Raw genomic sequence first — 69,368 nt, 5'->3', positions numbered from 1 at the left:
TGACAGCTCAGGACCGGCCCGGCCTTACTGCTCTGGGAGGAGCCCTGATTTGGGGCAGCATGTGGGTGGTGGCCTTGGAATCCAGGCCAAGACAGATGGGATGGGGAGAGAGGGGAAGGAAAGCAGGTGCAGGGGGCCTGAGCGGCCACGCTCTGGGGCTTCTTGGAGGCAGAAGGGCTCTGACACTTCTGGGACAACATCCATCGGGGAGCAGCAAATGTGGCTGTCACCCGCAGTGGGGATGCAGGTGCCCCTGGCCGAGGGGTGGGTATGTGGAAGGCGTGGCAGTGCCCACTAGAGGGGTTCTCTGTCCGGGAGCATGGTTGTCTCATTCGTGCCTATGAGTCTTTCCTGGGGTCCAAAGAAACTCTTGGGGGCAGCTTGACAGTGACCATGAGCAGGACAAGGGTCAGAGCCAAGGGCATGCAGGGGTGACTCTGTTGCCTCTTCGGGGGGAGTACAGTCAGTGTCCCGGGCGTGGGTTTGGGAATCAGACAGATCGAGTGACCTAGTTGAACCTGCACTTGGAGCTCCAAGTTCTGATACACAACAGGCACCAAAGTCCCCACTCAGGTGGGCCCACACTGGGGACTGAACACAGTGACTTTGTCCTACGTTCTGGGCCCTGCAAGTCCTCAGAAGGGCCTCCCAACATGGAAGCTAAGTTGTGGTTTTGTCTGCTCACCCCTCGGGTGGGGGTTGGGGGGTGCCGAGTTACATTAGTTGGGGAACCTCAGGAAACCACAATTCTCTGTCCCAAAGCGCTCTTCATTATTTACAACTGTGGATTTCAAACTGTTTTTTTTTTTTTAACCCCCACTTTCCAGTCCCAACCTGTGCTTTATTCCTTCTCAAAATAAATCTTACCCAAGTGATCACTACTGAACCAAGCAGGGATGGGGACTGAGAGCTCCCCGACTTGGCCCTCTTCGCCCACAGTCCCAATGCCCCTGAAGGTCTCTGAATGGCTTGAAAACCATTGCTGTAGGCCAGCAAGGGTGTCACTGGCCATAGAAGTAGAGTGGTCGGTAGACACCCAGAGGGGGTCATTTTCCCAAGGCATTTCTCACTGTGTTTCTGTGAAAAGACCACAGAAGGTGCAGAAGTCTTTGGATGAAAGACAGGTGTTTCTGAGGATCCTGTAAGGCCTGAGGTCACTGGGCTGGGACCAGCTGGGCAGCCCTGACTCCAAGGGCCCATCTCCCCTCCAGGCAGCACAGACAAGGCCTAGAATGTTCCTGTGGGAAGCACGGGGAGCTGCGTGAGGACACCCCTTTGCCTTGCCAAAGCCAGACCCAGCCAGAACCCCCACCAGCAACTTCCAACTGCCTGACCTGCAGCAAGTGCCCTGTTCTGAGCCTCAGCTTCCGCATCTGTAAAATGGGGCCCTGGATGACAGGCGTGGGGGGATGGGAGGGCTGTGGGGCCCTGAGCAAGGCTCCTGGTAAGCAAAGGATCTTAGTTAGCACTTGGCTGTTAGCAATTGCAAGGGTCCCAAGTGAGGGCCTTTCCCCAGAGGGGGAAAGGGCTAAGGCTGGGCTAAGGCCAAACAGTAGGGTCAGAATTCAGACCCCAAAGTGCAGGCTCTGTGCTCAGAACGGGAGAGTTAGTTGAGTGGACAGGACCTTCTACCTATAGGTTCTCGTGGGGAGAAAGGATGCCTATCCCCCTAGACACTTGCTGGAGACTTCTGGGCTGGCCACAGTGACAGGGGAGCTCCTGGGTGCTGACCACTCCCTGCCCGGAGAGAAGTTCCTGCTTCCCCTCCTGCTGTACTTTTTTCTGGACAACCAGGAGGCTACGTGGGATGGAGGCAGGGGTAGCAGGCATGGGTGAGCTGGATCAGGGAACGTTGAGACCCTGACCTAGGCTCAGTGTGGAGCAGTCGCTATGGGGAGATCCTGCCTCCTTGGTCGATGGGAGGGAAGCCTCACTGGCCCAGTTTACGGATGAGAAGATTGAGGCCCGCTGCTCAAGGCCATAGACTGGATAGGGGCAGCCTCCCCCACACTGGGGCCCTGACTGCTCCCCGCCTCCCCACTTTGACTGATTTTTAGGAAGGGGCATCATATCTATAGGAGGTGTTCCCCTTCCTCCTTTGTGCTTCCTAAGCTGTGGGGATCCATCAGAGGGGCATGGAAACCCTTTCAGATTTGAGAGTGGTTTTAGCCCTAGAGAACAGGAACTGGCCCCATCTTACAGAGGGGGAAAGCGAGGCCCAGACAGCTTAGGGATTGTGGCGGTCTGAGGTAGCAGTGTGGCTTCTGGTTCCTGGGACCGAAGACCCCCTTAGCCCCGCTCCCACCTTCTCCCCCAACTCCGGTGTCCCTGGTCCTCTGGAGGAAGATTTCCGTGGTCCCGGTTGGGGGTGCCAGACTGCCAGTGACGAGTGTTTTTTTAATCCCAGCCCCGCTGACTTAGACGATTATTCTTACTTCAGGCAGGGACGGAACGCCAGAGCGTGGCAGCCGGTCACCTCCGGGCGGCGGCCCCTCTTCGCCTGCCTCCCGAGCCCAGCTCCAGCCGGAGCAGGAAAAGGGGGGGGGGGCGGGAAGCAGGGGGAGGAAAAGGGGGGTGGAGAGGGGCAGCGGAGGAGGAGGAGAATGGAGAAGTTGGGGGGACCTGGGGAGGAAAGGAGGGGAGAGGAGAGGGAGGCGGGAGCGGGGGAATTGGACTCGGAGTGGGGCGAGGAGGGAGTAGGGGGGCAGAAAGGGGCAGGAAGGAGGGGGAGGGGGAGAGGCGGTGGGGGAGGAAGAACCCAGAAAGGAACACCCCCCTTGGCAGCTCCCCAAGCTGATAGGAGGAGGGAGGGAGATACACAGATGAATAATTTACTACAGAAATGCAAAAAGAATTTAGAAACTCTCAATTTATAAATATTTATTTTCACAAGTTCGCCCCCTCCCGACGCTCCCCCCTTGCTGGCCCTGGTCTTTTCTTTTGGGGGAGGCCTCCACCTCCCCCCATCTCTGCGCTGTCTCCGTCTCTCCCGTGATCGCCCTCGCTGTCTCTGCACGGGGCTGTGACCCTCTCTCCCAGGCTCGCCCTCTCGGCCTCTGCGACTTGGGGGGCTGGGGGCAGGGGTGTGCTTCCGAGGCTGCGTCTCTTTCCTCCACCTCCGTCCTCTGCTGCCCGAGTCTCCCCTGCCTGCGTGCGTCTCTAAGCCCTGTCTCTCTCCGTCTCTGCGTCTCCTGCTGTCTCTGCGTCAGCGGGGGTCCCTCCCGCTTCGGGAGCCCAGCCCCCGCCCGCCCTTGCCGGGGCAGGAGACCTCGTCGCGGGCGGGAGTGGGGGGCACCCTTTGGAGGCTCCGAGGGGAGAGGTCGTTTCCCCGGCAACCCGCGGCCGATTGGCGGAGCTGCGACGGATTAAAGAGGAGGCTCCGGCGGGCGGGGGCGGGGAAACGGTGGGGCCACGCCCCTGACACGCCCCACCACGCCCCCCGGCCGGCGGCGGGGCGCACCTGAGGTGGGATTTTGGAGACCCTTGGCGGGGCGCTGGGGGTTCCGCGGAAGGTAATCGGTCAATCAGTCAACCAGCTAATCAGTCGGTGGGGGCAGTCGGGCCCACAGAGCGGGAGCTAAGAGCTGGGGGCGTGGAGTGAGGTGGACCTGAGTTCTAATCGCCCTTGAGCCTCTTCCTAGCGGTGTGTCCCTGAGCGAAAAAGTCCCTGCACGCCCGCCTGCCGTGCTCGCCCTCCGGGCCAGTCCCTTTCATTCACCGATGGAAAACCGAAGCCCCTGGAAGCCCCTGGAGGTCACAGAGGAAGCTGGGAAGGTCATGGCCATTTAACAAGCCCAACAGAATTCCCTTGCTTCGTCGGGCCTGCTTTCCGTGAGCCGGGACCTGGACGAGAGGTGACTCCGCCCTTGACAGCACAGGACTCAGCGCCAGACCCAGAAAGGGTCCTGGGTTTGGGTTGTATCACCTGCTCCCTTTATCTCCCCTCTCCTAGAGGTGTGGGGAAACTGAGTCCCGGAGAGGCCAGCTGGATGGCATGGTTGCCTAGACCGAGAATTGGATGCCCGCCCCTCCCCTTAAGCTATTTCTGAGCCTGACACAGAAGCTCCAGAGAGCCGGGGAGAGGGAAGCATGTTCGTTAATAATGGAGGAATCCTCAGGCAGCGTCCTCAGGGTCACCAGCTGGAAGGGGCTCTTGACACACACCCGAGCTCCCTGCAACTTAAAACCGAGCGTGTTATTTAATATGCGAACTCTGGTTTGTTGGCGGGAGCACAACCCTCTTACAGGCACCAACTCCACCAACAGAGCCTCCCTCCTGAAGTTGGACAGGAAGATGGTGAAGGGGCTGGTGGGACACTCCCCCCCAGGAAGGACAGGCGAGCCCCCACCAAGGTGGTTCTGGAAAATTGCAGCGGCCCCTTTAAGCCTCACTGCTCAGTTTGAAGCCGGCAGCTCTAATCCGGCTGTAGCAATCCTTCCAAATCAGGGTCCTGGGGTTGCTCCAGGGGCAGGGACAGGGGATAGGCATGGCCTGCAGAGCTCTCCCAGGGCTTGAGACAGCTGTAGGGCCTCCCTTCTCTGTCCCCAGCACCCCCACCCATGCAAATGCAACCCCCCCACACCATTCTATACAACAAACACAGAAATTCATCCTGTCTCCCCCAACACTCCCATGGGGACCACATTGTGTGTCTGAGGCCTGCAGGCTCCCAACCCAACGCCTGGCCTGCCTTCACCGGCTGTTCTGCAGCAAGGATTTCTCCAGAACCCGTAGCCCTCTTCAAATGTTCTAGGCTCCTTGCCACATACCCTCAGAGCCCCAGGACTCCCCAAGTGTATTTAGAACACGGACCCACCTAGGAACTGTCCAGACCGAAGGGTGGAAGTGTGGTGGTGAGCGGTTGTCAGGTATTGAAGGAGGGGAGTGGGTCTAGATGCCACCGTGGCCCAGGGTTCTCCAGGCTTGAGCTCGTCCCTGGTGGAAGTGTCCTCACTCCCATTTTACAGATGGGGAAGGTGAGGCTGGGAGACACACACACCTGATTCCCTAGCTACCAAGAGGAATGGCTGAGCTTTGAGCCAAGTCTCTGGGGCCCAGGCTCCATGCACCTCGCCAGCCTCAGGTCTCCCGTGTATACAGTGGGTGGGCTCAGTAGCACCTGCCCGTGGGGCTGACCCTCGGAGGGCTGACCCTCCGTGCTGGTCACTTTTACACTTGCAGCCTGGGCCATTTCCCTAATATTGGCTTGAGGTTTCTCCCAGGCCTTTTGGGGTAGTAGGACTCTTACATCTCTGACTGCATCTATAGGAGAGAAGAGAGAAAAGTGGGGAGGACCCTGGGTCAGGCTGTGCCCTCTCCAGTGATTGGGTCCCAAGGCCCCGCCAGAGAGCAGACTGTGGGGCAACCTGCATCCCAAGTGACTCCAAGGGCAGGGAGGGACTTTAGGGGAGTCAGAGAGGGACCCGTCCCTGAGACTCGGAGTTCCCCTTGTCAGACAAAGCACTGGGTCGTCAGAGCGGAAGCCCAGGATCCAGTTCCAGAGTGAGCTGTGTGACCTCAGGCAAGGTCCTCTACCTCTCTGGGCCTTAGTCAAAATAAGGGGACTGTGTTTCCTATTTTCTGAGGATCCTTCCAAGTAGAATAGTGGCGGAGAGGATTCTGAGTCTTTTCAGCTGCGGGCATGGGGGGGCACTCTGGCAGGAGTGAGAACCAGAGTGCAGTGACCCGCCCCCAGCACTAGGTGCTGTGGCTATGGTCAGAGCAGTTCGGAGCAGCTAATAATGGCCACTCTCTGCTCTACCCCAGTCCCTGTTCAACTTGCGCAAAAACCTCACAAAGGTGTTAGCACTATTATCTGCATTTTGCATGTGAGAAACTGGGGACCCCAGAGGCAGGCACCCATCCAAGTTCGTCCAGCTGGCACGTGTGAGGCCAGGCAGATCCCAGCCTTGGGACGAAGTAACTGCCTTGATGGGGATTAGCAAAATCTTCAAAGTGGAAGCCTCTCAGGAGCCAAAGTCTAGAAGGATCTTCCCAAATGGAAGAGGAGGCTGCGGACACTCCAGGTGGAGGGCATATGTACCCTGAACAGGGGCGCGGTGAAGCTTGGGAGTGCCTGAATGCCATTAGGCCTGAAGGTTGGGCGTGGGGTGGGGGGCGGTGAGGATGGGGTTGACACCTGCTGTCCACCCAGAGGGGTCCTGCAGGAGGTGAAGCTGCCAGGCCAGGTAAGGAATGGCTCCTGCATGGCTTCCTCCAGACCCTGCTGGCCTCATGGCCCAGCCAGAGAGAAGGGAGGCCCCACCTCTCCATGATGGGAGTGCAAAGAATTTGTGGCCGTGTTTAACCTGCCCCGGACACTAACACGTACTTCACAGGAAAAGGAGTTCGTGGCTAAATATGTTGTAGGAAAGGCTGGATTAAGCAAAGTCAAGTTCTGTCCTGCGGGACTTCTCAGAGCCTTCACATGCTGATGTGCATGACGGGCTCCAAGACAGGGAAGGAGCTGGTAGAAATTCTCAGCCAGTTCTGGTTTGATGATCAAGGGAGTCACATCTTGGTGGGGGAGATGCTCGGCCTGGGAGGCTTGGGGCCTGCGGCTCCTTCTAAGCCCCTACTTTGGGCAAAATTGCTCCATAACTTTCAGATCCGGCCTCCGGAGTACCATGCGTGGATATGATGAGGTGAAGCTGGGTCTGTCTGTGGTCGCTGCTGCCGTCCTGGGACACTTGCCAGCCATGGTTGTCTCCCCTGGCATGCTGGGCCTGGTCGTACCCGCTCAGGTGACCACGGCCTTGGATCACCGCCTCTCCCCCTTCTCTTCTTCCTAACTGACCCTGAGAAAGGGGCTTCCTGCCTTAGGCCTCCTGGCACTCGCCTCTGTGGGCGCCTAGTCGGGGGCAGGTGAAGGGGCCTTACTGCCTGACTGTGCGACCTTGCCCCAGTCTCCACCTCTGTTTCCAGCTCACTCATGTAGGGCAAGGAAGGCCTTTGTCACCAGTGGTGTGTGAGGACACTTCTCAAGAGGCCATTCTTTACTGGGGGTCTACTGGGGAGGCAGGCCCTGTACCCAGCAAGTTTCAGGCTCTGGCTCATGTCATTCATTCTCTCTGGGCCTCAGTGTCCTCATTTGTAAAGTGGGGCTGGTAATGGTGCGCACTGCATAAGGCTCAGGGGGAGGAGCTGGGTAGCAGGCATGCACGAAGACATGCAGACCCAGCCGGAAGGTCTGGATCGCAAAGGCCTAGGTGTAGCCTGGTCCTGGCCACTTGCAGCGTGGACCTAATGGGTGGAGCACAGTTTTGGGGGGAGTCCGCAGGGTGCGGCGCCTGCATGACCCGCGCGGGGTGGTCTGTCTGCAGTCCTCCCCAGGGAGCAGGGGAGTGCTGCTAGGGAGCTGCTTGAGTTCTGGTGTGTCCCCCTCCCCCACTTCGCTGGCTGCTTCTGCTCCCTCTCCTGGTCCAGGGCCAGCTGCCGCCAATGCTCCAGGAGGCCAGGCAGAGGCAGAAAGGGGAGGGCTGCTTCCTGGGGAGCAGAAGTCACAGAATGCTGCCCTCTTCAGCCCTCCTTCCCTGGCCTGGCCCAACGGCCCTAGGGCCAGTCTCTGAGCCTCTCAGATGGATCCCACCACCCTCCAGCTTGGGGATGGGACGCCAGACCTCAGTTTCCCCCTCTTTCTGACCCCAGTGATGCTCCTGCCTTGAGTGGCTGGCAGGAGGGCTGTATGAGATGCGGTTCCTGCCTCTGCTGAGGACAGCTCCAACCTGGTGTGTGCTGGCCCCCCTTCTGTCCCGGCAGGGATTCCTGCCAGAGACCCGTGGGTGAGACCTGCGGGGGAGGTGGGCAGGAGCGGCAGCAACAGGGTCCAGGTTCTCCAGGCAGCTGAAGCTGGGCTATGGGATACCCTGGAGAGAGAGGGGGGCGCCTGGGTGGGTCTACTATACCAGCTCCTCTGTGCTGCCCCCAGATGGTGAGTCCCCACTCTTCACTGTCTGTCCTGGAAGCACCCACCCGCCCCATCTGCTCTCCCTCTATTACCCCACCATATGCTTGCTGCTTCAGCCTCTTCTGTGGCCCCGGGCCCGCAGGTCCCAGGTCCTAACCGGGGACTGGGCTTGCCAGCAAACAATGGCTCAATCCTCCCCCTCCCACCCACACCCCGCTCCCTTCCCCCCCTCGGTTCTCCTGCAGCGGAGCAAGGCACCCAGAAGACCCGCTTTGAAGCCATGCGGTCCTGGGAGCCCACCCCGGCTGGGCCTCCCTGTGGGGCTGAGCCTCAGTTCTCCCATCTGCAGAATGGTGACAATGACAGCAGCGCCATCCCAGGGCTGTATAAGGATTAAGTGAGGCATGATTTCTCATCCTTGGATGGCAGAGGGGTTCGCGGAGTGCCATTAGCATCGCTGTTGCCGCTGCCGCGTGTCCCCCAGCCTGGCCTGTTGTGATCACCCCGAGCCTGCCTGCGGCTGGCTGGCTCCGTCTCCTCACTGCAGCCCTCTGCCCTGGCCGCTCACAGCTTGAGTGACTTCATTGTCACGAGGAGTAGTCGCTGGCTCCCCATTGCTTCTCCTGGAACATAAAAATTCCAGCTCGTTTTCAAGAGTTCTTCGGCCCCAGTTTGACTGGATTTTCTGGTGAGGCTGCCCCATTCGTGCCCAGAAAGGCCTTTGAGGAAGTTTCCTTCCAGCTGGTCCCTCACTCCCTCCCCGCTGCGTGTGTCCCCCACGGAGGTGGGGGTGCAGCTCACTCACCTCCCCCGGCCACGAGTTCCCTCGGCTACAAAGCAGGGCTCAGTTAATACCAGCCCCTGTGGTGACGGTCCCCTCCCAAGGGTAGTGGGGGACAGGAGGACACTGAGTGCGTAGGGGCGTGCTGAGGGCTTGAGGAGGGACCGCCTGAGCGTCGAGCGTCGCGGCCTGCTTGGTCTAGCCCACGGCCCTGCGCGCAGACTCTGGAGCGAGGCCAGAATCCTTGTCTTCTCAGGATTCCCGCCGTTCCAGGCTGAATATTACCCTGATTGTGTTGTAGGGAAGGCAAGAGAACATTTGTTCTTTTTGAAAAAAAAAAACAAAAAACAAAAAAAAAAACCCCACATTTTTCTCCATTTACAAAAGTAATACATGTTAATTGTGGATAATTTTGAAATTAAGATAAACCAAAGAGAAAATTTTAAATTATCTATAATTCATCACCCATCTAGAAGCACTCTGAGCACTAGAGCGTCTAGCCTCCAGACTCGGTAATGAATGTGGAGCGCGGGCTCTGCTTTGAGCCCAGCAAGGGGATCACAAAACACACTCTGTTTTGCAACCTGGTTCTTCTGTCTAACAGCAGGACCCAAACATCTGCACCACTCAGAGCCTCTGCCCTGTTGGTACACAGAGGGTGCTCCGGGACTAGCGACTGTTAGAACCGCAGGGTTTCAGCCCCAATCCCCAGAACATGCATTTCCCCAGCATCCCCTGGGGGTTCCTCTGCACAGTACAGTTTGGGGAACAGTCCCAACCCCCCTTTCCAAAAGCAGCCCCCAAGCCCCACTGTGTAGCTATGCTCACACTTCCTAAGCTGGTCCTCTGTTACTGAATACGGAGGTGGTTTCCAGGTTGTGATGTTGTAAATAACACCACAGCACATAGCATCATGAATAGCGAAAGCCCTGGGCACATCATGGGTATTTTCCTGGTGCAAATATTAAGGAGCTTCCCTGAACTCTGCTTCCCTGCACATTTGCTCCGTTTCTCCCTCCCGGAACATTCTGCGGAGGGGGGTGGGGGGGAGTAGGGGCCATCTACATCCTTGTTCTGCAGATGAGTTAGTGGAGACTTGGGGCAAGGTCGACCACACTGTCCCCTGGTGCCACAAACAGTGGCCAAGCCAGGACCCCCACACCCATCCCACTGGCCTTTGCTAGAGGTGAGCTTTCTTGTCCAGAACGTAGGCTCTGGTGTGCGCAGGGTGGGTCTCGTGCCCGCCCCGGGCTGGGGGCACAGCAGCTTCCAGCCCGCCCCGTCACTGCCTGATGGGACCAGTTTGCCCTGGTGACAGATGAGGCGTGACAGTGCCACGCTTGGCTGGGCTGGATGGGGCAGCCTCACTCTGCTGTGGGAACTGGTGGGGGGCGGGGGATGGTGGGTGGGGCTTCAAGGAGGGGGATAGGGCTTCCAGGTTCTGGAGGGGAGTGGGGCTCCAGCTCAGAAGAGAGGAGAGGCTGAGAAGGACCACAGCAGGGGACCTTCCGCTTCCGGGGGGGGGGGGGGGGGGGGCTGCCCGTGGCAGGAAACTCAGCCTTGGGAGCATGAATCCTTTTGGGGGAAACCCTTGGCGGGGAACAGAATGCAGTGATGGCAGCAGATTCTATTAAAAGCAATTCTCATTACTGTACCATTAATTATTAATAGGATCGGGCAAATAAAGGATGGGAAAACCCAGCTGGGCCTGACTCAAATCTTGCCTCTGAAGCAAATGGCTTTTGGTTCACGTCCAGGAGACCCAGCCATGAACGCGCCTGTTGGAAAAGTAATGACAACCCTGAGGCTTCGACAGTGGCACGGGCACCACTTCTATCGGCTCAAAAAAGATAAAGAAGAGGAAGCGAGCTGCAGAAGGGAACCCAGAGGAGGCGCACATCGACCCCTGCCCCCGCCCAGTACCACCTGGACCTTGGGGCTGTTCAGCCTCTCAGAAGAGCCAGGTGTCTCTCCATGTAGCAGCAGAAATGACTGAGAACAAGGCCAGGAGGGGGTGCCAGGTTTGGACTGAAGAGACCCCCCCAAATGGAGATTTCAGCCCTCTTTCCTGCACCTTCGTGTCTCCAATCTTTGCCAAACTCCTATCTACTCTTCAAAGCCTAGCTCGGACTAGGCTGCCTCTCTTCTCCTCTCCTCTGCCTCTCCTCCCCGCAGCCCTGCTCCTGTCTAGCTGTGCTAACTACCAAGGATATGGACGCTGAACCTGTCCTCTTGGGGTGCCAGTCTGGCAGGGGTCTAGTGAGGTCCTTAATCAAATAACCATCACAGAGCATCATTAACAAATGGACACCGTGCTCTAAAGCAGGAAGACGGAAGCCATGCACCGCAGGGTGAGAACCCGGTGATTCTCTCTTCCTCTCCCCTAGAACCACTTGGTGCCTGGGGCAAATTAGGTGCTCAATAAATGTGTTTGATTTCACAGACAACTGATCCGGGGGCACAGGAACGAGGTCTCTGAGTTGGAAGGGCTGCTGGGGAGGTCAGCTTTGCTGAGCAGAGGGAGGAAGGGGTGAGGGCCCGGGCCTTTCCCCGACTCCTGTGTCTTTGCAGAAACTCCTCGGGATTATTGGCTGATTTATCCCGACATCTACCATGAAGCCAAGCAGCGAAGGCACTTTTTTTGGAATAAATAAATGTAAATGAATGAATGAGTCTGGGCTTAAAACACACACACACATGCACGCACACACAAAATCTGTGGCCTTCCATATAAAATGGCATCTAACGAGAAACCCTGATACAGCTGTTCTTATTTTTCCATTAAATTCTCATGAAGGCAGAGAGAAAGACAGAACTGCACTCAGTGCGGGGGATAAGCTGCCAGCTCCGTGCCAGCCTCCGGGAGGGGCCGCGCTGATGATCACGGCGGGGACAGCGCCGCAGAGAGACCTCGGGTCACAGAGACACAAAGGAGCGAAGGTGCCAGACCCTGCTCCATCATTTGTCCCCTCACTCAGAGACCTGGAATCTGGGCTAGTCTGAAAACCGGACAGTTGTCCTTCTCCCACAGATGCTACTGGAGTAATGTCTCCTGGTTGTTCAAAGAATGTGGGTGGGGCAGACGGCTCTCATGGTGCATCACATTCTGGGGCGCAAACTTGAATGTGGGGGGCAGGGGGAGCAGCAGGACTCCCCCGCCCAGTAGCAGAGCATGCTGAGACTTCTGCTTGTTTCACCTGTTCAGAATATTCAAGAACCAGAGAGCAGGGCAGGAGCAGATAGATACCACGTTCGCTCAGCAGAGCTGCCATTGGCAGGAGACCTGCAGGGACTGGGGAAATGGATTGAGCAAAGCCCACTTGATTCTGTTGCCCGGACCAAATTCTACTTGCGGGACAACCCAGAAGAAAAAGCACCACCCATGAAAGATGGTGGACGAAACACGTGCAGAACACAGAGAAGGAATCGTCGCTCTGAAACACGGAAGATCGGGCAGAGCCTTCCCGAAGGAACCAGAAGGAAATGTCGGGAGACAAGGTGGCAACTTTAATGGAAAGCCGTGTCTCACCAGCAGGAGCGGGAACCACAGGGCAGCCTGTGCGAATCTGAACGGGCAGGGCGGGAAAAAGAGATGGGGCTCAGATGCTTACTGCGTTGCCCTGTGGTCCCGGAAAGACAGGTCCAAGTCCTAACCCTTGGCGACTGTGAATGTGGCCCTATCTGGGCAAGGGTCTTTGCAGATATAATTAACAATCTCAAGACGGAATCGCCGTGGATTAACTGGGTAGGCACTAAATCCGGCGACAGGTGTCCATCTCAGAAGAGGAGACACAGAGGGAAAACGAGAAGCGCAGGGTGGAAATTGGAGGCAGAGACCGGAGTGGTGGGGCTGTGAGCCAAGGAACACCGTGCGTTTCTGGCAGCCTCCGGAAACTAGGCAAGGAGCATAGAACAGGTTCACCCTCAGAACCTCCCGAAGGAGCCAACCTTGCCTACACCTCGATTTCAGACCTCTAGCATCCAGAGCTGCAAGAGAATGGATTTCTGTTGTCGTAAGCCACCCAGTTGTGGGAACTGCAACACGAGCCCTAGGAATCTGGAGCAGGTGGGGTGCGGAAGGACTCAGGAAGAGAAAAAGCCCAGAAGCAGAATTCAGACCCATACGGGAGGCAGTCAAAAGCAGAAATTGTAATGCAGAAAACAATCCCGGACAGGGAGGGCAGCCTAGAGACACTTCCTAAAAGTGTGACAGCTGACGAGAGCCAAAAACAAAGCATGAGAAGTTTACGAGGATGAGGAGGCAGAAGAAAAGGCCAAAAGAGGAGATGACTGAGAAATAAAATGAATGGAAACTCACCTGTGCTTTAAAAGTTTCAACTGTGCGGATTGGAAAGTTTCCCTGCATTCCGGGGGAAATAAATAGAGACTTCTATGGAGACATGTTCTGGAAAACAGTGTGTGACTTATGCAAATGTGGACAATTGTGTATGCCTCCAGGAAGGAGAGAATAGAGAATAAACCCAGGCCGGTTAAGATTCTGTTATACTGGATGCTAAGTGATAAGGGAGCCGTGTTTATGAGGTTTGGGGGAAATGCTGAAGCACTCATTACGGAGAGAGATATGCTCCCATCAGCTGGGAGTCTAAGGAGGATAACCCTGTGGCTTACAAAGTCTGGGCATTCGCACTGAAACTAGTTAGAAAGCAGCGAGTCGGAAGAATTATTGTAAGTTATCGTTTCTGGACTGAATACGAATGTCAAAAATTATTGTTAAATGACAAATCATAGAATGGAAAAATAATGATCGAACCATCTGGATCTGAAGCTTTAAGTCACATCCACATGGATCCAAAGCCAGAGGGGACCCTCAAGATACCCTAAATAAGAGGAGTTCGCCAGGCGCCCTTTCCAGTTGTGTTCAGATCCCCCGTCAGCTCTTTCAAGATAGAGGTAACTGTCTAGCGCAATGAGAACCGAAATGTCAGTAGGACCAAAGTCTGGAGAAGACTAAAGCAAAGATTCAAAGATTCGGAATGGTAAGACAAAATGCAGGAAACAAAAGGAAGCAGCCACCCCAGGGATGAAGGAATCAGGCTGAGACCAGCTTCCCCGTGGAAGCAAATCCCACTGCTGCCACCCGGTCAAAGTTAATTACAAATGTAAATGCGGGACGTTTTCCTAGTCAAATACCAGAGACTCTCAGACTGGATAAAACAAAAACTAAGAAGGAAAGCCAACTCTACGGAGCTTACCAGAGATAAGCTACGAACCACGGGACACGGAAAGGTGAAAAATGAAAGATCTGAGGCAAGTTCAAGTCAAATGAGACAAACGGTAATATTTGGAGCAGAGAGAGAATCAGAGGTAAGAATCCGGACACGAGACAGAAGGTCATTTGTACTGATAAAGAGTACAAGGCAGAAGAAAGATCTGGTCCTCGCGATCTTTTACGTCCTATATGGCATTAGACCCAACCAGGAAAGCAATAACTCAGACACACACAAAGAACAAACAGCGACAACAATAAAAAACCCTCCAGATGAGACTTAACACACTTCTGTCTTTGACAGCTTTAAATCGTATCCCCCCCCCAACACATTTCTGCGGGATTGGAAGAATAGAATTAATAAGGTTGATTTAATAACTGAACTTTGTACCTTACAAATAAAAGATACTCATTTGTGTGCCAGAGCCCATCAAACATTTATGAAAATTGATCATATATTAGGCCATAAAGGAAACTTCAATAGAATCCCCAAAGCAGATATAGCGAAAGCCTCATTGTTTGACCGCCATGCAATTAAGCTAGAAATTATTAACACAAGTTTAAATTAAAAAGCCAACCATTTGAATATTAAACACGACTTTTGTAAATAACTCTAAACACAACCTACACGACCAACTACTTAAAAAAAATAGCACTGCAAATATCACATATCTAAACATGTGAGAAGGTGGTTAAAATGTTTTAAGGAGGAAAATTCATAGCTCCGTATTGTGAATTTTCTTAAATAAGAAAGGGTGGAAGGTGAGAAAAATAAAAAGCAGAGTTTCATAAATTAGAGAAGAGGGAAAAAAAAAACCCACCAGAAATAAAAGATAAATAAAAAAAAAATCTATGACATGTTCTTTTGGAAAGTCTAATAAATTAGGTGAACTTCTGGCAGATCCAAAGATAATAAGCAGAGAGAAATGAATGTACAATAGGAACAAAAATATTTTAAAAATCAAATTACATTAAGTGAAGCCTTATGATAATAAATTTGAAAATATGAATAAGCAGATAGTTTTATCGGAAAATATGTATAACCCAAAGCAATTCAACAAGTAGAGGAAAACCACAAAATCTATTACTACAGAGTAAATTGAAAAGGTAGGGAAAGAGCTACTTCCTAGAGGAGTGTGGGGTCCCAACACTTTTACTAACAACTATTCACATATTTCAGATATTCCATTCTGGGACGCAGGAAAGACAGAAACCTTCCCCAGCCATCTTAAGAATGTGGAATAACCCTAACACAAAGTGTTGGCAGACAACTACAGAACAGTCTTGCTTAGGAATATGATAGAAACTCCAAAGAAAACAGTAGCAGATAACCCCGGGTGACATCGTGGGGGGTCATAAGAAATTGAAATCCACTCAAAGGAGCTCAGGCAAAGGGGAGCTCGGGTATGAGGGGTCAGAGACTTTGGCAGAATTGAAGGGTCACACGTGCAGCCAGGCTCCAACGGAAACATGCATTGTCAGAGCCCGTGAATGCACGACTTCACCTTTGTACTAGCCCCTGGTGCTACTCGTCAAATGGCCAAGACCCAGTGACATTCGGGTGGACTTTCAGGGTCCCAGGGATGAAGTCAGCAATGAAAGGATGCTTGCTTAATGCGCTTGTGGTGACATCTACGAGGTTTCCCAGGCTGGGACTACACTTCCCAGTGGGCTCAGGCAGGGCCACGTGCTGAGGTCATCTGTGTTGTTCCTAGGTAGAAGCACTTCCTTGCTCATACAAGACTCTCCAAGTCTCTTTCTCTTGCTGCAGCAAGGATGTGGGCATTTGATGCTGTGGGGATGCGATGCTGAGCCAGTCACAGCTGTAACTGAGACAGAGTGGCCTGGACCCACCTCGGACTTAATATGGACAAGAAATAAACCCTTCTCAAGCCGTGGGATCGTGACATTATTGGTTTCTGCAGCGGAATCTCACTTATCCTGACTGATTCAATGACAAAAAAGATCTGTCTCAAGCCAAGAGCCCACATCACAGCTAGTGGTGAAGCACCAGGAACATTCTTAGTCATGTCCAAAATAAGACCAGGATGCTGAGTGATGCCTCTGTAATTTTCCATGGCTCTGAAACTTTCAGACAATGCAATAAGACAAGAAACACAAATTAAAGAACAGCAACTGAAAAGGAGACACAATCATCCTTATTTGTAGAGCATGTAACTGACTACTTGAAAACCCAAGGGGAGCAGATAAAAACTATTAAATAGTAACGTATAATCCTACAAAAACACAAAAATCAACAGTGTTCTCCCCTCCCTCCTCTTTTTTTTTGCCTTCTATTAGACTGACACTGTTTTCTTTCTTCCCCTTTTCCCTCTCTTGGTTTGAAAGTTACACATTCCATTTCTGACTGTTAGAGGTTATCTTTAAATTTCTAGCGTGTTTAACTGACTGAACATGATCTAATTGAGTACTCCCCACCCTCGTCCTAGACAGTGAAGGTCTCAGAGTGATTGAACTCCAGCCATACCTCCCAGTCAGCAGGTATGAATGTCCATATTTTGCTTTGATCGTGTTTTGAGCCTCCATTCGTCATTATTATTATTACCAATTTTAATGGCCATGTCTTACTTAGATTTTACCCACATTTTCATACCTTTGCTTGTGGCTCATTACATACTTGATACAGGGCTTGGTTTCTGTATTCCTTTCACCATCTTTCATTGGTTCTTTGAGCAAAGCTCTGTGAGTGGTAGTTTCTCAGTCTTCGAACTGTCTTATATCGCTCTTAGTCCGGGAAGATAGTTTAGCTGAAAGACGGCTTAAGTTGGCAAATGTTTTCTTTCATCACTAATACCTGATAGGGAATTGGGCAAAGGTCCTGAATCAGTAAGAAAATAAGAAATACAGGGGTGCCTGGGTGGCTCAGTCGTTAGGTATCTGCCTTCAGGTCAGGTCATGATCTCAGGGTCCTGGGATTGAGCCCCACATTGGGCTCCCTGCTCAGCGGGAAGCCTGCTTCTCCCTCTCCCATTCCCCCTACTTGTGTTCCCTTTCTGTCAAAGAAATAAATAAAATCTTAAAAAAAGAAAGAAAGAAAGAAAGAATAAGAAATAGAAATGACCAACAAAAGCCTCTGAATACAGCTTCCTCTTCATTAATAGTAAAAGAAGGCATTTTAAAATAAGGGTTTTGTTCTGCTTTACCCTCTAAATTGGCCAAACATTTCAAAAAGATGGGAATGTCCTGTGTGGTGAGGGGAAAGAGAATTCTACACGACTTTTCGTACCTCAGTAGGAACGTGTAGTTGGTTACATGGTAGCCTCCCAAAAGATATGATCGTGTCCCAATCCCCAGTACCGGAAATGTTATCTTACTTGGAAAAAGGATCTTTGCCAAGGTAATTAAACTAAGGATCTTGGGCTGAGGAGATCATGCGGGATTATGGGATAGTGTCCTTGTGAGAGACACACAGGGGGAGGAGGCCAGAGGCAGAGGCTGGAGGGGAAGAGACCCCACGTCAGGGGCACAGGCCGCTGACACAAGCTGGAAGGGGCAGGAAGATCCCTCCCCTGGAGTCCTCAGCAGGAAGGTGGCCCTGCCTTAGACACTGGATTTTGAACTTCGAGGCTCCAGAACTATGACCGAATACACATCTGTGATTTTAAGCTTACCAAGGCTGTGGTCATTTGTTACCCTAGGAAACTCATACAAGAGTGTCACCAAAAGGTTTCCAGAGGGCAGTGGAGCGAATGTAGAACACGGGCCCTAAAACGTATATAATCTTGCTCCTAGAAATTACTCAGAATTAGGGACACCTGGGTGGCTCAGTTGGTTAAGCAACTGCCTTCGGCTCAGGTCATGATCCCGGAGTCCCAGGATTGAGTCCTGCATGGGGCTCCCTGCTCAGCAGGGAGTCTGCTTCTCCCTCTGACCCTCTCCCCTCTCATGCTCTCTCTCTCACTCTCTCAAATAAATAAATAAAATCTTTTAAAATTAAAAGAAAGAAAAAGAAAAAGAAATTACTCAGAATTTATAACTGCGGATTTGTCAAAGATTTCTTGGCAGGGATATCCGTGGGAGCCTCTTTTTCAAGGGAGGTTGGATCAACAACCACCATGTTCAATGTCAGAGGACTGGCTAAGTCATGATGGACTGGCTGTGTAATGATGAAGACAAAAAATAGCACTGCCCCCAGCTGATGGAATGCTCTCCACATGCTCGCGTGGGACGAGTGCATCTTGCTTCTTCTCTTGTGTGACCCTTAGCAGGCATCAGCAGGCTTGCCACACAGAGGAGGACCAAGGTCCGGTCAGAGGGTGTAGGCCACCTAACTGAGGTCACACGGCCAATGGGCCAAGATTCTGACCCCAGGCCCTGAGCAGTGCCTCCACCATTGGACGAGACCACTCCTGGCACAGCCATCAGACATGAGGAAGTCACACCCCACAAGGGCACAGGAGCGTGCTGGTGAAAAAAAAAAAAGCAGTTGAGCACAGCCTAGTTTTGCAAAAAATAAAACGTGCTTTCAATGTGCAGAGAAAAAAGGCTGGAAGGATTTACTATGTGCGTTAACAGGGAAGTTACCTCCGGGGAGGGACTGGGTGATTTTTATTTCCTACAGCGAATATGGGTAGCTTTTGTCATCAGAACAAAATATTACAAAACAAGACCACACCCCGCCCACCTTCGAGTCTGTTCCAGGAGATGGGGAGCAGCACCCCAGCCACTGGGATCCCGGGCGCCTGACTTCCCCCTGCCCTCGGTCTTCTTCCCAGCGCTGCTGTCCGTACCTTTCCTGCACCCGCTCTTCTGTGGGCATCGATTTTTCCATCCTTCAGAGAAGCGCCTGAGGGAAAGGAAAGAGCATCTTTGGATCAATGAGCAGAGCCCGGCCGCTGGGGTCAGGGGGGGTCCGCGGGCCGCGCACTTGTCACTGGCCAGGACTTGATGGGGAGACTGGCTGGTGGAGAGGATGTGATGAGCCCGGCTGCCCAAGGTGGCCGTGTATGTGTGTGTGAGTGTGTGTGTGTGTGTGTGTGTGTGTGTGAGTGAGTATGTGTGTGAGTGTGTGGGGGGGGGTGGCGGGGGTGGGTGGGTGCGTGTGGCCCACGGCGTGGGGAGTGGTGTCAGGGGTGTGAGGGGCAGTACGTGTGCGTGGGGTGTGCAGTGGGGTGCAGGGTAAAGGTGTGCGGGTGTTGCTGCCACGTGCAAGGCACAGGCCGGTCCTGGCTTCGAGGAAGGGCAGTGGCCCAAGCCCTCTCCGTCTCCCATCAGTTCCCCCCCAGCTCTGTGAGGAGGACGCTGGCACCCACCCATTGCCCAGACAGAGAAACTGAGGGCTGTGTGTCTGAGAGGGAAGGTGGGAGGGGAGGATGGGGGAAAAGGGGGAGGAGGAAGAGGGGAGAAGGGAAGGGAAGGGAGAGGGAGAGGGAGAGGGAGTGTTTGCCGCCCCTCCCCTCATCTCCCTCCTTCCCTTAGCTGCTGACCCCAGGCCACCCGAATGAAGGCACTGGGCCCGTCCCTGGGCTGGGGACTGATGGGGGCACAGACTGGAGACCACCAGGTCCTACGCTGGGAGCTCTCACGGAAAGGGATTCAGTGTGGGGCACTCCTGGGCCTGAGGCTGGCCTGCCTGCCCCCCCCCCCGCCACACCCCATGCCTTCAGGGCTGCAGGGGCCTCCCCCCTCCAGCACACCGACCTCCTCCTCCGCAGCCGAAGTCCTTTCTGCCCTGTCATTTCACCAAAACCTGCTCCCCTCACCCATAGAAACACACCTCCTCCTCTGGGCAGTCCCCCCCAAACCCGGCTCTCCAGACCTCACCTGGACCCCAGCTCCCCGTCCTGCTCCAGGGTGCCAACAATGGCAAAGGTCCGGAAGGACTGGAGTCCACTGTTGACGGACTATCTTCTTCCCGCCTAGACTGGGGACTCGGGGGGAACATCAGGTTGGGACAGTAGGTCCTCTTGGCTGGGTCTGCAGTGCCCACCACCACCACCAACAACAACAACCCCGAAATGGGTTGGTGAGCTCCGAAATGAGTCCCGAAAATGGCTCAAAATATGTTTGTTGCATGAGCGACTGAACCATGATAATTGCTAAGGAGAGAACCGTGCAGATGGTCTGTGAGGAGGTTCTGGGAGCCTCTGTGGTGTTTGCGCCCGTGTGCGTGTGCACTGAGGTGTGCTTCCACGGGGATGGTGCGTGCCTGTGCGTAGACCAGGGTGCCGAGGGCATGCAGGCTTGCTTAGACGCTGGCGTGCGCCTGTGTGTGCTCACCTGTGCCAACCGCGCACGCCGCTTCCTGCTCAAGGTTGGAAAAGGCCACACAGCTTTCTCTTGCGTCACTCTCCCTCCCGGACCCGCAGCCTGCCTTTCCACAGCTGGCTTGCTGCGTCCTCCAGTCCTTGTCCCCACCTCTTGGGCCCCTCCAGGGGCCCCCACAAAAGACTCTCAGGGCAGCTAGGCTTCAGTTCTGCCGGCCCAGCCAGCTGCACTCGGGGCCCAGACACCTCCTAGAGCTTGAACCTGACTCAGGAGCACGTGGAGCGTGCAGTCTGGGCCCGATGCCTTCGCCTCTCTCGGTGTTCTCATCTGTAAAGTGGGCCCCGAGCTCACAGACGCACAGAAAGGGCTTGGCCCAGCACCTGGAACACAGTGAGGGTGTCCCTAAGATGCGGCCCCCGGCACTGTGGTGGTGGCTGTCCTTGGGATGCAGCAAAGCGGGGTGACCCAGAGGACACAGGGTTCGGAGTCACTGGGAAGGCAAACCAAAGCAGGCCTCGGCCCTGCGGGCGTGACTACCAACCTCCCTCCTGGTCACGGGGCTCCCTGAACATGCTGCGGCTGAAAGAGTCAGGGGTGTGAAGAGCAGATGTTCTGTCCAAGTGCTGACTTATCCCAGAGCTGCTTCTTGGGTCTCTCCATGCTGGCTGAGTGTGAGGTATGCGTTTGAAATCAAACCCAAACTCCTCTCTGCGGCCCTGTGGCCGGGGCTCCCCTCCCTCCCTCCCTCCAGCCACGCCCACTATCTTTCCGTTCTCACGCTGCCAGGCCTGTTCCTGCCCCCGGACCTTTGCATTTGCCATTCCCGCCACCTGGAAATAATCTGTCCCCACATCAAACTGCTGACTCCCGCTCGTCCTTCAGCTCAGGGGCACTTTCATCAGAAAGGCCCTTGCTAACTACGCTCTCTCAAGAACTCCCCGTCATTCACTGTCACACCACTTAGCAACAGCTAAAATTATCTGAACACTTCTGTTTACGGGGCTCTTTGGGTCTTAATCACCAGGTAGAGGGTACTCTATAATGTTCTGTGGGAAGGCGGCGGAGGAGGGGCCGTGGGCCTGGATCTGGCTGCTGGGATTTCAGGCCTCACAGTCCCATTTATTTAGCACTTACTGTGTGCCAGGGCCTAGCCCTTGATTCCAGCTAGCTGGGTGACCTCGGGCAGGTTGCCCGGCCTCTCTGACCCCCAGTTTCTCCATCTTTAGGGTGAAAGGCAGCCCAGCTCTCTGAGGGATTCTCACCTTCACTTTGATGGGATATCTGCGGCCTCCTGAGCCTGCCCTGCCCCCCACAACCCTGGCTCCCACTGGGAATTACTTCTCAGTCCCCAGGTCACCTCTTCTGAGAGGCCATCCTGGCTCAGACCTCTTCTGGACCTACAGAGCTCTCACCACCCCAAGAATGTTTACTTCCCTGCCTCCCATTAGGCTAGGACTGGATATTTTCTCTTGCATCCTAGCTTAGTGGGGGACACCCTGTAGGTCCCTGTCTGGAGTCTCCCCCAGCCAAGACAAGGTCTGGAATGGGTCTTCCAGCTCTCCCCCAGTCTGCTCACTGAGGAGGGGGGGGAGCCCCGCCTTTCCTTGTATCTTGATAAACTCTGGTGCGGTTCACCGCCCTCCAAGGGTAGCCAATCTCAGGCAGCCCTCCCCACGCTCTTTCTGGCTGCCACCTGAAATTTGTCCAAAAAGCCCAGTTTGACTGAACCCTGGAGTCTGTGCCTTTTTTGTGACGAAGGGCCCGGTTTCTGTATTTCAGCGGAGGGGGCTGCGGTGCCTCTGGAAGAGGGGGTGACGGAAAGGCAGAACACTCCGTGGGCAACAGTTCCTCCGTCTTCACTCCTCCCACCCAGGCCCCAGGGGTAGAAAACAATCCACACCCGCCAGAACCCTGACCCTGCTACCAAGCTGGAAAAGCTGGTTCTGGGCAGGAAGGGATGGGGGAGGGGGGGCTTCCGAGGCCCCAGAGCCGCTGCCAGGGAGCTCTTCCCATCAGCCGGTGGCGCTTGGCCTCCCAGGGCTGTCGCTTGGAGGTTCCTGCTCTGGGAGAGCGCCTCTTGCCAAGGCCACGTGAGCAACGACCACCGCAGAGTCTTGGCGCTCCTGGGAGGCCCGGGGAAGGGACAGTTCGTGGTGACCCGTGGGGGAGAGGAGAGGCAGACGGACCCAAACGCCAAAGGGCCCCTAGGGCGCAAGGTTAACTCCTTGGCCGGGCGCCTGTGGTTGGCGCGTTAAGAGGCGGGGACCGGCAGGAACCGGAGACTGCGGGAGCCTTGTCGCCCCAGGGCCTCCGGACGCCCGGGAGCCTAGTGACAAGGCGCAGGGGGCCGCCGGGCACGCGCCTCCTGCCGGGAGCGCGCTGCGTGTGCCGCCCGGGCGTGCCCAGCGCGCCGCGCCCGCAGCAGCTCCCGGGCTGTCTGTGCATGTCTGTTTCTTTCACTAGAGGTTGCTCACTTTCACTTCTTGGTTCCTTTCGGCTCCTCCGCCGGCCCCGGGAGCGCGCGCGAGCGTGTGGGCGTGTGTGCCCGCGCGCGCGTGTCCGCTTCCAGCGATCGCGCCCCAGGCCACCACCACCCGCCCCGCCCCCGCCAAGCCCACGGGAAGGGCGCTCGGTCCCAGGACCCTGAGCGTCAGGCGCGACACTGCCGAGCCACCTCGCGCCCTGGAGCAGCCCGAGGTGGGGCGCTCCAGCCTGCTCCGCCCCGCCCCGCCTGCCCCTTCGCCCCGATGACACCCTGGCTTGCACCCCAGACCGCGTGGCTCTGGGAGATGTGGGTCCTGGGTGGAGCGACCGGAGAAGAGGCCCCGGGGGCAGGCATCCCCCCCCTTTAACCCCCTCCTACTTCTTTGCATTCTGGGTCCTTAAAAAGACAATTCGCGGCTGCCGCTGCCGGAGCCGCTGCTACTTCTGACTCCAGAACCCCTCTCTTTTGCCGCCCGCCCCAGCTCCCCAAGTGGGAAAGCCGGCTCCACTGAGCAGGAAGCCACATCCTGCGGAGGTCCCAGACTTTTGCTTGAGAAAATAAGATTTGGCTGGGGCTGAGAAGGACCTCTTCCCCTTCCCCTCTGGCGGCAGCCTGCTGGCCTCCTAACAGAGCACACAGTTCCTGGGTCCCACCTCAGGGCCTTTGCACAGGCTCTGGGCGCCTCAATAAATTAGTGACCTTGGACAAATTACTTAACCTCCATTTCCTTGCCTGTAAATGGGCTCATAATAGGATATTTGAGGGTTCAAGATGATGATCAATGTAGTGCATGAAACTGGGCACTGAGGACACATGTGGTGGGCCCAGGGCTGATGTGAGGATTAGGGTCTCTCCCCTCACTCCTTCAAGGGGCCACCTCCTTTGTCCCTCCTAAGGTCTCTTCAAGGCCTCACTGGCTGACCTTCATCCCAAACAACTCCCAGCCCCATCCCTGCTGGAGGCAGGAGAACTGGGTTCAACTTCCAGCAAATTCTGCCTCCCTGTGTAACTGAACAAGTGGCTCGGCCTCCCTGTGCCTAAGGTGCTTTCTCAGTGAAACGGAGGCAGAAAGCCCCCTGGCCTACATCTCAGGGCCCTTGGAGGACAGCACGGATTGCGGGAGAGACGTCATTCCAAGCAGCGAAAGCCACGGATGAAAGCGTGTTGCTGCTGTGACTTATTCCCATCCTCAGAGCCTCGACTCAGGCTTGAGGAATCAACTTGTCAACTGGATCCGAGCAGTCCCTGCCACCGGTGCTAATAGGAGGTGGCTGGAAGGCCACTTCCAACGAATGTACAGCTTGATGGCTTCTGCCACTCAGAGCTAGCCTTACTCATCACTTCCAACAGTGGGGGCATCAAGTGTGACAGCCCCCAGAGGGAGTATTTTGGGGGAAGAAGCATCATCACACCGACGATGAGGAAGGCCTTGAACGTGGGCTGTCGTGTGTGACCTTCCTCAGCCCTGCCACTGGCCATCACCTTGACTTTCCTTCACCCAGGTTTCTCCTTCCTGAGCCCCAGTGCCTGGAAATCCTAACAGGGGGACTCCCCAGAGGCCTCCCATGCCCCATGTCCAAACTGCCATCTCTCCCCACGAGTTCATTCCTTTGTCACTGATGCTGTCCCCCACCTGGTTCTTCAAGTCACAAGCACAGAGCCAACTTGTTTGCTCAAGCTGGAAACACCAGCATTGATTTTGCTCCATGCTTATTGTAAAGCTGCAAACAACAGAAAACACGTACAGTGGAGAATAAAAATGCCCTTGCTGTTTTCCCCCAGAAATAGGGCTGCAGTCCATGTTTGGTGAATTTCTGTATTCGTTTGAATTCTCTCTGACAACAGATAGAAAATCCAATCAAAACAGGAGTTATGTGCTCACGTGATAGAACAATGCAGGCAGTTGTGGGTTTCAGGCATGACTTGATCCAGAGGTTCATGATGTTGAGGCTCTGTATTGCCTTCTCTGCAGTTCTTCTCCCTCCCCCCCCCCCTCGCCCTCCGGCCCTTCTTGTGGTGTGAGCTGGTCCAGTTAGGGTAGCAGCAATGGCTGGGGGTGGGGGGAGGGGCTGTCCCATGCTCTGCACAAGCAGAGAAGGTGAGACCAGCTTGTTCTTGGTTCCCGAGGAAGAGTGAGGAATCTTATTTCTCAGGGTTGTTCTGACCCAGCCTGGAGGGGTCCGAGGAAGACTTCCTGGATGAGAGGGGCCCTGAACTGATCTTAAAGAACCATCTGTAGGGAGAACTGAGAAAGCAAAGTGCCCTCTTACCTCTCTGGAATTTTGAGGCTCCGACCAGTTCAGTCATGGGACTGAAGAGGCTGAAAGACCCCACAGGGTGAACAATGGGTCAAGGGGTCCAGTCCCACTTTGCAGACATGCGGCCCGGGGCGAACGGGCCTCATCTCCCTGAGCCTCAGCTTACCCCCTGTAAGAGGAAGACAGTAGCCAGCCTGCGGTGTGATTAAGAAGGTCAAGGACTTCCCACATTTGCATTTACTCAACTCGTTATTCATATTCTCGCTATCCATGACATTGTTATTGTGACTGCTTTGGTAGACCCCTTAGCCCCGTGCCAGGAACCCAGCAGGTGCAAAGAAATAATATTTGGGACCCCAACCAATCATCCCCAGCTCCCTGGGGCAGGGCAGGCCTGGCTGATCCGCCTGAAGTTCACCTGCCCCAAGGAGCGGTACCTCCGGCGTCAATGAGCAGGGAAGGCATGTTGAGGGATAGGCTCTGGCAGGACCCCAGCTCAGGTAAAACCGGCCTCTCCAGCAAGGTCTTTCTTCCTGCCCTTGCTCACCACCCACCCTGCACGTCTGAAGGAGTTCCCAGGCTGGGGCGAGTCCCCCACCCCCTCCCTCCATCCATCTGAACCTGGCTCTGTGTCTGGCTAACGGGCCATCCTTCTTTCCCCCTGGCAGGCGAGCCATTAAGTGCCAGGCCCGAAAACAGCAGCTTGCAGCCTCGAGACTAAGTGCATTCGCAACCATTAGCAAGAGGCCTCAGCCCGGCTCCTCAGGACTAATGCACAGCCCACCCCTTGCCCCCCACTCCCTGGGGACTGCCTGTCAAGGCTCTGTCCTTAAGGGGAGATCAGAAGCCGAGAATGAAACAGCCGAGAAAGTTCTGGACCCACATGGACATGTGTATAGGTTGTTCACTGTACAATGCTGCCACTCGGGGGGCCAGTGAGGCTGCAATTTTCAACCAGCCCCCCACCCCTTCCACTTGCAAAGCTGAGGGTTCGTCTCAGGCTGCATTCCACACAGACCTCTTCTAACCCATTCAAAGGAACTATAAAGGAGGGCTGTGGCCTGTGTGCGTTGCAGAAAGAAGCCGTCTGAGAACCTGAGGACATCCATGGTCTTTCCTTTTAAGTAGGCTCCATGCCCAGTGTGGAGTCCAACATGGGGTTTGAACTCATGACCCCGAGATCCAGCCCTGAGCTGAGATCAAGAGTCAGATGATTAACCGATTGAGCCACCCAGGTGCCCCCATAGTCTTTTTTTTTAAATTGCATTTTTATTGACTTCCTTTTGGGGTCCAGTTCTAGGGATTATATCATATGCATTGATTTGTGTAAGTCCTACCCCAAGCAGGATATGAAACAATTCTGTCACCCCAAAATCTCCCTCGCACTATGCGTTTGTAGTCATGTCCTCCTCTTGCTCCAAGCCCTGACCACCACTGATCTGTTCATCATTCTAGTTTCATCTTCTAGAAAACAGAATCATGCAGTAGATGCTCTTTTAAGATTGGCCTTTTCCACTCACCATTGCAGCCTTGAAGATCCTTCGAGTTATTGTGTGTATCAGTGATCTGTGCCTTTGTATTGCCGAGTAATGGTCCATGGCATGGATATGCTAAGTTTGTCTATCCATTCACCATCTAAGGACATTTGGTACTTTCTAGACTGGGGCTGCCACAAATAAAGCTTCTGTGAACATTCATGTCTCTGTGTCTATGAACACACATGCCTTCACGTGGACCTAAGTGTTCATTTCTCTGGGATACGTGCCCAAGAGTAGAACAGCTGCATCATAATGGATTAACTTTTTAAGAATCTGCCCAACTGCTTTCCAGAATGACTGTACCATTACCCTTATGCAGTCTCATCCATAGGGTTTCAGTTGCTCTGTGTGCTTGCTAACACTTGGTACTGTCGGGATTTTTTATTTAGCCATCCTAGTGAGTGTGGAGTGGGGCCTCATTGTGGTTTTGACTTTCACGTCCCCAGTGGCTAATGATGTTGTGTGTTTTTTCATGTGTTTACTTGTCATCTGTGTAGCCTCTCTGACAGAGTGTCTGTTCAAATCTTTTGCCCATTTTTAAGTTGGATTGCTTTTTAATGGTCAAGTTTCCATTCTTTATGTTCTTTATGTATTCTGGGCACAAGTCCTTTGTCAGATGTGTGATTTGCAAATGTTTCCTCACAACCTCCAGTTGGTCTTCCCATTCCTTTTTATTTTTTTAGGTTTTATGTTTTTACTTGATGGGGAGAAAGAGAGAAATAGTGAGTGAGAGCACAAGCAAGGGGAGAGGCAGGCAGAGGGAAAAGGAGAATCAGGCTCCCCACTGAGCAAGGAGCCTGATGTGAGGCTCGATCCCCAGACCCTGGGATCATGACCTGAGCCAAAGGCAGTTGCTGAACTGCCTGAGCGAAACAGGTGCTGCTGGTTTTTCCATTCTCTTAAGAGTGTCCTTTGCAGAGCAGAAGTTTTTGAAATTTTGTGAAGTTAAATTTATCAATTTTTTCTTTTATGACTTGTGCTTTATTATTATGTCTAAGAACTCCTTGATGAATTCTGAGTTCCAGAGATTTTCTCTTCTGTTTTGTAGAAGTTGTGGAGTGATCGGTCTTACATTTAGAGCTATGATCTACTGCAAGTTGATTTTTTTTGGTATGTGATATAAGGTAAGAGTCAGTCTTCTTCTCTTTTTCTTTTTTGTCCTTCCCCATCTTCTTCCCCTTCCCCCCTCCTCTCTTCTTCTTTTCGTATATGGATGTCCAGTTGTCCCTCAGTATTTATCAAACGAATGAATGAAAAGGCACTAAGTCTAGCAAAGCGGGGGAGGCCAAGATTGTATACAATTCAATGGAGAAAGGATACTCTTTTCAATAAATGGTGTTAGAACAATTGGACATTTGTTTGATAAAAAATGAACTTCAACCTCCTATCTCTTACAAAAATTAACTCACAATGGATCAGAAATTAAAATTGAAATGGAAAGGCCACCAGCAACCACATCTATATCATATGATCTGGCCCCACTGTTGGGTGACACGGAGAATCAAGTGGTGAGATGGGTAAGTGTGAACGGTAAGTCAACTAGGAACCTTCTGTGGTCATTCCTGACCCTGTCTGGGATTTGAGGATGGGTGTGTGGGCACCAGTACACATCCCACATCCCATGTGAACTCTGCGCTGAGTATTCCACTAAATGCTTTCTTTGCATCGTCTCATTTGTTCATAAAACCAATCAACAAACTTTTAGAATTTGGTGTTTTTATGCCCACCCTATGGGCATAGGGACATTTGAGCTCAGAGAGGTTAAGAAACTTGTCAAAGGTCACACAGTAAAGAGGGAACAAGGTTTGAACTCAGATTATCCACCTCTGCTAGAGACAGGCAGGGGACCATTGGCCCAAACTAATGGCTGGTTCTACATTGTTGATCTGCTTATGAGACCTTGGTTGGGTGGGTGTGGGGTGTGAGAGCTTTTCTTCTAGGATTCTGGAGGGATCAGAGGTCTCCATTCTCCTGAGAGACTCAGCTAAGGCCCCCTTATGATGATGCCTCCTCCTGGATAGCTCTTGTTCTTGGGAACTCACCAAACCTGTCCCCAACAGTGGGGAGCCATCTGGGCCTGATGATGATGGATGCCTCTGTGTCCCGATATTATACCCTCCTGATGATGCACATGCGTGAGGCCACCTGCCCAGCCTGGGCTTCTACGCATCTCTGTCTTTGGCCCTGTACTTGGAATCCCCGCCTCCCGTGACTGGCCATGCCAGCCCATTGACCTTCTCCGTGTTTCTAGCGCATTCCCAACCCCACACCTTTGCTCAGGAGACCCTCTCTTCTTCCCACTTGTTCAAATGTGACTACTGCTTCAGCATCCAGCTCAAGTCCTGCCTTTCCCAGCAGCTCCTACGAGCTCTTCCTCTTCCTGCTGCTGATAAATACAGTCTAGTCCCATATGGTCGGAAAAGCTGGCATTTGGCAACAGAGCCTGCTAGAGATGCATGGACTTTCTAGAGCCTTCTAGACGCACCCATGGATGCCTCTGGAGCAGTCTCAGCCCCAGGTAGGCTGTGAGCACACTGAAGACAGGGGCTGAATTTAAATTCCGTCTCTGCCTGGCTCTCAGTCCATGGCTCGGGGTCCAACAGACCCACTTCGGCCACTTTGTGGATGCTGTGTGGCTCAGCGTCTGGCATAAGCCACAAATGCTGGACGAGGAGCAGGAAGCGCCATTGTTTTCATGGCTCTTACTCTCATTCCCAAGATGCTCTCTGGAGCAGTGTCACCCGCTAAGGAAGGTGAGAGGGTCTGCTATTCTCCGCAGAGAAGCCAGTCCTCCCAAGCGACAGTAAGCCTCCCCTCCCCCCCAACCCTGGGAACCCCCACCTGGAACACTGGCCCTGTGCCCTGCTGGTGGCCTGCAGGGGTTCGTGCAGCTCCCTCCAGCCTCCCCTCCAGGATCACAGACTGGGGCGGGAGGGTGTGCTGCTTGGAATTCTTAGTCCCCTCATAGCCTTGAGTTGACCCTCAGTGCGGCACCGAAGGGCCCCCGGAGAGGCTGGGGTCAGGCAGAGGGGAGCAGCCTCTTGCCTAATGAAGTCTGGACCTCCTGCAGCCTGATTAGATTTTCTGATCCCAAAGGAGCCACCCTGGATCTTTGTTTTCCCCTAAACCTCATGAGCACGGGGCCCTGAATCTCCAACAAGCTCTGCTGTTCCAACCGGCCCCGCTGTGCCTGCTCTGGCCCCAGCCTCCCTCACCTGATGCTGTTCCCACCACCCCTTCCTGCTCCTCTGACCTCTCTTCTCTTGCCTGACAGCTGGGGCTCTCTTTCTAGAACAGAGGACATCTGATCATGTTACCTGCCCCCTCCTAGAGTCCTACTACCTTCAAAAGGGGCGTCTCCAGCATTTTCTTTTTTAAGATTTTATTTATTTATTTGACATAGACAGCCAGAGAGGGAACACAAGCAGGAAGAGTGGGAGAGGGAGAAGCAGACTCCCCGCTGAGCAGAGGGCCAGATGCAGGGCTTGATCCCAGGACCCTGGGATCATGACCTGAGCCAAAGGCAGACGCTTAGCATCTGAGCCACCCAGGTGCCCCTCCAGCATTTTCTATATAATTATCACCCGGGAAACCTGTTCAAATGTTGCCAAGGGAAGCCCCCAAGAGTATGGTTTCCTAGGTCTGGAGGGGGTGCCTAGGACCTGCATTTCCCAAGTTCCCCTTTGGGGCTGGGGCGGGGAGGCCCAGAGCCTGGCTCTCCGTTTGCCTTCTCATGCTCTGGCTCAAAACTCCCGGGACACCAGGATGTGAATGGGAGCCTGGCCTTCCAGAACAGTGCGAAGGTGCTCAGTCAAGGACAGTGGCCCCAACCCAGGTTTCCTGTTCATGCTTTTTTCGCCAGATCACTCAACGTGTCTGATTGTAGACATTTGGTATGTGCACCTCCATCTGTACTCTTTTTTTTCTTTTTAACATTTTATTTATTTATTTGAGAGAGAGAGACGGAGAGAGCACAGGCAGGGGGAGGGGCGGAGGGAGAGGGAGAAGCAGGCTCCTGGCTGAGCGCAGAGCCCAGCTCAGGGCTCCATCTCACGACCCTGAGATCATGAGCTCAGCCGAAACCAACGGATCACTCCGGGCGCCCCTTCATTCGCACCCTTGCCCAGGATCCCACACCTGCCAGGATGGACACGCTTGGACCTCAGCCCTTTATTTCCTCAACTGTAGGACAAGCTCCGGGGGGCCTAGTTTGGTGAGAAAAGCCCCTCAGAACCCCACTCCCTCTTGGGCCCCTGTGGACTCCCCTCCTTTCTCTACATGACCCCCCCGAATCCAGCCTCTGGTCTCTGAGTGTCCTAGGCAAGTCCTTGCTTCTGTACCTTTGTACACGTTCCCTCTGCCTGGAACGTTCTTCTCCCACGCATCCTCTTGGAGAACTCCTAGTCATCCCTCAAAATCCGATTTAGGTTCCCTGATTCCGAGGGCCCCTCTGTGCCCTCATTCCTTCTCTGGTTGCATGTACCTCACTTTGCCATAATTATTTTGTTCAGTTGCTTCCTTGGAGATGGTTTATAATCTTTACTCTCATGGTTTTAGAATCAGAATACAGGGCTTTGCCTCCAGTTCCCATGCTTCCCGGGTTCTGGACTTAAGTGTTGTCTTAGCCCAGGGCGTGGTGTAGAGTTCACGCTTCATTACCGTGACACCTTTCCTCCTGGACCACAAGCTCTGTGAGACCCGGGAGTGTGTCTCCGCATCTCTGGGTCCTTAAGGGGTCCGGGATGGGACATCTCCTAGAGTGGACCCCCAGCAGGACGGGTCTGTGGGCAGCTCAGGGCTCCGCTGTTCTGTCCTCTGTCCCTAGAAACTGTCCCCACTCGGAATACCATTGTTTACTGCCCTCCTGGAAAGGGCCTCCTGCCCCTCTGGAGGCCTCCAGCTGAAGTGAGAAAAGCCAGCCGGCCCCACGCGCAGTCCTCTGGCTGCCCGCCCCCATCGCACTCCCTCGGGGCCTGCCCGGTGTGGGGGAAGGAGGGCAGGGTGCCCGGGAGGCAAGAGGACTGGCCCCAGCTGCAGAGCTGAAGCTTGGATCTCTTGATCTCTCCGCTGCACCAAGAGGCGGAGGCAGCCAGGGCCCTGGAGATGGTCTCCATGACAACGGCTGCCACTCACTCCCCATCTCGGATGTAAATTAGTTACAATTTTATTAGTGTGCAGAATTTCAAGAGGCCGGATCCTGCTTTGGAAGGGAAAAAGATGGGGCGGGGGGGGGGCGGTTTGCGGGGGAGAGTTTCCAAATGCTTCCTAGCCCCACGAGGACCCCAAGCTCCAAGGTGGGTCCGTGCAGAGCGAACTGGGCCACATGTCCTCATTTATCTGTCAGCTGGCCTGGACTGGGGAGCCAGCCTGTGTCTGGAGAGGAAGGACACAGGCTGGGGGCACCAGCAGAGTGGCCAGTGGGCTCCCTGCCTTGTCTGGCCTCCTCCTCAATGGATGGGGCAGGGGGGAGGTGGCCGAGGTCCCTGGGGGTCACTTGCTAGCTTGAGGGCACCTGGCTTGCTGGTGGCCGGGCTCTCCCCCACCCCTCTCTGCTCAGCTGCCTCCCCCGGTGGGTCAGGGGTTACGGAGACACTGCTGGGCACCAAAGCAGACCGGCCAGAGCACTGCCAGGAGTCTGGATGAGAGCATGCATTGGGGAGGGGGATGGTGGAGCCCTGGGTGCCAGGAGTCGGTGTCACAGGGGGGCCGCAGCCAATGCGGCTGCGTGGTCCCCAGGCCTCGGCCTTCTGGCGTTTGATGCTTGGAATGACGTGGGCATGAACACATGCATGTGTACACATACATTTCTTTCCCCCGAGGAGGAAAGAAGAGACAGATTTGTCTTTTCCTAAGGCTGTTGTTAAAATTAGTTGTGTCCCCCAAGGCACAGCCCACCGTGTGCGCCCCTGAGGTGTGGCGTTGCTTCTGCCACTGCAGAGAGCGGCCCCGACGACGAGGCAAGCCAGCGACCTCATCAGGGACCGGCGCAGTGGTCACACCGAGGTCCCCTCCTGGGGGGCTTTAGGGCAGGGCCAGGTGCAGGGGTGGGGGCGCGGGGTAGATCAGGGAAAGCTCCTGGAGGGCACTAGTGGCCAGGCTATCGAGGGCAGGAGGGGCGTGCCTGGCTGAGGGGACAGCCCAAATGCAGGCTTGGGGACACGACAAAGCCTGAGCGAAGGCTCGGGACTCTGGAGGCTGAGATGGAGGAAGGATGCATAGTTTGCCCGGGGAACCGTGGGGAGGATGGGTGTGAGGCTGTGGGCGGTCAGAGGAAGCTGGATAAGGAAGCTTTGGAGACTAACAGACTGGCTTAAGAGGGGACCTGAGGCTGGCTGGCAGGACAGTGGGGGGCTGTTTACATGGTGGTCAAGCCTGTGTGCTCTGATGATGGGCCCAGGGGTTCCAATCCCAGCTACATTCCCCCACAGGAGGCTGGAGATGGGGTGCGAGGTGGGGGGAGGGGCCATAAATGGGAGACTTTGGGCAGGGCAGAGCCTGGTACACAGTAAGAGCTTAATAAAGGTTCACGCTCTTATTTCATCCCATGTCCTGAACTCAGCCTTCCGTGGCAGTTAAGTTACACGTTGGGGCTGCCCATAGGGCCTAGATGTGCCCTGTGCAGGGGGCTGGGGGGGCAATCCTGCCCCAGGGCCCCTGGAGAGGTACACAGCAGGGTCCCTAGGTGGCCTGACTTGGGCGGGGGAAGGGGGGAAACGGGGAGGGTGGTGAGTTAGGGCAGGGGCTCAGGGCCTGTGTCATAGGGCATTTGGGACAGGGCTAGGGCTTTGGCGACCATGGAAGCTCACTGAGCCCCCAAGTGATGCCCGTGGTGGAAGGGGGGGGGTGACGCCAGGAGTCGCGGTGAGGGGGACAGCTGTGCTCCATGCCTGGGAGTGAGGGGACTGGACCAGGTGGCCCCGTGAGTTGCTTTTAAATAGGGGAGCCGCTCTGACAGTCTCTCGCTTGCCCAGTCGGCAACCAGGCCGTGGCCCGAGTAGACAGGAGTGTAGAACTTTCTCCTCTGTGGAGAGGGAGCCTGCCTTCGTGGCCTGCCCCTGCGGTCAGGGGTGGAGAAGCAGGCCTGTCCTCCTGAGGTCCAGCCGGCATGTGTGGGAGAGTTGAAGGGAATCAGGGTCTACAGGCAGGGAGCATCCTACCACCTTCTGGGATTCACCTGCGACCAAGAGGCTGGCAGCTCTGGTGGCAATCAGGCCTGGGGTGACTCTGTCCTGGAAATCACAGCTTCTATAGCAAGGGCAAAGCCCCTTTCCTAGCTCCATACTGCCCGACTCTGCCCAACCCTGGGGTCCGTGGGAAGGTGAAGGTCTCCCAGACTTTCATGTGAGCTCGGTTTCTGCCAACACCACCTGCCCAGCTCCGCTCCCAAGGAGGCAGGAGCCTGCAGGGGGAGGGAGGTGGCGGCTCGGGCTGGCTCACCTGTGGCCTGCTGCCTCCAGCATCCCCCCCCTCCATTACAACTTGCCATATTTTGTGCCCTGAGGGCTGAGAACTCTAACAGGCAAAAGCCGGGATGAGACCGCCCACCCTGTACCAGTCATGTGTCTGACTAATTATGCCACACACCGGAAAACTTAATTAAATGGATGCTCGGTGTGTAATTTCAACGAGTTTGGAAGTAGGGGGAAATTAAACAAAAAGCCGCCGCAGTCTGCCAGTCACCCTTGCCGTGGCCAAACCCTGCTGGGCCCCGGGTGCTGGGGACCAGGGGCCCTGGTCTGGCTCTGGTTGGCTACGGGGTAAATGCCTCCTCCCCTCTGGCCCCCAGAGGAGGTTCGGGCTCTCCTCTACACCCCGGCCCCAGTCACCCACACAGAAAGACACACAGACACGTATGCACACACGTGCACCCAGCTGGAGCCGCAGGAGGGAGCAGGTCTGCCCAGGGGGACAGGGAAGGTGGAGAAACACTAAGAATCAGGGGCCACATTAAAAGGTTAGCAAGACAGGAGGATAAAAATCTAAGGAAAGGCCAGATAGGTAGAACTTAATTATAATGGAAGTCCAGCTGCCAAGCCTGCTGGTCATCATGTCTGGGTCTCTCTCTGACCCTCTGTCTCTTCCTCCTTCTTTCTGTTCCTCTTCAGGTCATACCCCTGCTCTGTGTTTTGTGTGCGAGGGGACCCCAGCTGCAGGGGGCCCCTGTCCGGCTGGGGACCCAGAGGGGTCCAAGGGGGAGGGACTTGGAACCTAGGGCAGCAGCAAAGGAAGGGACCTGGAAGGTTCGGAGAAGGATGAGGGGGACAGGAGGAGCTCGGTTCTATGCCGCTGGGCAAGCAGGAGCCGGCAGAAAGGCTGGGCATCCTTCTGTTTTGTCCCAGGGCAGGGATTTGGACCATGCACTCTGTCAGTGAAGCAAATTCAGAAAAGCCAGGAGAGGCGTACGAGGCAGGGGGAGAAGCTCAAGTCAGCGTTGGCTCAGCGAGAGCCACTGGGGCGCTTAGCAGGAGCTGCGCATGGGCCCCCGTGCCAGGGGCCCCGGGCTTGGCAGCTGGGCACCCCCGGAGGAGGCCTGGCTCTAGTGGGGGAGACACAAAGGGAACAAGATGCTTTGGAGAGCGAGGATGGCCCAGGACCTAAGGGCACCCCTCGTGCCCGGCAACACCCCTCTCCAGATAGTCACTGCCCTCCACATTTGCATATGGGGAAGCTGAGGCCAAGACCCTTAGGTCCCTGCCCAAGGGTCCCCACGGGTAAACCTTGTAGCTGGAGAGTTTGCCGAGGAACTGAGCAAGGCGGCAGAGTGAGGGTAGGCAGGACAGGCATTTCTGGGGAGAGGGTGTCTGAGCTGAGCTGCCCACCACCCTCCTAACCCCATGTGTGTGTGTTCTCTGGGCTGGTGCCCGGCTTCCCACACAGGCATCTCATCCACACCTCATGCAAGCCCATTTTCGAGAACAGGAGACTGAGGCACACAGAAGTTAGGGGACAGACCTGAGCTCCTGTGGCCAGGAAGAGTGGCCTGGGGCTCAGCCCAAATTTGCTTCTCATCCTGTGACCCACCATCATGTTTTCCTGTCTGCGCAAGGCCCAGGACAGTTCCTAGCACTGGGAGTGGCAGGGGTGGGGGGCAGTTCAGAATGAAAAAAAAGATTCGCGGATTCAAGTAAAGAGGCTTTGCTGTGCAGGGTTGACGTGGTTTTCCCAGTGTCACCCGACCTTCAAGGCCTGGTGGTGTCTGTCCCTGTGCGGGGACCTCTGCCCGCTGCCACAGGGACAGCTCTGAAGACGGTGGCTTGCTGGGACTGTGCTTCTTACAGGGATGAGACCCCCAGGCTGCTCGGGAACCAAGGAGAGGGAGGTTTCGCTTCCCACAATTTCTGGTCCCTGGGTCCCTTGGCCTCCCTTGGCCTCCCCACCCACTGGCCCTGAGAGACGCGAGCTCTGAAGCTGCAGGAGAGTCTGGGGTTACGGTCTGGGTTGGGGTGGGCTGGGCCTGGGTTTGAATTCTGCTTTGCTGTTGACCACCCTTGGACTAACATCCTCCTCGCTGTGTCTCTCAACTTTGGTTTCCTCGTATCCTTCTGGATTTTTTTTTTTTTAAGACTTTAATTATTCATTTATTTGAGAGAGGGAGAGGAAGCTCATGAGTGAGGTCCGGGGAGAGGGAGTGGGAGGGGCAGAGGGAGAGGGAGAGAGAGAATCTCCAGCAGGCTCCACGCCCAGCGCAGAGCCTGATGTGGGGAAGCAGGCTTGGGGGCAGGTCCCCCTGATCAACCCAGACACCGGAGCCAAGCTCCCCAGTAGCGGGGGGCAAAGAACAGGGCGGAGATCTGGGGCATGTGGTGCCCTGGAAGTCTGTGCCCCCGAGCCCAGGGACACTCCATTCCCTCGTCTTCCTTCCTTCCTCTTTCCCCATCTCCCTCCCTCCGTCCCTCCCTCAAGCTCCCCCTCCACCCCAACCCCGGCCCTTCAGAGCTCAGCTCTGCTAGGTTTCTCTGCTCCCTGACTCTCCCCTGTCTTTCCTTGCCCACCTCACCCTGTCCCCGGGAGGGCCAGCTGGGGGCAGCGATTTGCAGCTTCCCAAAGCAGCCGTCCCCCTGCAGCTGCACATCTGGGTCATTAAAACATCCTGGAAAACCAGGGTTGCCGGAGCCCAGATCCAGACCCGACGCCCTGCGCTCCTCCTTCCTCTCCATCCCGTCCCGCCTCCCCCCCCCCACCCTGCTTCTCCCTCCTCCCTCCTCCCTCCTCCCCCTCTTCCTCCCTCCTCCCCATCCTTCTCTCTCCTTCTCATTCCTCTCCCTCCTCCCTCCTCTTCACCCTCCCCCTCCCCCTCATCCCCCACCTCTTCCCTCCTCTCCACCTTCCTCCCTCCTTCCTCCCTCCTCCAGCCCCCTCCTCCCCACTCAAGCCAGTATTTTTAGCTCCTCCATCAGTGTGCCGGGGCTGCTCCCGGTGAAGCCTGGATGAGGTTTTATCTGTTGTGACAGCCCCAAGGGCAGCTGGCAGACTTTTCCCCTCTTAAGTTTGGAGGCTCTCCCTCTCCCGGGGGTCAGAGCCTCAGCTGGGTGAGGGGCAGGGTCTCAGCCGGGTTTGGAGCCCAGGCACAGCGTGCCCTCCCTCCCTCTCCCTGCATCCGCCCCCCCCCCCACCTCCTCTACCCTCCTCAGCCTGGGGGCCTTTGCCTCTTGCTTCTGCGGTCTCTTCTCATGACTCCTCTCCTTGGGCTGCTTCTCTGCGGGTTCCAGCGCTCTCCCCTTGCTCCTCTCCTTCCCCGCCGCCTTGCCTGCTCCTTCTCTTCCTCCCCGCTGGCTGCTTTCTCTCCTCTCGCCTCACCCCTCCTTGCCTTCAGCAAGAGGGAAACCCCCCCCACGGACCAGGGACCCCAGCCTCCTCCCCATCCCTCTGCCCTTCTGCCCTTGGACAACAACAGTGGGGGATTGTGAGGGGATCCTGGGGTTTGGGGGGCTCCTGGAGCCCCTGTCTCCAAGGTTAACCTGCAGGAAAGCCCCACCTGGATGCTCATGCCTTTCCACAACTCGCCAGTGGCCAACCTGGCCCCAGTGGGACCCCCTGTTCCGTGGCAGGAGCCCCCAAGGCAGCCGGCCCTTCACCGGCCCAGGCTACAGAGTCCTCCTGACCCAGGGGTTCCGGCTCCCTCAGGTGCTTCTTGTCCACACACCTCCCTTCCCTTTGCGGATGACCAGCTCAGATAAGCACACCTCTCTCCTGCTCTGAGCGGCTCCCAGGCCTGTCTGGGTGTCACCCCTGCAGCCGCTGAGCTCTTACCTCCACGCGGAGCTCCTCACCTTTCCAGGGCCTTGGAGGCCCAGAGAGGCAGAGTCCCTGGCCGAGGTCGCACGGTCCCGGCTGGGGCAGGGAGAACAGTGGTTGGGGGCTGCGGGGGCTCAAGGGCGGGGAGCTTGGGGCCCCGGGGGACCCCACTATGTCCTTCTAGGTTGTCCTCCTACTAGAGCCAGTCCTCTCCCGGGGACAGTTGGGGAGGAGGGGTCTGTGCTGACAGAGCCACCTGTGGCCACCTGCCTCCCCCCAGCCCCAGGGGCTCCTCAGGATGTTATGGGGCCAGAGTGCTGGACTTGTCCATCTGGGTCCCCTAGGACTCCCCCAGCCTCAGCCCCCAAGCCCCCTCTCAGGGCCCCTAGCTGCGCTCCCGGGGCTCTCCCTTCAGGATCCTCCTTCCCCAGCAGGCCCTTCCCTGGTGTCCCTCTTCCTTCTGTGGTCTCCCCTCCCTCGGAGGCCCTCTCCCCAGCAGCATGTCCCTGTTTCCAGCTTTCTCCTTCTCTCTCTCTCCTTCCTCTCCGCCCCCCCCACTGTTTCTGCCCACCCCACCCACCCCAACACATACCTCAGCCCCCTGTCCACCCTCACTGCGGCTGTGGCTAGCAGAGGGCTAGCCCCAGGAGCAGGGGACAGGAGGGGACCCCATGCCCCTCCCCTGGGTCCCCACCCCTGGAGGCACCTCCTGGCTCAGCCTAAGCTCAGAGGATCCTGGGCCCAGCAGGCTCCAGGGGTTGGCGGCTGCCTCTTCTGGGGCTTCGGGGGCAAGGGACACCCCCTGAGCAGGCCAAAGCTTCTGGAAGGCCAGTACCCCAGAGTGCCCTCCGGAGCTCGATCACAATGCAGGGACGGGCCATCGGGGGCAGCCTTGAGGACAGGGGAGTTAGGTCCCGGGTGGAGGGGCGCAGAGGGTCACAGGAGAGAGAAGCCACGCAGGCCATCAGGCCTCCTGGGGCGGCCACCAGTGCAGCCAGGGAAGGGCCTGGTCTTCCATGCCCTGCGGCCACCTAGGCACCAGGAGGACACGGTGAGGCCCACCGCTCCCCTCACTGGTCCCTTCTGTTCTAGGTTCACAGGAGCTGGGCCCTGGAGTCTGACAGCCCTGGGTTTGAATCTCACCCCCTCACTAGTTGTGCCTACCGCCGCCCCCTGCCCAGGGCTCGGGGTTCCTTTGCCTGTGGCATGAGGCTAACTCAGCTGCCTGCCCAGAGGGCCACTGTGAGGGCTTCTGTGGGAGCTGCTGCTGCTCCCGCCCTCCTGACACCCCCGTTTCTCCATCATTTCACCAACCCGAGCTGCGTGTCATTGGCCCGGAGTCCTGCCTCTACCCCCGAGCTAGTCACTGGACCCACGGAGTCTCTATTTCCTCTGCCGTAAAAGGGGGCTGATGAGAGTAACCCCAATGAGGGGTGCGCTGAGATCATCGGGGAACACTAGCTGGGCTGAGGGTTTCAGTGGGAGTGGTTGTTCTTAGCTGTTCTGTTTTTAAAGACTTAGCTCTATCCTCTGTCCCACAAGAAGTGTTCAGTTTCCAGGGCCTGAAACTCTGGGGCCCTGTCCCCGTAACCCTTTGTGTGCCCAGGCAGAAGATGGAGTAGTGGGGAGGAGAAAGGGAGAGGGCCTGCAGGTGCTAAGCCTTCCCCCGATGATGGCTGGGGTAGGGCAGGGATCTTAAACCCCTCCCTGGCTCTGACACAGGTCCCGGGCATTGGGACGTTACCTGCTTGCGGATCTGGCAATGTCCCCAGATGGGCAGCTGGCCAAGGAAAGGAGCCAAGGGCTGGGTGGAAGTGCTGAGTGTGGGAAGGAGAGGGTAGGGGGTCTAAGATTCTGAGAACCCTCTTCACTAGGGGCCTCCCCATGACTGTGGGAGCCAGGAGGACCCCAAGACTTAAGGAGCATTCAATAGGGCTCAGTCTCCAAAAGCAGGAGTTACTACTGTTCTAGCTCCAACAGGGAAACCCGTCTTCCTTGGGCTGGTGGTGTCTCCTTGCTCCCAGGGCACCCGCACCTCTATGGGATTTTATCCGTATTTATAAATCGTCACCTCGATGAAGGGACCTGGGCTTTTTCCCTGCTGCCTCTCAGGATGGGCTGGAATCATTGAGGCATGACTAGTTGTTCGAGGAGTGAGCAAGCAAGTAGTAACATGACCCGGGCTCAGGCTGGCTTTTCCTGGAAGATCAGGCTCAGTGGTGCCAGGGGGAGCCACTTGCTCTGTCCTCTGAGCCTCTGACCCTGCCCTGGTGGGAAATAGTCTGGTGTTTTCTGGCACAGCTGTGGAGTCAGCCCTGGGTTCAAGAACAGGCAAGTCCTGAGGGGTGGGCCTCACCCTTTCGTGGTCTGGGCCATCCCTCTCCTGTTCTCTCCTGCAGTCATGGCCTGCGCACACAAGTTTCAGGTTTGGCAGTCCTTGCTCCCTCCATGCTCTTCTTGGGGTCCCAGGGCCGCTTGTTTTGTGGGGTCAGCCCCCCTCCCTCCCCCGCTTTGGTTTTCTTCCCTATTCACTTGCCTCTGGCCAAGCTGGCCTCCTCCTGGTGGCTGGTTTCTCAGTCCCCCTGTCTGCTCCCAGGCCCTCTCCCCTCCTGACTCTCCCAAGAGATCCTTGCATTTGTTCCCTCTGCTGGGAACGCCGTTCCTCTCGCTCTTGGCTGGGCTGCTTCTCACTGGTCTCCCTTCCTCCCAGGCAGCCCCCAGCTCTCTGCAGCGTGTGCCCCTCTCTGGCCTTGAACCAGCACAAGGCCACTCTCCACAATGGCACTTAGCACTGTCTGTGAGCATCTTTCTCCCTGGGCTTCTCTCTGCTTGTCACCACCTGGCTCTCTTCTCCATAGAAAGCTCCGTGCAGGTCAGGCCTGCAGGCCTGCATCTGGTTTGCTTATCATCGCCTCCCAGTGCCTCCCAGGGCCTCCCAGTCCCTCCCCAGTGCATAGCTTGAAAGAATCGCTGCGTTACCAGCGCCTAGAACAAGGCTAAGCATAGAGCACACACAGCAGTGAATGAATGAATGAACGGGCGGATGAAGCAACGACTGACCGAGTGAGAAAATGAGCTTTGGAATGAGCCTCGGAGTCAGACGACCGGGGCGGTGTCCTTACCCGCTCGCACACCTGCATCAATGACTTAGCCTCTCTGGGCCTTAGTTTCTTCATCTGAGAAAGGGGGCTACTAGTAGAGTCTACCTCTCGGGGGCCTACGGGGATCAAGCGGCAGTGTGTAAGAGCTGCAAGTGTGCGCCCTAGGAGGATCAGACAGTATTTTCAGAAATGCCAACTCTCGATTCCCCCCCACACCCCCACCGCTCTTTGCCTCCGGAGACGGAACCTCCCACTGTTCACGATGACGCAGTCATCCTCGGCTCTTCTTCCTTCCACACCCACGGCCCATCCTTTGGCAAATCCTGATGGGTTTTCTTAAAATACACCCCACATCCAGCCATTTTTATCTCCCCACTGTTGCTGTCCCCGACCAGGCCACCACCATCTCTGGCCTGGACTCCATCAGCCCCTAACTGGTTTCCCAGCTTCCCTCCGGCTCCTGCAGTCTGTGCTCTGCTCGCAGAATCCAGAAATTCTTTAAAAACACAACTCAGCCCTGGGCTCACTCTTGCCCTCCGCTCTGCATGGGCTCCTAGGCGTACCTAGAAAAAAAATCCGAGGTTTCAAGGTGACCTGTGTGCTCCGCTTGCTGCTTCATGGCTCAGGGCAGCAGGGCAGCAGGACGTGCCACCTCAGGTCCTTGGCACTTGCTGTCCCTCCTGCTGCAGACCTCTCCTGGGGCTCACTCCCTCCCTGCACCGGGTCCATGGTCACCCCCTGACCTCAGTGAGCCTCGTTTCAGAACTCCAGCCCAGCCCTTCATCACCTGCTTTCCTTCTTGGGTCCTGGGATGGGCCTCTTTCTTTGTGCTTTGTCTCTCTCTTCCCTAGAACATGAGCCACGCCAGTGTGGCAAGCCGATCCTGCTGCCCGCTGCTTTCTGGGGCATGGGATGGTGCCTGGCAAGGGCATGAGCTCATGGACGGTCACAACGAGACACACAAATGAATGAGGACTGTGGTCATTATCAGTTGTCCTCTTCGAAAGCTAGAGAAAAGCAGGCTGAGAGGGGAGGTAATGTGATTGTGTCTAGTAAGAAATACACTGGCAGCCTGAGCCTGCCTGTCTTCTGCTGGAGACCAGTTGGTTTTCTGGGGTCGGGGCTGGGCCGGCCTCTGCTATTGGCTCCCGCAGAAAGGCCAGGCCAGGCTGACTCGGCTCTCGCTCCTCTGTGAAAGGGAGGAGGCAGAAGCAGAGGGAGCCCCCACCCCCACCCCTGCTCCTCCCCAGGACTGAAACGGTCCCAGAACGAGATTCCTGGCAACCAGGTCCTTCCCAGGGATCAGGTCCAATGCAAGACCAGCACGTGAAGGGGTCTGCTTGAGGCCTCACAGCTGGTACAGCAGAGCCTTCCAGAAGAGTGTTTGGCTCTTCCTCTTCCAATGGCATTAACTTGGCACCAAAGTGCTGGGGTCCTCTTTCTCGTTTCCCTGTTTCTTCGGCTGGATGTTTCCAGACAGCCCTTCCCTCCGGGAAGATTCCCGGTGTCCGGAGTGCCTTGTGAACTGGCCACTGTCCCTGGGTTGCTCCTGCAGAGTTTGAGGTCCAGGGCTGAAGCCTGGTCTCATCCCCTTCTCTATTTGTCCCATCTCTGCCACCCCCACCCCCACCCCATCACCCTTCCCCCACCGTCTCCAACAGCACCGCTGTTAGCAGGGAAACTGCCTCTCCTTAAAAACATGTAGAAGTCCTACCCCCCTGCCCCCACTTCAGAATGTGACCTTTTTGGGGAGAGGGTCTTTACAGAGGTGATCAAGCTAAGATCAGATCAGTAGGGGGGGCCCTAATTCAATATGACAGCATCCTTCTAGAAAGGGCGGTGTGGACACATGGTCAGACACACACAGAGGGAAGACGATGTGAAGATGCACAGAGGACACCATGGGAGGGCAGACACTAGAGGATGAGAATGAGGCATGCAGAAGCCAAGGGAGCCCTGGGGCCCTAGAAGCCCTGAGAGAGGCCTGGAGCGGGTCCCCTCCCCCGCAACTTTGAGGGCTCACAGCCCTGCTGATTTGGATTCCTGGTCTCCAGAACTCTTCGACACTACATTCCAGTTGTCCTAAGTTGCACGGGTTGTGGTAGATTGTTAGGCAACTCCAGGAAATGAATACAGCCGCTCTCAGCATCACGAGCACCGCCCTTGTCACGGCCACTGTCACCGCAGCATCCCAGCCGGCATCCCCACTCTATTGGTTTCCTGGGGCTGCCTAACGAATGACCACAACTTGGTGGCTGAAACCAAGATCATTCTCAGACTCTTCGAGGCCAGAGGGCCAAAATGAAGGGGTCAGCGGGGCTGTGTCGCTTCCCAAGACCCTGGCAAGAATCCTTCCCTGTTTCTTCCCATTTCAGGGGACTCCAGGTGTTCCCTGGCTTGTGGCTGCATCACTCCCCTCCCTGCGTCAGTCTGCACTTGGCCTTCTCCCCTTCCGTATCCCGCTCTTCTCTTCTGTCTCATATAAGGACACTCGTGATGGCACCGAGTGATTACTTGGGTAATCTAGGATGATCTCATGTCAGTATCCTTAACTTCATGACATCTACAAAAATCCTTTTTCCAACTCAGGTCACATTCACAGGTTCCAGGGATGAGGAGGTGGACGTATCTTTGCGGGGGGACACCAGTCAACCCATGACAACCAAGAGCATCCCCCCGCCCTTCTTCACCATCAGCAACATCGCCACCATTAATTAAGTATTAGTATGTTCCCGGGTTAGTCCCAGGACTTTCCTTGGAGCACCTTTATTCCTTAAGACAACCCAGGGCTGGTACTGTCATCCCCACTTAACACATAAGACCGTGGCGGCCCAGAGAGAAGAATTCATTTGTCCTGGGTCTCACGTAGACGTATGTACTTGAACTCAGGAAGTCTGACTTCAGATCCTCCTGCCCCCCAGCTCCTGAACTTCTGGGCGTGCAGATAATTCTACACAAGGATCAGAGTCGGGGTCCTGAGCACTCTAAAGGAAAGCGAGGCTCCTGGGTCCTGGTCCAGGTTCCGTCTTTAACCAGTGGCAGATCTCTGCCAAGTTTCTTCCCCTCTCTGGGCCTCAGTTTGCCCACCTGTAAAATAGGGAAGCAGGAGTGGTTGGTTTGCATCATCTCCAAGGTCCTTCTCGCTCTGGATGACGCTGGGTGTCATCTGTCATCTCAGTCCTGTTCAAACACTGCCCAGGGCCAGGACTCTCACATCAGCCAAACTCTGAACCGGCTGCCAGAGATGAGTTTTGCTTGGAAGGCCAGCCCAGGGGGAGGAGTGGAGGGCGGTGCTGCCTTCCCATATCAAGGAGCTGGCAGCAAAGGACTGGGGGTGGGGGTACTCTCTTTTCTTGGAGCCTAGGACTTTTGATTCATGCATTCAGGGAGGGCTCCAAAGCTGAGAGCTGGTGGATGCTGCGAACAGAGCTGAAGATAACTTTATGTTGCTGACACCCCCCCAGACCCAGGGGCTTTAGTTGGGGACCAGATTGTCGCTTTAGACTCCAGAGAGCTGGAGAGGAGATCTGGGGCCTGGAAAATCCCCGGCTGATTATCTCAGGCCAAGAGACCAGGAGAGGCTACAGGGACCGAATCCCAAGCTTCCTGTCCTTGGAAGGGGGATAAAAACTCAAAATAGGTTGCCAGTGGGGGTGGGGTGGGGGGCTCTGAAAATTAGGTTTCTAAAACCTGGTCTGTTCATTAGGAGTCATTGGTTTAAAAGTATAAACATCTTTTTAAAAATCCTCTTTATAATGTGAACTGCAGAGTCCCTTTTTTCCTCTGGCCTCTGTCTGGAGCAGCAATTGCCTTTCAGCTAATAATGTTCAAGAGTGGGGAGTTGAGTTAGGGACAGAATTGCAAACTTTAATTAGCAGGATGAGATTAGCATCCCAGCAGGGGCCTGGGGGCTGGGGGCGTCCTTCAGGCCCATCAGATCCCTGTGGACTCACCTCCCACAAACCCCCCAGCTGAAGGCTCCGGTGGGGTAAGCAGGAGCCAGGCCAGCCGGAGCTTAGACCTGCCGAGTTAATCTTGCCTTGCTGGGCCTCCAGCTGAGCCTCACCCTGGTCCAAGGCTCCCAGTCCAGCCACTGGCTTTCGTTCCCCAGCCTCTGCCGGCTTTGTCCCTGCGGGTGTCTAAGCAGAATAAAAAAAAACTGGCTGTGTAACCTTGGGGCGGTTGCTCACCCTCTCAGGGTACGGGAATCTAAGTAGGGAGGCGGGGAGGTGTGTTGGAAGCCAAGCCCCAGCGCGGGTGGAGGACTGCGACCCTCCTCCCGGCACACCCGGGGCTCACGCACCACCAACCTACCCTTGCTCGGCTCAGGCAATGCTGAGAATTTTCTGGTCTTTATCTGGTTTAGTTTTAAGTGCTTCCAACGGCAGCCGAGCTGTTCCACCACAGTCCCCAGGAAATTGGTCCACGTAGGACGGAGCCTTCCCGAGAATGAAGTCATCTGTTCCTTTTTTTATTTTTTGTTGCCTCTCTCCTTCAGCATGAGTCCCCCGGCCTCTGCAGTCTCTCCGGGCGCACACACGCCCCGCGGCGGGGCTCGGCCGGGCCGGCGGGGAGGGGGGAGGAGGGGCGAGGGGCAGGACCCCCGCGGGGGCCGCTTCTGCCCGGGGGTCGCCCCCTCGCCGCCCCGCCTCCACCCCCCCCCCGCCTCCCGCTCCCACCCGCGACTTCCCCGGGCCCGCCCGAAAGGTGAGCTCCCGGGAGGCCGCCCGCGCTCCGGCGTGGCCCGCTCGGCAAACAATAACAGTAAATAACGCTCCCTTGTCAACGTAATAAAAACGGAAACGGTTACAATGTTTTTTAATAAGCGTCCCCCATCAATCTGCCTCCCTCCGCCCTCGCTCCCGGGCCGCGGGCACCGGCGGAGAGGGGCGGGGAAGCCGGGGGAAGGCTGGGGCGCCGGGGTGCGCTGGCTGGACCGGGGCGCCGGCGGAGGACGCCGCCGAGGGAGGCGGGGGGAGCGGCAGCGCAGCAAGTGAGAGACGAGGGGGCGCGGGCGGCCGGGGTCACGCGCGCCAGCCGAGCCGGGAAGCGGCCGCGGTGAGTAACACCGTTGCCATGGCGACGTGGCCGCGAGGAACAGGAAGCGGCAGAAATAGCAGCCGCCGCAGCCCACGCCGCCCGGCCCCTCCCCCCCGCGAGCCCGTTGCCACGGAGACCGGCTGGAGCGAGGCTGCGCGGGCGGCCGCGGCCTCCTGCGCCCCGGCCCGCGCATGCGCCCCGGGGCCTGCCCCGCGCGGGCGGCGCAGCGGCACCCGCTGCAGCCCCGGCGCCGCGTGGACCCTGAAGTCGCCCGGCAGCGCGCTAGGGTGCAGAAAAAAAATAATAATAAAAAAAGGAAAACTGTTTGTTGTCCGCCTTTGGGAGGCAGCCCCGCCTTTGTTCCTGGCGGGCTGGTCGGTTTCCTGGCGCTGGAAGCCCGAGCTGAGGGGGCAGGGACCATTCAGCCGGTGTCCCCACTGTTCTCTGAGCGCCGGGCCGCGCGTCCGGGTCGCCGAGGGGGTCCCTGGGCTGCCTGCCGCTCTCTCTGAGCCTGACCTCCCCCCGGGAGTAGGGGACTTCTTCTAGGTGATGCCTAGGGACGCCCCACCCCCACCCCCCGGGTTTCCCTGCTCCTTTTCTCTTCGCGTGCCCTTCCCCGGATCCTAACCGGCAGAGAGCTCGGAGGGAGAAATGAAATCCCGCCAAACCCAGGCTCCCTCTCCAGTTTCCTGGTCGCCAGAAAACTCTGAAACAGTCCACCCCCTTCCCCCAAGGAAGTTGAGGGAAACCTAAATGTTTCATAAACAAAAGCACTCTCCAACACTTGTTTACGGGAGAGGGAGAGCGCGCGTGTGTGTGTGTGTGTGTGTGTGTGTGTGTGTGTGTGTGTCTCGCTCGCTCTCTGAGACTGTTTGTGGGGGATTTTTTTTTTTTTCTTTCCAGATTTTGTTTGGTTTGTTTTTAATAAGGGTCAGAGGTCTGGGTTTCTGCGGGAAAGGGGAAGGGTCATCTCTGATGGACAGGCCAGGGGGTCCCAGGAGGACAGGTCACGGGGCCTGCGGAGCTGGGACAGAGGCCATGAGCCAGAGCCTCCCCATCTGGCACAGGTCCTCGCAGGCAGGGGCGATGCGAGTGGGTGCTAGGCCCTCAGGGATGCTCCCCAGGGTATGGCTCGGAGGTAGGGGTGGGGGACGGCCAAGGACTCTGGACCTATCTCCCCTGGGTGGGACAGTTGTCATTTTACTGGCTCCTGCCCTGGTCACACTGGCCAAGAGGGAAGGCAAGCAGAGTAGCCCATGTCTCTGGGGTTTTCTCTCATGGAAAGGGTTGGCTTTTGTTTTTTGTATGGGGTAAACTCAGCATTGCAGTGCCCAGGTTGACCAGATGGAAATGTAGGCAGCCAGTGTGTGAGGAAGGGGGCAGGGGACTGCTGCTTCAGACCTCCCACTCGTCTCCTCCCCCTCTGCCCCCAGCCAGCCTGGTCCCCCGTGTGGCCTTGTACTGGCTGGTGGGTTTGGGCCACTCAGCCTCCATGGAGCGGAGGAGAGAATGGAGGACAAGGGGTGCTGTGCCTTCCTTCCTCCTCCTGCCACCTTTCCACACCGGGGAGAGGGTGCCCAGCCCTGAAGGGGAAGCTTCTGCCTGACGTCCACTGTGGCCCACTTAGCATCATTATCAGCCGTCTCCTTTTAGGAAGAAACGAAGACACAGTTAGAAGGCAGCTGGGAGCAGTTGCTACAAGCAAGGAGAAGACCCCACTTCTGTCCAAGGACAGTAGCTGGTGCTGAGAACCAGGCCTTCAGAGCCAGAGCTTGGGCCCCCCTGAAGCTTGATTGAGCACGTGGCTGATGGGACAGTGACACGCCACCTCCTACGTTGTAATCATTTCTTGAGGTGACGCATAAAAGCTCTGAGCAGCAACTGACACAGAGTAGGTCCTCAGAACAGGGCAACTGTTAGGGGAACTGGAAGGGATATACCACTCTCCCTGGTGTGACCCAGATTGCCACCCTGGAGCCTTTAGACTATGCGCTTGGCTCTCTCCTAGGGCAGGTCTGTCTTTGTCACGGGCTCTGCCACCAACTGACAGTACAGCCCGAGGCAAGTCAATTACCTTCTCTGGACCTCAGTTTTACCCTCTGGTAAATGGGACAACAACACAACAACCACTGGTTGTGGATTACCCGGTGCCAGGCCCTACACCAGGGTCTGGACATTTCCTTACTTAATTTAGCCTTCAGATCAGCCCTCGTGAGAACCATCACATACATGCCACGATATGTGCTCCTGATTTCCCAGGTAAGAGGACAGGGCCTTAGACAGGTGAAGCCACTTGCTGGGGATCCCAAGGCTGGAAGGTGGCACAGGACACAAAGTGGTCAAGGCCTGGACTGTCACGCACCCCTGGAAGCAAGCATCGTGTTTGTTACTGCACATCCTCTGATCTTTTCCCGATGCAGGCCATGGCTCCCTCTGCATCCTTGGGTTCAGCCGTTCTGGATTCTTTGGAAACTGGCAGGGACTCGGCTCCCTTAGTGAAAGATCCCCTTGGGGGCACATGAGGGGCGGTTCGAGGAGAGTCAGTGGGCCCCTCGCAGTCTCTGTCACCGACCCGCAGTGCCCAGCCGCTCTCCCAGCCCCCTTGTCCCTTCCTGCCACTTACGCTGAAGGGTTGGGGTCCCTAACACACCCAGGTGGACGTGTGGCATCCAGATGGTGCAGTTAATTGCGCTGGAAACTGTAAATCTCTGTTATTATCCCTGCTCCCCCTCTGCTCTGCTGTGCTGTCACCTCAAGGCACTGGAGGAGGGGTGGGGGGGTCGGGGTGGAAGAGGCGCCCCTCCAGCCCCACCCACCGACCCAGGCTTTGTTCCTGCTCAGCAGCCAGGGAGGAAATTGCCCAGTTGTGACGTCCACGGCCTGCTTTTGAATCTTGCCCCATCACCACCTCCTCCTCCATAAATTAGGGAGGCTTCCAGCACCTGCCCATCCCAGAGGAAGGGTCTGGTGGCTGATGTGGGTGAGAGCTCCCCCCTGCCTGGCTCCAGAGGGACCTCGGCATGTTACTGGTTTATGGCAAGGATTTCTTCTGCGTTGAGCGATATAATGCGTTCGCTCAGTGAATTCTTGGGCAAACACATTTTTAGCCCATTTCATGAGGAAGCGGCAACTCAGAGAAGGCAAGTGAATGGCGGAAGGCTACACAGCTGATTAGCAGAGGAACTAGGATTAAAGAAGGCAGCCCTGTGTGGTTCTAAAGCCTTGCAGGGACCTGAGGTTCCTAGTCTCCCCACTGGAGTCCTTCTGGGGCTCTAAACCAAGGTCTGCAGGGATAGCAACATTAGCCCTGCCTGGAGCTGGCTTCTATAACCCAGGTCTGAAAGGCACCGGGTTAATAGGTCCCTAATAAAGCTGGCAGAGGTGTCTGTATCTTTCTGGGGCAGGGGCCAAGGGGCCCGGTATGGCAGATGTGTCCTAATGACAATGCTAGGGAGGGGGGAAGGAGCCTTGGGGGAATCTGCCTGCTCACATCTCAGAGTCCATTCTCTGTCCCTCCCTGCCTGAGTCACTGGATGCCTCCCAGTGGGGGGACAGTCAGCCAGCCAGCCAGCCAGCCATCCGTCCATCCGTCTACTCTTTACTCGCTCACTCATGTGCTCCTTCCATCCACCCATCCAGTGTTTACCGTGCAACCATCTTGAGCCAAATCTTACCTTAGGTGCCCAGGTTCCCTCCCTCCAAGGGCTTCTCATTCTAAAAAAAGGCAGTAAATAAACAACTTATTTTGCATTCACAGGATGCCAGGAGAGAGGACATCAGGACATCGCAGGGGCTCTGACACTGGTCTGCGCAGACCCACCTCAGCCGGGCTCTCTAGATGACCCCCCTCCAGGCCGACATGGACAAGGAAGGGGGTGCACCGTGTTCTCCCCTATTCTGTGATTCTAAAATTTCAAGCAGGATGAGAAAGGTCCTAATCAACCCATTGCCACTCTCATCCCTTGGATCTGTCCTTGATACCCATGATGTCCCCTGGTGAGACCCAGGTCCAGTCCACCTGGCCGAGATGGACGGAGATGGGGCCAAGGGCAGAGCACTGGGCCAGCAGGCGGGGTCGGGGTCAGGTCCTGACTGTGTCACGCGGCATGTGGCCCTGGGGACCTGATCTCCCAGAGTCATCCTTCAGCTCTGCTGAAATGCCTTGGAGGCCCCGGGAAACCTCAGCCAACTTGCTCCGGCCAGTGCTGTTCATTCAGTGGTCATCATTTGTTCCCTCCCTCACCCAGCAAATGTTTATTACTGTGACTTGCTCCGTGCGCTGGGCCCCTGGCCAGGGACGAGATCAGACTAGATCTGAAAGTCTGGGGAGAATGGTGAACAGTTGTCACCCCGATCACCAACTCTCAGTGGGTGAAGGCTGTACTGAGACACGTGTTGAGAAGGAATCTGAGGCGGCATCTGGACTGAGAGAGTGCTGTGATCGATTAGTAATGTCTGCCACGAACACAGGGCAGCATCAACCAGTGCTTTGTCTGGTCTTAACACCAAAGAACAGGAAGGACCTGGTGACTGTGGCTGGCCTGCTGCATGAACTTGGGCACGGCCCTATTGCCTGCTTCTTTTTACCACTTTGTGAGGCACAGAAGCTGACATAAGACTCTGCATGCTTAGCGGCAGAAGGAGCTACAGCAGGAGAGCCCAGACTTCCTGTTTTAACCCACCCTGCTCTGGCCTCACGAGAGGACCAAATGTGATCTGCCCCATGTGAAACCACACAGTGCTCCAGAAACATGTGGCAGGGGGTGGTGGAAAGACCAGGATCTTGGACCTGTGGCAAGAACACAGGAGGGACGCCTGGGTTGCTCATTGGGTTAAACCTCTGCCTTCAGCTCAGGTCATGGTCTCTGGGTCCTGGGATGGAGCCCTGCATCGGGCTCTCAGCTCAGCCGGGAGTCTGTTTCCCTCTCTCTCTTTCTACCTACTTCTCTACCTACTTGTGATCTCCATCTGTCAAATTAAAAAAAAAAAAAAAAAAAAGAACACAGGAATGCCAGGTCCCCAGCTTCTCTATCTGTACCACGGGATGGTTGGCGGATGGACATGCTGAGAGATCTCCTACATCTGCGGTCTTGGGATGCCTATGAGGCTGAGGCTGCTGGAGGCTGGGAGAGGAAGTGAGAACGGGGCCTGGGACGGCTAGAGCACCCCAAGGGGAGGCCACCTCTGCTGTCTTCGGAGGGTTGTTGGCTCCACTGGGAGATCACATTGCCAGGCACCTCCCCCTGGATGCTCTCCCAGAACAAGGCAGGCAAGAGGGAAGAGAGTGGGGAACGTGAGGAACCCAGGAAGGGGCAGAGGGGTTGAGCCCCTTGACCAGTGTGAGTCTGGGCTCTGCAGAGGCCCTGGAAGGGAGGGCCCCCACAGCCCAAGGGCTGGAACCTAGAGACAGTGGCCTGAGCAGAAGATTCGGGCCAAACCTTGGTGTTCGGCAAAAAGCAGAAGGAAAACAAGAACAGACCTGGGCTGGGAAAACTGGACTGGCCGGTGGACCCAGAAAACAGATGTGCTAAGTCTCCAGGAGCCTGACTTAGGGGTTCAGGGCACTGAGACTGTGCTACCCGCCTCTCTTAAAAAAAAAAAGAAATTCTTTGTGGCTCTCAGTCACCCTTAAGAGGAAGTCCAAACTCCTTAGAGGCAGCCCATGCTGCTGGGGCAGAGTTAGGAGCCTGAGTCCGAGTGCCAACCTGACCACTGTCTGCTGTGTGACCGCCAGCAGCTTACCTCACCTCTCTGGGCCTCAGTTCCTCATCCACCCACAGGGATGATAACAGTAGCCATCTAATGGGATCGTTGGCCAGTTCAGTGAGTCTTAGTGCCTGAAGCAGGCTTAGCACGGGGCTGGATACACCGTAAATGTTCAGTAGTGGGGTGGTTACTCTTATGATTACTTTTATTGGCTCTCAACTTGGCAGAGCACGAACCAGAAGGCCTTGAGTACTTGAACCCTAGTCAGCCGCGCCTGTCTCATCAGCTCCACACTTGGAGTCGAGGCTGCCTTCTCCTCCTCCCCCGTGGAAAACTTTGTTCGCTCGCGCCACTGGGCTTTTGCTTGTGCTGCACCCTCCGCCAGGAATGCCCTGTCCTCTCCACATTGCCTTCAGACCGTGGCCAATCATGGCTCCGGGAACCATCCTCCTGTCTAGTCGCTTCCAGAGTTCTGTGCTCACAGAGCCAAGTGGCAGGTGTCCCGGTGTGGCGGGCATGTTTACCTCCTGTCTGAGGCACGAGAGCCATGGCTGGTCCATTTTCCCGTCCTCGGTGCATTTACCTGTCCTCGGTGCCCAGCCCGTGCACCACAGAGTAGGTGCTCCTTAGAGTGGGCTGGATGTTGAGATGTTCCCCTCCCCAAGCGGGGAGCATGCGCAGATAGCTCCGCTCCTGCTCTCCTTCCTTATCAAGGAGAAACAGGACGTCTCAGTGCTTCTCTGATGATTCCCAGGGGAGAAGCTTCTGTGAAATGCTGGGGTTTCCAAGTTAGAGCTCCGTGTGAGGGGCAGGCATGGGGGCTCCATGGAGGGTCAGAGGAGGCCTCCTTGCATCTGCTCCTCCCAGCTCCTCCGCACTTCTCCTAGCCCCTCCCCTGCATTACCTTCCCTGCCTTCTCCTCCTGGCCTGGGCTGAGGGCTGATCTTGGAGGAGGTCGGGGAGGAACAGAGAGCCGGGGGTAGGGGGGCAACAGGTTCCCAGATCCTATGGGAGCTGCTGGGGTCAGAGAGGGTGTCCCTGGTCCTGCCCTGTGAGCAGTCTGCAGTGCGGGGACAGCCAGGGCTGGGGAACTCTGAGGCCAGCCTGGCTGGGCCCTTGTCCCGGCTGCTCTCACTGTCCCTGTCTGGCCGCTAGGCCTTGGGAGTCAGCCAGGCCCCAACACCGCCATTCCCCCCGCCCCCCAGCCTGGCAGAGGGGCGGATATTGCTACCGTCTGGTGGGATGCTCTTTTCCCCACCATCAGCCCTGGACGGAGGGTCCCTGCAGGATGCCTGAGTTGAAGAGAGTCCAGGGGAATTCAGCCCTTTCATTCAGCGGATGAGAAAGCTGAGCGCCCCCCCCCCCCACCATTCTACCTAGGAGGGAGAGGGGCTTGTTCAAGGTCACATGGTGAATCCAGTGTTCCTTTCTGTAGCTTGCTGCCCTACCAGGAGAGGAGAAGATCCATAGACTTTGGCTTTGACCTTGAAGAAATGGAAAAACTTGGACCTTAACGATAGCAGATTACCATGGCTAAGCTGTGGGCAGACTGTGTGACCTCGGGCATGTTGCCTGAACTCTCTGAGCCTCATGCCCTGATGAGATGAGGATTCTGTGAGATGGCCACTGTACCGTGCCTGGTAGACCTCCTGGAACTAACCAAACTCTGAGTGAGCGGAGATTTCTTATGATGAGGGAGCAGGTAAGCTTCACGTTGAGCAAACAAGACCGGTGAAATGTGTTCTTATGTGGACACGACAATGGCCCTGCCCTTCTTAGGCTGTGGTAAAATCTTCCCCATTGTACAGGGAACCCCTGGGGCTTATCTGGGTACAGGTGAGGGGACCAGGTGAACATCCTGTTCTTTCCCTAGAGGCTGTGACCTTAGGAGAGGGACTTGGGCCTCTGGACCTCAGTTTGCTCATCTGCAAAGTGGGGACTCTGGCCCTTCCCTCCAAGGGCTGCTGCGGAACTCAGTGAGAGAACTTAGGGGTGTAAGATCTGGTGAGCACAAGCCCCGAACCCCATCTTTTTCACAAACTCAGGATGCCTGTTACGGAGAAAGTGCCTGGTTTTTTATTGTGGGGTTGGCCCAAGAGACTTGGTCTCTGGTCCTATGCTTTCTGGAAGAAATACAGTCCAGAGCTCCAGGGCTGGGGGAGTAGAGTTCCTTGGACCAGGAACGCCCCACCCAGCAGCCCCGCTGGCCACAGCCTGGTCACCAGTGACCACTGGTCCTGGCTCCCCCCCACCCCCTCCCCGGAATTCCGTGATCCGTGGCTTCTCCCCTCCCCCACCCCAGGCGCTGCCCATTTCAGAGTGAGTGGAGAGGGGGGTGGGGTGCACATTTTCCAGGCTCTAGTTCCCTGGCAGCTCCGAAAATTAATTGGCCTTTAATGTGGCATAGTATTTATTTTAATTAGCAGGAAATTGACCAATTTCTTAATAAGGGGCTTTATGGAGGTTCTGCATTTGGGGTGGGTGGTATGTGAGTGTTGAGGGGATTTGGTGATCTAGCAAGAATGATCCCTCCAGCCCAAGAGGGGACTCCGGGCACTGAAGAACTCTGACCCGTCTGGTGGCGATCCTCCCGTGTGTGATTGAGAGGGACTAGTGAGAGCCCACAAGTGAGGGGTCCCCTGCCTGTGGGTCCAGCCAAGAGGTGGTGAAGGAGAGCACTCTGGGCCAGGGGACCCACAGAAGACCAGGCTACATGCCTGTCAGGGGTCTGACAGCCTTGAATTCAGCCTTTGACCTTGGTCTGTGGGGGTCCTGGGACTACATCATTGATCCCCAGGCATGACTATGCCTCTGGACCTTCACAACATCCACTCCCCGTTTGAGCGACTGAAAGTGTAACTCAGTAGGGATTTCTTAAAGGACCTTTTCTTTGGTCTGATGGCATTGGCCCGGTCCTCCAGCCTGCGTGCCCCTGGCTATGGTACCCCACTTTACAGATGTGAGCGCGCTGGCTGAGAGGGATGCTGTGTTTTGCCTTGTCCTCCAGGTAGTCCTTACCCACCCACCCCGTGAGGACCCAGGGGAGGGTGCGCTGACCTCCCACGAGCTCAGGGGCCCCATCCAGCTGGGCAGCACCCTGCACCTTTCCTTCGGAGCCTACTGGCAGTGATAATGACCTCATCCTGTGTGTTACCGGCACTATTAGTCCCCCAAAGGCAGGTACTGCGTCTGTCTGTCCGTCTGTCTGTGAGCACAGGTTTATGCCCCAGACCTAACTCACCAGTGCCTAACTCACCCTCAGGGAATGGCCTCACCCCCTCTCATTTCCTAGGGGTCTGGCCCAGAAGCAGGTGTGCTCATGCGGCCGGTTGGGGTGAAGGGGAGGAGGAGGCTTTTCCCTGTCCAGCCTGGATCCGGAAGGGGCTGGGCTGGGTGGCCTCCCAGCGGCTCAGCCTCCGGGCACCCAGGGAGCCGGGCTGCCTGCTGCCCTTGGATCTGGTGGCCATCCTCAAGGGCTCCCTAGGGATCTGCTCTAGCCGCTAGCTGGGGAGAGTGAAGCCATGACCTCCCCGTCCCTTCACGGGAAAGCCATCCCCATGCCTCCTCCCGGCCCCGTCCCCACTGAGCTGCTCAGTCCGGAGACATCCCTGGGCTCCTCAGCCCCTCTGTCTGGACTCGGACCCCCCCAGGTTCCATACTGATTTCTATAAAACCATGTACACAGTGCTTTCTTTGAGGCAGGAACTGTTCTAAGCATGTTAGAGAGATTTGTCCTCAGGAAGAAGTAGGTGCTGTTATGTCCCCATTTCCCAGACGAGGAAACTGAGGCACAGAGGCTGTGTGACTGATCACTTCCTCTCAGGCTTTCACTGCCGCCTTCTGGAGTGATGAAGTTAGTTTCTGAGGCTGCCTGGGTGTTTTCTGTGTCCCGCTCGGCAGGCTTCATCCGCCCACGTGGCTTTGCACACACAGGTTCTCTCCCTGCCCCAGCCTTCTGACAATGGGGGCAAAACTATTGTTCCGAAGGCTGTAACAAGGAATAAACAAGCCAACTTGTGTCAAGGGCCCCGCATGGTGTCCAGGAGCAATTTTGGATGAATAAAGTTCATATTCCTCCTTTTTCTCCCCAACTTGTCCTTCGAAGCCCAGTTTTCCCAGAAGCCTTTGCCCCGCTTCCAGGGCATGGTTCCCAGGGACAGGTGTCCCCAAAGCAGTTTCTGTCTGTGTCACTCAGCCTGATGGTTGGTCACGTGCACTCTGGCCCCCAGACCCTCAGCGTCCCAGGCAGAGGGGAGACCAGGCCAGAGGAAGGCAGGGACTCCGGCATTCTGGGCTCATTCCCTCGTGAGATAAACACTAACTTAGCACCTATTGTGGCCCAGATCTGAGAATGAGACAGACTCCAGGTTCTTCGCCCCCCCCCCCGCCCCGCCCCGTGAGGACTGGGGAGAGGCAGACAAGTGAATCGGCCCCCTTGACTCAGGGACCATTGGGGCTGGGATCAGCAGAGGCGGGGGGGGGGGGGTTACCCAGCTGGAGAGTCAGGAGGCTTCGGGAAGAAGTGACATCCAAAGAGAAGCTGGTGGCTGAAGGGAGACCTGTGAGGGGTGCATTCCAGGTGGAGGGGGCCTGAGGCGGGTGTGGCCCTCAAGAGGCGGTGTGGGTCATGGTCACTGTCATGGTCATAAATCCCTCTGGGTGCCATGCTGACAAATGTGAACCAAAAAAGCTGGCCCCCCGCCCCATTATATCCCCATGCTGGATGGAGGAGAAACAAACATCAACCAAGTAATCAAAGATCATTGCAGAGGGGAAGAGAGAACAAAGCCACCAGACTGGGGAGTGGGGAGAGGGAGGGATAGCAGCCAGGAGCTGGGACTTTCTCCCAAGGGTGGTGGGAGCCGCAGAGGCTGGAACAGGGAGCAGCATGAGTGGCGCCCCGCCCCCTGCCCCCGACTCCTAGAGCCACGTGGAGTGGGGGAGCAAAGACCCAAGGAGCACTGATGGAACATCCAGGCAAGGGAGGGCGGCTGGGGTCTGATGGTGGCTCCGGGATGAGAGAAGGGAAGAGAGTGGATCTGAGAACGTTCTAGGAGGTGAAGGGACAGGTGTGAGCATCACAGCTGGGAGGGTTGGGGACGAGGCTGACCCCGGATTTCTAGACCAGGCCTTGGGGTGACAACGATGCTCCTTGCCGGCATGGAGAGCCTAGGGACATTGATGAGCTGAGCCTAAGCTTGTCCAGGGTCAGGTGCAGGAGACAATCTTTGTGGGAAGCATCCTAGAGCAGGGCAGAGGCAGGGCCTGCCCCTGGGGGGGGGGGGGGGTGAGAAGCAACCCAGGAGTCCCACCAGATCCTGCCTTTCTCAAAGGAAATTTTATGTCATTCATCCCTTCTAGTGTTTCCGACTCGTCCCAGCGCGTCTGCAACATAAAACATTCTAGAATCTTGAAGACTTTTCCTCCGGGTTTTCCAAGTCCTTCAAAGTGCCCTTCCTTGCTCACACATTCCTTCCATCGGGACCCATGGGTCAAAGGCTCTGATTCGGGAAGGAGAGAGGCTGTTTCTCCCGATCCTGTTGGAAGTGATGCTTGGGGTAGAGACTGTGGGATCTTGAGCCACGGTCCTCATGGGTGGAGAGGTCCCTGGTGGTTCTCTTTGGGGGGCATTCTTTACCTCCTTGGGGTGGGAGCTCTGGGTCTGTTTGGCCCTATCACTGGGGCTGGGCAGGATCCCAGCTGAGCTCTGTCGCCTGATGGAGAAAGGGATGTGTGTGTGTGTGTGTGTGTGTGTGTGTGAGAGAGAGAGAGAGAGAGAGAGAGAGACAGAGCACCCGCCTGAAACCTAATTGTCCGCTATCTAATCCGTCAGCCTGAGGACAGCTTGCCAGCCCCTCCCAGGCAGCCTGATAAACGCGGACCGAGCCCCCCCTGCGCCAGAGCTGCCTTAATTGGTATCAGGACGTGCCTGGACTCCATCCTCCTGGTTCCTGCCTTCCTCCCCTCCCGCCGCAGCCTCCAACCTGGGGGCCTCCACCCCTCGCAGGACCCACCCACTGCCGCAGCCCCAGGAGGAGGGTGTGAGACCAGTAACAACAGCTCCATTAATGTGGCACCTACTGTGTGCCCAGCCTGTGCTGACAAACCCTCTGTCCGCCTTCATGCGGCCCCACCAGCTGGGAGTCACCCTCCTTTCCGGTCTGCACACACAGGACCTATTTCCCGAGCTGTCTGCATGCCTGGCCCCCCACCCCCGGAAGGCTGGGTGCTGGGGATGACGACAGGTGACATAGACAAGGCTGCCTGCCCCCAGAGAGCTCCCCGATAAGGGTCAGGAAGGGGCTTATTCCCAGACAATTGGCCTGGTAGGGCTTGCCCCTTTCAGGAAGTTCAGAGAGGTTTGGCAACACACACAGCTAGAAACGGAGGCAGAGAGAGCTAGGTTGCCTCCAAAACAATCGTATGGCTCGGTCGTGATCTCGGGGTCCTGGGATCGAGCCCCACATCTAGCTCCCTGGTCAGCAGGGAGCCTGATTCTCCCTCTCCCTCTCCCTCCCCCCTGGCTTGTGCGTGCTCTCACTTTCTCCCTGTCTCTCTTTCTCTCGTTCACTCTGTCTCTCAAGTAAATAAGTAAAATCTTAAAACCAAACAAAACAATCACACGGCTGGTTCTCAATGTCATATGGGTTTGAATCACTGGGGGTTCAAGTTAGAAATGCAAAGGCCTCCCCCTGAGAGTGGTAAATTCATTTGGAGGCAAAATCTGACCTCAACATTTCTGCCCCAGGGGTCTAGGAAACATATGCAGACACCCCATATAGGACCACCGTCAAGCACGCTGATGTTGTTGAGGGATAACTGACAGACAACATCATGTTAGTTTCAGGTATACAATGTTATGATCTGGTGTTTGTTTATCTCATGTTTTTCTGCCTCATCAAAAGATGAGGAAGATCTGCAAATGACCCCAGTGCCTGGTCTGCTGGTCTGCCCGTTCCTCGAATAGGAGACAGCGGCTCTGTGCTAGAAAGGGAGCTCATTGACGAGACCCAGGAAGATGTGAGGTCAAAACAACAGGGCAGTTTTCTGTTTTTCTTTTCTTTCTTTTTATTTTTAGGAGATTTTATTTTTAAGCAATCTCCACACCCAACATGGGACTTGAACTAACAACCTGGAGATCAAAGGTCATACGCTCTATGGACTGAGCCAGCCAGGCGCGCCCCACAGAGCAGTTTCCTTAAAAAGAGAGAAGACCTTTATTGATTATACATGTACCATATGCTCATCATCATCAGAAAATTAATACAAAAGAAGAAAGTCCAACAACCTGAAATCTACCGCGTCCCCAGAAACTACTGTTGACCTTTCTGTGACTACCCTGCCTTCCAGATTTTTCTAGAGATATCCTTCCCTCCTCCCCTACCCCCTCGCCAAAGATGGGTTTCACCACCCAGTATTTTGCAACCTGCACTTTTCCCCGTCACTGAACTGTGTGTCGTGGCCATCTTCCCACGGCTGAGTCATCGTTTTTCAGCAAGACAGGGCAGTCCACGGTAAACACGACCCGTAACCAACTCAAACAACCCCCTTGTTGCACACGGCTCGATTCCAGGTTTTCACTGATGGGTACCTCCCTAAGACAGCATCCTTGCGCACACACTGGCCTGTCTCCTTAGGTCAAGTCCATAGATGGGGAACCCCTGGGTCCACGCGGAGTGGGGACATCCCTCATGTTGTAGACACTGCGGTTGCCAGTACCTACCTTTGCTCATCTCTTCCAAAGAACCATTCTCTGCTTATCAGGAAGAAGAGCCCCTCTGGGCCAGACAGAGGGTCCTGCCAGAGCAGCGCCTCCACGCCCCAGAGGGAAGGGAGGAATCCAGGAGGGGTACACCATCAGCACTGCCATCGGGGTCCTTTGCCCATCTATACGTGGCCACCTCTCTTGGGGCCTCCCCACTGCTTCCACTCACCGTCCCCAGCCCCCATGGAGGTCCATTGGCTGCCACCCCCAGCGAGGCCTCTGGTTCTTTCTTCTCAAATAAAGGCTGGACCCCAGGCCCCCACAAACCCTAATCACTTGAGCTGTCTCCTGATTTGCATGTCCTTAAGGCGCCTTGATTAATAGTCCTTCCTAGAATCTTCTCTTCTCCAACCACGAGGGCTCTGATTGCAAAGTGGCCTCAACTCCTTTAAAAATACGATCAGTCCTCTTTCATGCGAGTGGAGCCCATGCTTCCCTGATCAGTGGGAGATCTGGAGGTACTTCCCAGGAGCCCCGTGGAGACGGACACGCTGGAACCTTCTAGAAGGAATCGGGCCATTTCTCTATCCTGGCAGGCCAAAGCCTTTTCTTGGCACAGACATGAACTCTCATGGCAGTCGTTGGGAGCTGGACATCATCTGCTCTGTTACAGAAACGTGGTGGAAGCTCGGGAAGGGTAAAGCTACTTTCTCAAGGTCAGGGAGGGATTCGAACTCAACACTGTCTGATGCCAGCCAGACCTTAGTTGATGCTCTTCACCGCCTTGTTAGGAGGAGGGCGGGCCAGGGGCGGGGTCTGCAAGAAGCCGACAGAGCCTGTGAGGCAGCTGTTTTGCTCAGCCCTGATGAAGCCAGGCCTCGCCCCGAGAATACCCCTCTCCTGTACCCCCCCTGTTACGATTTCATATCTGGGGGTGGGTAGGACAGGAGGTGCCGGGTCTTGCTGGAACAGTCATGGGACGTTCTGGCGTGAAGCAGGGTCCCGTGGGCACAGCTGTCCCTGCACTTTTCCCGTGGCCCCGCCAGTCCTCGGCAGGCATCCCGGTCTGCACCATGGGGGGGGAGCCCAGAATTCCACTTGCTCTCAGCGGCCTGGAACGCTCTCCCGGGGTGTGTGGGAGCAGGATGTTCCCCTGGGGTGGCAGGGCGCGGAGACCTGGCTAGAGTCTGCCCTGCCCGGCCCTTGGCTGCTGAGAAACTCCCTCTCCCGCAGTTCTTCCTCCTTCTCCCTGGGGCAGACCAGCAGGCGCTGTGAGGTTTAAAATGCTGCGGGTGTAGCACGGTGTGCTCCTTTTATCTCCTTGGTTGAGCAGTTTCTCAACCTGCTGCCTCCACCATCACTCTCCCCTGGGTCCTCTCTCTCCTGCTGGCTGGGTCAGCAGGGTCTCCGGGGCCTTGGTAGGGCCCCTGGATGTGGGGGGCCTGGATGCTAGGAGGGTCTGCTCTCTCTGGCCATCTCAGGCTTTACTGGGCGGAGCGTGGCTGTCCCCGGTGGGGACCTGCCAGGCCACTCACTGGGCCCTGGAGCAGGTGTGCCTGCATGGCCCACTGGCCCCAGCTGGGAACATGCCCTCACTAGCCTCTGGGACACAGCGTGCTCAGGGCTGCACCTTCCAGGGGAGCTGTAACAAGCTGTTCCCACTTCTTTGGAGGTACCTTCATGGGGTGGCGAGAGGGCAACACAACGAGGCTGGAAATGTTCTCCTGGGCCAGCCCTCTGGGGCCCGAAGGACAGGCACCTGGAACGGTGGCCCCTGGCCCATCGCCCCTGGTGCTGCTACTGGCTCCTAACAGGGGCAGCCCCTCCTCTCTGCTTTTCTTTTCCCAGCTGAGCCTGGGTGCACGAGTGAGTTGAAGAATTCTTGGGCACATCCCCAAAGTCTGTGGGTTTCAGAGACCAACACAATTTCCAAAGAAAACTTGGAGGATGGATGGGGTGATGCCAGTTTTAAATTTTCGCTAGGGAAGGGTGTTAATGAGAACAGACAAAACAAAGAAACACAGCCATTAAAAATCCCGCCATCCGGGTGCCCAGCTAGCTCAGTCGGTAGAGTACGTGACTCTCCATCTTGGGGCCGCGAGTGCGAGCCCCACCTTGGCTGTAGAGATTATAAATAGATAAACTGTTTAAAAAGTCCATGAAAAAATGGGGCACCCAGGTGGCTCATCCGTTAAGTGTCTGTCTTCGGCTCAGGTCATGGTCCTGGGGTCCTGGGATCGAGCCCTGCATGGGGTTCCCAGCTCAGCAGGGAACCCGCTTCTCCCTCTCGCACTGCCCCTGCTTGTGCTCCCTCTCTTGCTGTGTCTGTCTCTGTCAAATAAATAAATAAAATCTTAAATAAATATCCCATGAAATGAAATAAATTATATTTTAATAAAACCCCAAAGGTGTGAAGGACAATAATCCTAGAATGAAGGAACGTCCTCCCCCCAAAAAGGGGCATTGGGAGACTTCACAAATGTTTCTCATGCTTTAAGACCAGGGACAGGTTTGCCACATACAAGCACTCAGCACCGGTCCCTCACGTAGAACTTGGGAACATCTCATGCTCATAAGAAGGCTGCTCCGCCTCTGGCCATCACATCCACATTCCAAGCAGGAAGAAGCGGGCAGGATGAAGCCTACTTTCTTTGAACACTTTGCCTTTTAACTCAGGAAGGGAAACCTTCCCTTGGATCTTCTGCCTTGGTCTCATTTGCCAGAACTGGGTCATGTGCCTACCCCCGTGCTAGAAAGGGAAACTAAGAAATTGAGTATTTTAATTTTCTGGACTCTATGGCAGAGAAAGGCCAGAAGGAAGGGGGTTGGAATGAGCATTTGCACATATGGTTTTCTGGAAAGTCTCAGCTTTCGTTTCATCGTATCCCTCCCTCAAGTCTGTGTGGGGAACCCTGGATCTCACGACCGACCGTGGCCTCCAGCCCCAGTTCATTAAGCAGCAGCCAATCTGCAATCCCAGACTCCTTCACAGACCCAAATCAGTCCCAGGTTCAGGGGTACTATTGTTGTCTCTGCCTGTTTGGGGGTTTCTGGTTTAAAGAGCACCCCAAAACAAAGCTTCTTTCCAAAGCAAGTCCCCCAGATGGGGTTGCCACATAAAATCTAGTTTAATGTGAATTTCACAGTTAACAACATATTATATATATTGTCTTTGGTGTTCTTTGCTTTGGGGGTGTACTGACCAACTGAGGTACTATGCTTTGCTTTGGGGGTGTACTGACCAACTGAGGTACTATGAGGGTTGCTCTTGAATTAAATGCACAAAACTGAGGCTTTTATAGGTCAAAATGGGTGGATACTGGCACCTTCATACTGTTCAGTGTAGTAGTTTTACACACAGAGGAGAAATGAGGATCCTGGGGGATCTCTGCCTTCAGGGGCAGAATTGAGTAAAATGGGTCTGAATTCTCATTCTGTGTCTTCCCAGCTCGCAGACCTTGGACAAGTCCCTTCCCTATCTGAGTTTCAACTTGTCTTCATCTGTAAAATGGGTATGCTGACAGGAAGGGTTCCACCAGGCATGCATCCCGAGCACAGAGCAGAGCCCAGCACGCAGGAGCAGCGTCTCCATCAAGCCTGCTACTCTGTAAACTACACAGCCCCCGTCTCCTGATGGCAGCTTCTCCCGGGAGGCACCAGTATCAGGACGTGTTGGGGGAGCGTGTGGGCAGGGGTGCCTCATGTCATGCTCCATGGGTTCTCTTCCCCTGCTGTCCCAGCATTGCCATGAGTCCCGTGGTGCCAGAGGTCCCCATCGGTGGCCCTACAAGGCCATGTCCACCTTCCACTTTGCTGGGAGATGATGTAACCCAGCCAGTGGGAGCCCCGAGCGAGACCTTGCTTCCACACATCGGGTCAGTTGCCAGCTCCCTATGAATGACCACCTGGGGGGTGCAGCCCCTCTAGCAGCATTTGGGTGCACCTGCTGTCACCATCAGAAAGCTGGGGAGTCACTTGGGGGTGGTCTGTGAGCAGAGGTGGCCTTCACGTGATTGGGGGGAAGGCTCTCGGTGCCACCCTGACATCCCAGTTGGACCTGCCAGATGATAAACCCTGACTGTCCCTCCTTTCAGTTGCGCTCCCCCCCCCCCCCATGGGCCCCAGCTTTCAGCCCTGGGAAAGGGAGGGGCTATTAGCGCCTTCCTCAAAGGTGAGGCCTGAGGAGTTGATGGACCCTCAGTCCCCCTGGCACTGGCTGAGTGCACGTGCACGGAGGCCTGTCTTGTGCAAGCCCCTCATTTTCCAAATGGGGAATCCAGACCCCCCAGAAGGCACCCCGCAGCTCTGGTCTGACCCCCTCGGGAGCCAGAACTTCAAGAGGCAGGACCTCTGGGGACCTGGGAGCAGTGTCCCAGATCTAGCAGGAAGGAGGAAGAGGAGGCAGCTGGAGCCAAGGCTTCCACTCTAGGCCCCTCAAAGGAAGGCAACCCCTGCCCACTGAGACCCCTCGGGGACAAGAGGCCTCTCTCCTCCTGGCCCCCTGACCCTCGGCTGCGCAGTTCCCTCCTCCCTCCCCCTCTCCCGCATGCCCACGCCTCTGAGGCTGCACTTGGAGAACCGGCAGAGAGACCTCCAGGCTAGGTGTGTGCGGGTGCATCGTGCGGTGTGCACGCGCGTGTATACGTGTCTTTGTGCACCGGTGCGTGTGTCGTGTGCGTTGTGCGCGCACACGTGTTTGAGTGTCTTGCGCGTGAGCTCGCGCGCGTCTGTCTGTGCCTCTGCGCACATGGGCGCGTGTGTGCCGGGTGTGTGCGTGTGTGCACGTGTGCGTGCCCGTGCGCCGTGTGCAGGCGCAGGGAGGGGGCGGCCGGGGCTCGGGAGGGGATTTAAAGCCGCTTTCGCGCTGCCGGCGTGAGCGCTCCTGATAAACAGCCCGAGAGCCCCCGGCAGAAGCGCTGGCGGCGGCGGGAGGCTGCGTATCAGGGCTCCTGGCAGCCTCGCAAAAAGCTGTCCGCGGCCGGCGAGCCGCTCTATCAGCCCACGGAGGGAGGGCGGGGGAGGAGGGAGGAGGGAGGGAAAAAGTATTTGCTTCAGCCCTTAATCACGGAATTTGAAATCCCAGCGAGTCGGTGCCATTTATTTTCAGAGGCTGTCAAGGCTGGTTTCAGCATTTAAAAGAAAGGAGGATAAAAAACATTTGCATTTCTCTCTATTTCTCTCTCTCTCTCTCTCTCTCTCTCTCTCGCTCGCTTTCTCTCTCTCTCCCGCCTGCCTTGCTGGGCGCTCTCCTTCTCTCCCCCTCGCTCGGGCCCACCGCAGAGCCGGGGCTGTGTGTCGGGGAAGGAGTGCCAGAGAGATTTTTCAGGGCGCTCCGGGCACCGGTGGGCTGGGACCCCAATGGGAGGAGATGGAGTCGGACTGATTCTGGGGGTGAGGGGCTCTGCGTGGTGGAGGGTGAAGGTGGAGAGCCGGGCTTGGCCGGGGCAGCTGCACTGGGGGTGCTGCCATCTGCAGGGCTCTCCTCAGTCACCCCCAAAAAGAGCAGTGGCCCCCAGATTTGCCCCAGCCCCGGGAGACCCCGCCAGCCCCTCCTGGCTTCTGAGGTGGAAATCTAGGATGTTGGGGCTGTAAGGAGACCTAACCCACCCCCTCCCTGCACAGATGTGGAAACCGAGGCTTGGAAACCGAGAATGGCATGGCCAAGGTCATGCTGGCAAAATCCGGACAAGGAGGGAAGCTAACTGTGTATCAAGGACATGCTCTGTGCTGAGCACCATGGGGGGTGGGGGGCTGGTGCTGATGAGGAGGGCTTTGAGGGAGATGGACTGGAATGCAGGTCAGGACACTGGCCAGCATGGTGACCTTGACCCCCATCCCCTGTCTGACCTTCAGATGGAGCCCATGGTACCTCCTTCCAGGACCCTATGGGCAGGTGCACTGCACAGCACTGGGCATGTGGGGGCCCCATCACCAGGATCACCTTCCAGCACCACACCCACTCTCCTCCCCAGCCACTGGCTGTCTCTCCTGCTTCTCGGGGATGGCTTGAGGCTCAGTGGCCAAACCATTCTGTTCCCGAAGAGGCAGGCTGCGGCAGGGACCCCCCCAGGGCCCCCCGGGGCCAGGTCTGTTCCCCAGGGCCCCTCTCTGACACTGTTTCCTCACTGGTAAAATGAGACCAGTCACCCAGCTACTGTCAGGTTGCATTGAGTTCCCGCCTTCGGACCATCACAGGTGCCCCAGCCCATCGTGAGGATTATGGGACCACCTGTCCCAGATTCTAGGCCTCTCAAGGCCAAGGCTCTGTGGTTCATGTCAGAATGCCCCAACCTAGGGGAGTACTGTTAGAAGCAGTAGGTAGGGCTCCAATGGGGGTGGGATGGAGTGGGGGTTCTCAGGGAAGGAGCAACAGCCCAACCCTGCAGAGGAACCCCCCATCTCTTGCCCAAAGCTGGGGTGCAGAGTCTCAGGACACCCTGCTCCCCCCCACCCCCACCAACCTGTGCTTATTTTTTTAGTTACAAGAATGAGACATCTTCATTGGTATAATACAGAAGGTATCAAGAAAATAGTAAAATTGCCTCCCTCCCAACACCTCGCAATCCCGCTCCCAAGATAATCCGTGTCAAGAGTTCAGGACAAAGTCTTCCAGACTTTTCTGTCCATACAAATGCATATCAATCCCATGTGGAAATCGGATAAAGCTACACATCCTGTTTGGCAATTTGGGTATTTTCTTTTTTCTTTTTCTTTTTTTGAACACTGTGGTCTCCCTTCCAAGTTCTTTCTCACAGTATTTCCCTGTGCCCGTGTACCTGCTCACAGTCATGCAATCCCCAGGGGTTGGGCATCGAGGTTGTGTCCAGGCCCGTCCTCTGGGGACCGCAGAGGAGAGCCGGCCTTCCACAGCAGGTGCTGGTGCTGGGATCAGAAGGACCGCTGAGCTGAGGGAACACATTGGGAGCAGCCGGTGGCTGCTAGAGCTCCATCCCCTTCCACAAGGAGAGGCTGGTTAGGGCTCTGCCAGAACCAGGGTTTGGTGGGGGGAGAGGTGGCTTCAGGGAAAGCAGGGGCCCATCCATCATCCCTCCAGGGGAAGGAAGCCCTCACCTGGCTACCCCAGGCCTAGAGATGGCCAGATCTCCTATAGGACACAGCCTGGGCTGTCCTGGTCCTTCTGTGAGGATGTGGGAATGGTCTGTGTTCTGTAAGTGCAGGAATATTAGTAGCAAGCCGCTTCCTCTTGCCCTTCTATATCTTCCATGACTCTCTTTCCCCTCCAGATCACCTCCCCATACCATAGCGGGGGGGCCCCCCACCCCGCCCCAAACCTCCCATCCACACATGGAGCCTAAGTCAGCAGGGAGGTAGTGGTAAGAAGCCCAGAGCTCTGTCTGCAGCAGGGCAAGCCTTTTGTTCTCGGTTTTGTTGTTTGTGCATCAAAGGGAACATTCTCAGTGTGGGTTTTGGAGACAGGCTGACCCGTGTTCAGTGCGTTCAGCGACGGCTGTGTATCCTTGGACCCTAACCATTGAAACAGCGCTAACGGTAGCACCTGCTTCCCACGACAGTCGTGAGCACTCACGGGGGCGTCCACCGAAGCCTCCAGCCGGTTCCCTGACACACAAGATCTCGTGAAGTTTTGCTCTCATTTTGTAATTTTTTAGTTATGATTCCTAATAATGGCATCTTCAACAACATGAAGGCGGAGACGACCTTCTCCAAGTTGGATGTCAACACCAGGAAAAACCCTATAGTGTGTGTGTGTGTGTGCGCGCGTGCACAAGCTGTGTGTGATGAGTGTGTGCGGTTTATGTGGTGTGTGTTGTATTTGTATGTGTGCTGTGTGTGTCCTGTGTATGTTGGGGTGTCCTTTGGGCCCCCTACCCTTGCCAGATGCTCTCTTCCACTGTCTCGGGTCCCCAGTATATCTCCTTCTCCCCGAGAATCACTGTCACACTACGTCTTCCCTGTCCCTGAAGGACAGGCCTGTTGATCTGGGTGACCTGGGAATGCCCAAGGACAGCCCCAGGGAGCAGAAGAGACCCCGCTCTCTAACCGGATCCACAGGTTGGTCCCACCCCACAGCCTTGAATGGAGGGCTGCGCACAGCCCTAGCGCTCTGGCCTCATCCCCCTCCCCCCACCGGGACTAGGTCCTGGGTCCCTCAGCACTGGCTGTGGGAAGCTGCTGTGACCTCTCTGGGCCCCTGTTTCCCCATCTGTAAAACAAGAATAATAATAATAATGTCACAAGATTGTTTAAGCTCCTCTTTCTCTCCCCCAAACAAGCAAGCAAGCAAACATACAAACAAGCCGACCAGAAAATGTTCAAGCCTCCGGGCACTTGGAACACGATCCCTTCAGGTGCTCCACAGGGCACCTGGCATGGGGGCACCCAGACGCTCCATCTCTCCCTTCCCTCAAAGAGGAGCTGTGTTTATTCACGCAGACCCTGACTGCCCTGCCCCCCTCAGCCCTGCATGGCTCTGGCAAGATTCCTAGATTTGCAGGGCAGGGTAGGTGGGGCAGGCGGAGCAGGAAGGGAGGGTGTGGGTTCCTCATGTTCTCCCAACCCCTGCTCCCAGCAGGGGTAGAGCCTACTCAGGACTCCCCTCCCCAACTGAGAACATACCCAGCTAGCATCTGCGTCCGTCCCATCCACGGCTGAAGAGAGGAGGAAGGAATGAGACCTCATATGCGCGTGGACCCTTAGAGGTTTTCTAAATAGGTTCACAGATCTTGTTTACGATGCTAGGAAAAAAACCAGTCTCCTTCCTCTCTGGAGGCCTCAGTTTTCTTGTCTATAAAATGGGGCTATGATGAGAACTCCACGAGCTGAGGATGTGCAGCTGCTGGCCCAAAGCCCCAGACTATCATGGCATATGGTGTCACTATTCCCAGGAATTCCCTGCCCTAAGAAGGTTGCACCCCCCACACACATATCCCATGGTCAGTGACTCCCAGCGCCTCCTGGTCACAGCATATACGTCTACGCCCATAGGCATCGGGCTTGGCCATGTGATTTGCTCAGACCAATAAAATGTGAGCAGAGGTGCCCAGCCCTATGGAAGCTTGAACAGCAATCCTGGCACAGTGCCAGCTCCCTAGCTCTTTTCTTTCTGGCTGGTGCATTTTACAGAGGGGCCGCACCCTCAGTCTGGACCCAGTGGGAAGACAACACGTGGAGCAGCACGGTGGGGCCCTGGGTCAAGCCCATGGTAGACAACCTTAAGCCTGAATGAAAATAACTTCCGTGATCTGCTGATATTTCAGGGATGCTCGTTACGCAGCATGACCTAGCAAAGTCTAACCCATACAGAAACTGACACCGGGAAATCACAGCCCTGGCAAATACGTAGCCGTGGCTCTGGGAGCAGGTGCCAGATGACAAGAAAACAGTTCCTGGAGGTACTGACGGTGACCATGTCATACAGCAGGGAACGTTTGGGAACTCCTGCCAACAGATACCCCGCAAGGCTGGCACTATACTGCACCTGCGGCTTCAGCCTGCTCTTCCATTCACTGCCTGTTACAGACTGAATCATGCCCTCCCACCCCGTTCATAGGCTGAAACCTATCCATGGCATGACTGTCGGAATGCGACCGCATTTGGAGAGAGGGTCTTTAAAGAGGTAATTAAGGGAAAATGAAGTCATCAGGGTGAGTCCTAATCCCACGCGACTGGTGTCCTTAGAAGAAGGGGAAGTGGGACGCCTGGGTGGTTCTGTCCATTGAGCGCCTGCCTTCGGCTCGGTTCGTGGTCCCAGGGTCCTCGGATGAGTCCCACCTGGGGCTCCTTGCTCAGCTGGGGATGTGTTTCTCCCTCTGCCCCTCCCCCTACTCATGCTCCCACGTGTGCTCTCTCTCTGACAAAAAGAAAAAAAAAAGAAATAAAACCTTAAAAAATAAAAAAGAAGAAGAAGGGGAAGTTCACACACAACCTGTGCAGGGAAAGCTGATGCAAAGGCCCAGGGAGAAGGTGGCCATCGACCAGCCAGAGAGGGGCCTGGAACAGCACCTTCCTTCATGGCCATCAGAGGGAAGCAATCTGTGGGCACCTCCCAGCCCCCAGGACAGTGAACTTCTGCCCCACTGGGTTACGGCAGCCCCCAGCAAACTCGTGGGTGCCATCTCCCAAGACACCACAGAAAAGAGATGCGCTCCGAAGGGAATTAGCCTGTTTGCAAGCAGGGA

General features: G+C 56.0%; 2 long non-coding RNA genes across 6 annotated transcripts; both read right to left on the bottom strand.

Moving 5' to 3' along the window:
• Positions 1-14,977: 14,977 nt before the first annotated feature.
• LOC131812913 (uncharacterized) lies at positions 14,978-20,864 on the bottom strand. 5 transcript variants are annotated; one of them, XR_009346548.1, is made up of 5 exons: positions 20,685-20,864; positions 20,156-20,523; positions 18,561-18,722; positions 16,554-16,730; positions 14,978-16,003 (listed from the first exon to the last, which is right to left on the bottom strand). It is a non-coding gene; the product is annotated as an uncharacterized LOC131812913 (long non-coding RNA). The 5 variants fall into 5 exon arrangements; XR_009346546.1 differs by having other exon boundaries at positions 14,978-16,730; XR_009346547.1 differs by lacking the exons at positions 14,978-16,003; positions 16,554-16,730 and adding an exon at positions 16,738-18,340.
• A 22,610-nt stretch (positions 20,865-43,474) lies between these two features.
• On the bottom strand, positions 43,475-45,950 carry LOC131813034 (uncharacterized). Its single transcript, XR_009346579.1, has 3 exons — positions 45,075-45,950; positions 44,714-44,899; positions 43,475-43,847 (listed from the first exon to the last, which is right to left on the bottom strand). It is a non-coding gene; the product is annotated as an uncharacterized LOC131813034 (long non-coding RNA).
• Positions 45,951-69,368: the final 23,418 nt, after the last annotated feature.

The sequence above is a fragment of the Mustela lutreola genome, chromosome 12, assembly GCF_030435805.1.
Source record: "Mustela lutreola isolate mMusLut2 chromosome 12, mMusLut2.pri, whole genome shotgun sequence".
Taxonomy (NCBI): Eukaryota; Metazoa; Chordata; class Mammalia; order Carnivora; family Mustelidae; genus Mustela; species Mustela lutreola.
This window is presented reverse-complemented; position numbering and strand designations above follow the sequence as displayed.